This window comes from Lissotriton vulgaris, chromosome 3_1 (genome assembly GCF_964263255.1).
Source record: "Lissotriton vulgaris chromosome 3_1, aLisVul1.2, whole genome shotgun sequence".
NCBI lineage: Eukaryota > Metazoa > Chordata > Amphibia > Caudata > Salamandridae > Lissotriton > Lissotriton vulgaris.
The window spans coordinates 1945282613-1945354701 of NC_141689.1; positions in this window are offsets into that span (position 1 = coordinate 1945282613).

A 72089-nucleotide genomic window follows, 5' to 3' on the forward strand; every position below is an offset into this window, starting at 1 on the left:
GTATGCTCCAAATTAAATGAGACGGATGAGCACTAGAGGCATGCAATAAATTATTGCCGGTCGTAGGTTTCCGGTACAAAGTGGTAGTTAGTTTGTCCCCTTCTACCTTAATCTGTACATCCAGAAAGGTTACAGAGGACTTACTGATGTCAGCCGTCAAATAGAGGTTAACTGCGTTATCATTCAATTTCTCAATGAACTCTGAAGCGCTCGCCAGGTCCCCCTCCCAAACTATAAACAAATCATCAATGTATCACAGCCATGTGACTTCATTCGTGTTGTATATAAGTTCATGCTGCTGCCTGAGGACCAGCTCCTCCCACCAGCCCATAAATAAACAGGCATAACTGGGGGAGAAGCTGGCCCCCATAGCAACACCCTGAATCTGCTGATACATTTTACCATCAAACAGAAAAAAATTATTTTCAAGACAAAATTGCAGCATTTTAAAAATCATTTTGGAATGTTGAGCAAAGGATATAGGTCTACTGGCTAAGAAATATTCTATAGCTCTCAAACCATCTTGGTTCTTAATTCACGTGTATAAGCTTGTCACATCTAATGCCATCATTAGGAAGGATGGTTGCCAAGTGATAAATTGGATTTTAGTTAGGAAGTCACTGGTATCTTGCACATAAGATTTGAGGCCCTTGACATATTCCTGTAGAAATGAGTCTATATATCTAGATACATTTTCCAACAGGCCATCGCATGAAGCAATGATGGGGCGTCCTGGAGGCTTGGTTGGATTTTTGTGTATTTTAGGTATAAAATACATAACCGGGACCATAGGATGTTCCTTCTTTAAGAATTTGAATTCATTCATGTTTAGTAGTCCCAAGCTTTTCCAAGCCAATAAATGTGCAAACAGAGCCTCCTGTGTGTCCTTAAATCTTTTGTATGCAACCTTCCGATAACAGTCAGTATTATTTAATTGTCTATAGGCCTCCTCCATATAGTCATTGCATGGCCATAAAACCAAGTGTCCTCCTTTGTCAGAGTTACTTATAATGATTTGTTCATTCTCTTTCAATGTTTTAATTAGCTGCTCATATTGCCTTTCCTGATTTGTGATTTTCCTCCTTAAATTCACAGTTGTGGTACTGAGTTTCTTGACTTGCGCTACTAGTTGTTCACTAAAAACATCAATAGAGTCACAAACCATAATAGGAACAAATTTTGATTTTTGTTTGAACGACGTGGTAGGTTTGACATTAGTTCCAGTGATTTGTGATGGCTGCAATTCAGATTCATCCTGCGATGGGTATTCCCTCAGTCCTTCCAGGCCTTTCATTTCATACAGGAGGTCGTGATCTGTTCCAACCAACCCCCTGAAGGCTGGATTTTGCGGTGTAACTGCGTCCGCTGAGTCTTCCTGGATGCCCCGTGACTGATGGAACTTTTTTAACTTTAATTTTTGGATGAATCTGTATATGTCAGCTCGTGTTTGGGTGTAGCTGAAATTGGAATCCGGACAATAGGACAAGCCTAGGGATAAAAGTTGTTGTTCTGCTGCGGAGAGGTCAATGCCTGCTAAGTTGATGATGGTGTTTTTATTGCCCATCTCTGTAGTTTCTGATAGAGGGACATCAATAGTAGTCTCATTCATCTGCGGGCTCTGCCCCTTCCCCGCTTGGCTACTCCTTCTCCTGGCTTTCCTGTGGGCCCTCCTCCTCCTTGTTGCCCTGTTTTGTTTTGTCCCTTGGTTTGCGACCTCAGAGTTTCCCTGCGGCTGCTTTTTAAAATTTCCAACTCTTCCCCCAACGTGAGCTTGATGTTGGGTATGGTCGGTCTTGCTCCCACATTGTCCGACTCGGAACCACTGTCTATTGCAGAACTAAGTTCCGAACCTGAAGGTGATTCCGTTGTCACTTGGTTTGTGTGTGCTGAAGCCAAAGCTTGACCTGATCCCTGCCCCAACCGCTTGTTTTCAGTAGCCACCCGCATGGAGTCATACCTTCTCGCGAAGGTGAAGATTTGTTCATTTAAATAGTCATCTCTATCCCGTCTGAATTTATAACTTTTTCTGTTTTTTATTTTTTCCTCTTCCTTATTGAGACGTTTTTCTATTTCATCCACCATTTTGGTTTTATACTGGGGATCACCTTGTGGCTCTATCTCCTTTTCTAAGAGCTCAATTTTCTCTTGTAAAACTTTTCTGTCGATCTCTGCATAGCGTACTAATATTTCCACTAATTTGCGAGATGATTCAAGATTACATTCTCCCCATTCCACCATCATTGCCGGGTTGGGGGACTTATAGCTGGGAGCAATCATGATGCGTAGGCCCCTTGGTATCCTGCCCACGTCCAAATACTGCTGGAGGGACATTGCCTCCCACCATTTTGCTTGCTCCTGCCGTTTTAACTTTTCCAAAGCCTTAAAACTGTCCCTTAGTCCCTTGCTTTTATCCTCTGGACCCTGAATGGTCACATTACTTGCCCCTTGTGCTTCATTTGGGGTGTCTTCAAACAGCCCTTTGGCTGCTAATTCGCGATTTCTGACTGTGCTTGCAGACATATTCGGCTCCTTGAGTTAAGCACTCGCGCTGGAACTTGCTCCTCCGTCCTAATATCGGGAGAGTAGCAGAAAGCCGCGCTGCACTCTCACTGACCTGCTTAAGCTCCTTGACTGCTATACCTTGTAGGATTCAGCCCTCTTACACCGCTCGTTCTTCTCCCTCCGTGCGCCTGCTCTAGACACACCGCAGGATACTCCAACTCGCAGGGTGATCCCCCGAACTCCTCGTACATGCTTTCTGTTTAACGAAGAGCACGCAGGGGGCTTCACCGCTTCTCCGTTTGTGCAGATACTTCCGTAAGTGCCCCGGGGGTCCCCGCCAGCGAACACCACGTTGCCGCGACCACTCGTAGCGAAGACGTCTCCAGAGCAAGGACTCTTCCTGGATGAAGCCTTCTTCTCAGTGAGGGGTCTGCGAAACAGTCGAGAGTCAATCCGGTATCTATTAACCCCTTGCGTGCGCGGGAATTCCCCGCCCATGCTGACTCCGCCTTGCGCGGGCGGAGTCATGACGGAACGGTTCCGTCATCAGCACAGCTCACCTGTAGCTGATGACGGAACCGCTCCGTCATCAGCATGCAAGGGGTTAATCAAACCTCGTCTAGAATTTTTCAATGCCTTTGAAAAAAGACCCGCGCAGACCCAAATTCAGTGCATTAGTTTATTTTCGCCGATGCCACCATGACGCGTTTCGGGAGATTCTCCCTTGATCACATGACATCTCAGTGATTTTTTCTTTTCCTTTTAAAATGCTGGTGCAACTCTAATATTATAGACATAGAAACAATACTCCGTACTAGTATGTCTTTCACATTAACAATTACAGCATAAATGCATAAGTATGATCATGTTTTAAATCAAAACACATTTACTTGATTCATTATTGTAAAAATGAATTAATGACCGCTTATATATTTATATTCACTTAAAAAACCATAGGTTTCAGGCCATATATAGTTAGGAATTATCATTTTAAAAACCATGCAAATTCACTTAAAAAACCATAGGTTTCAGGCCTTATATAGTTATATAGTTAGGAATTAGCATTTAAAAAACCATTGAAATTGCTCCTATACAGTTAGTTGTGCTAACTATATTTTGCGCACCCGCAATCCACTGCTGATGATGTCACATATGATGTCACATATTCCATCATATTCCATCATATTACATCATTCATGACATGGTCAGTGACATCACTGATGACATCACTGATGACATCTCAAATGACATCACTGATGACATCACTGATGACATCTCATTTGACATCACGGATGACATCACTGATGACATCATCCAGTGACTGTGTGTTTCTGTAAAGTTTAAATATGTTTTACATATTGAAGAATGAGTGGATGTATAAGTGTCTGGATGAAGGATTTAGTAGGTGCGTGACTGACTGTATGAGTGAGTGATTAAATGTGTCTTACTAAATGCATGGGTTAGAGACTAAACTGTCTGAATGTGTGCATCAGTATGTCTGTTGTTGTGTGGTTAGTGGAAAATACCCACAGCAATGTTGAGCCAATATGGTGGGTGGCAAATAACCACAGCAATGTGAAGCAAATGGGGGATGGCAAATACCCACAGAAATGTAGAGCCAATATGGGGGTAGAAAATACCCATATCAACGTAGAGCCAATAGCGGGATGACAAATACCCACAACAATGTACAGACAATGGGGGTGGCAAATGGCCACAGCAATGTAGAGCCAATATAGGGGTTGCAAATACCAACAGCAATGTAGAGCCAATATGGGGGGTGGTGGCAAATACCCACAGCAATGTGGAGCAAATGGGGGGATGGCAAATACCCACAGAAATGTAGAGCCAATATGGGGGTAGAAAATACCCACATCAATGTAGAGCCAATAGCGGGATGGCAATTACCAACTACAATTTACAGCCAATAGGGGTGTCAAATACACACAGCAATGTAGAGCCAAAATGTGGAGGGGTGGCAAATACCCACAGCAATATACAGCCACTATGGGTGGTGGCAAATATCCACAGCAATGTAGAAGCAAATCTGTCTCAGCCTGGGATGACACACACAATGAGGGGCTAGAGCCCTCAAACTGTTTTTGTGGGCTTCATAAACCACACCAATTGACTTAATCAGTTACACAGTCCCCCCCAGGCCCTGCAATATGGTGCCAGGATTTCCCTGCCTCATCAGCTGTTATGTAAATAGAGGCTGGGGGACAGCCTTTGGAACATAGCCACTATTGTGCACTGCCAGACATGCCTTGACAGAGGTAATGTGATCTCAACCACACGGGCATGGCAGGTGCAGGGAGGTTGCTTTGTAGATAGGGGCCTTGCCAGGAAGCAAGTCACAACTGGACAGTCTGACCTACATACCACCACCTTCATCAGCAGCAGTGTGCATTTTACAATAAAACCTCTGACTGGTAAAAAACCCAGAGGCCAGGTTCAAAAGATGATCACAGATTATGTGCCAATTACTTTCTGAGGGCCTGAGCATCATTGGGATCACGATCCAAACATGGGTCAAAAGCATGTCGTGTGTGTATAATGGGGGAATGTCATCATCAGATAGATACAGTTAGCATGCCAAATACTGAGGGAATCACACATTTGACGCTGGACCAGGAATTGCAATTACCACACATATGTCGGTCTACCACAACACACACAGAAACAATGCAGAACAATAGAACTATTATGTACTCACAATAGTATGACATCATCATGCATCTGTGTCCAGTAAAGCTCAGTGGATATCTGCCCAGGCACCACACATGTCCACAGATACAGCCACTCAGTACTGATTTCAGTGTCTCCAATTACAACAACACAGAAGTGTTTGTGTCAAAGTCGTCAGGGAAATATCTGTAGCCAAAATCCATATTGATTTTGAAAGAAGCATGGGCCAACAACAATGTAGGATACAGTCCCCATGTGTGGCCTGGTGCTGCTGCACACAGTTACCAAATCTGCATGTATCTACGGTAATCCTTGGAGAATGTTATTTGCAGTTAATCTACATCTAGCCCCTCAGGCTGTAGTGTGTGCAGAAATTAATATTCCCATTTTGAATGTGCAGATTGTGCCCTGCATAGTAGTAGGAGTATGCATGAGTGTCACAACGGAGGATCCACAAACAGTGCTGGTGTGTCTAGTGTGCTCATTGTGTAAAATACCATAGCAACACAGGTGAGCATGCTGCGGTGGTGGTTCAATCTGTGTCTCAAAAACACAATTGATGCATTCATCCTGAAGACAGGGGATATGGGTGCATCTTGTGAGGATAAAAGACATGGGCATAATTAAGCCCGCTTTGTCCACATTTGGCAATGAAACAATTTCCAAAAATCAATGGAAACATCATGGAGACTTTCAACAAACACATATAGCCATCAGGCTCTAAGGCAGTATTTAATGTGCATGATGGGAGCCCTCATGGATACACACAAGGGCAATACTTGCAAAACCAGATCAAAGGTAACAAATTTTTGGGAATGCAAACATTCATTGAACTGGGTATACTGTTCCAGTGTCAAATGCGTGTTTGTTCACAGTGCAATGTGATTTCCTCAGAACAACCAGAGACATTATCACAATGACTCCATCTCCCTTGGTATCACCATACCTCGGACATTCAAAGTCAAAATGGCAGCAATATCTGGGGGAGGAGCTTAGCGCGCATCCAAGAAGGTCGCGTGAGAACAGGGCTCCCCGACCCTCGCCGCTCTTTGCAATTGATCCTGATTATATCCTGAATTCTTGGACGGATTCTTGAAGATGAACCTCGACTGAGTCCATAACTCTTTTCAGAATTTAAATCGGACTTGGGCAACCAAAATTACAGCGCTTTGAACTTTTGGGGTCCACCTGGAGGCGAGCCGGAGGACTTGGCGACTTGTGGATCCGGGACGAATTTGAACAACAACGGCAGTGGGGTCTCATCGGCAGCCCTACCTCAACTTTTGGTTTTGTTTCTAGATCCTGGCATGGTCTGATTTAGAGACCGTTTCGCTTGGTTGGGGACCAATCCAGCCTCCATTTAGTGTAAGCACTGCTTCATCATCACAGCCTTTTGGGTCAAATCGTGACTTTGTCTTGGCCGTAAGAGCCAGTTTTTGTGGTTTGTTGGTGCCCGGCCTGCCGGCGGCCATTTTCACCAGGTCTCGCGGGCCCCTCCGTGGCGCATCTTCCAACATGGTGGGCAGGGGTGAAGCCGAGAAGCGGAAAACCAAGATGCCTCTTCGTGGGAGACCGGTCCAGACAAATGTTATGGACCGGTACACTCAAGCCAAAGGATCTCCCGGGCTCTCCAGCCGTACCCCGGAGGACGCCAGAGAGGACCCGTCCGCTCCTGTCGATTTGTCCCTGCAGGACTTTAAGGGTGCCATGACCAACATGAAGGAGACCATCGGCCAGCAATATGAGGCTCTGGCTCGTAAAATTGACACGGTCGCCATTGATGTCACTCTGATCAGGGCCGACTTGTCCAAGACCAATGAGAAAGTGAAGTCATTAGATCTGAAGACTTCCAGCCTCAATGCCGATGTGTCGGAACTCTAAACTGAACTCGGCAATTTGAAATCGTCCAATGACCTGATGTCCCATCGGCTGGAGGACGTTGAGAACAGGGCAAGACGCAACAACATTCGCGTCATAGGTGTTCCAGAAAATCCCGAGACTCACTCGGTTGACCTCCTGGTTGAAGACCTAGTCCTGAACCATCTTGCCCCTTCTGGACTGAGCACATTTTTCTCAGTGGAGCGTGCATTATCGTGTTCCGGGTGGTAAGCCCAAGCCGGGCGCTCCTCCGAGGCCTATCATCGCAAAACTTTTTCACTTCAGAGACCGTGATGCGTTCTTGCAGGCATCGAGAGTGCGCGGCCCGGTAAAATATCAAAACTCCTCTGTCAATTTTTTTCCCGGACTTCACTCAACTTGTCCAGAGACAAAGGATTGGCTTTCAGGGGGTTAAACAACGTCTTCGGGACCTTGGATTAAAGTACGCAATGCTTTTCCCTACTAGGCTTCGAGTGGAATATAAGGAGCGGACCTTCTTTTTCGATCGACCGGACAATGTGAGCGACTGGTTGGATTCCCTGCCTGGTCGAGGCAATCGGACGCAGCAACCTAGTGGTGCCGCGGGTGGTGAGCCTACACAGAAGTGACTTTTCGGTCCCTGACCTCCGAACATCAGACATTGCTCAGCTGGGTGCTAATTCTTTTGTATATTATGTCTTATTGTTGTCCACGTTCGGGTGGCAGGTGGTAACGGGCCTCTTTCCTCCTCCGGGGTTTTTTTGTAGAATGGGACTGTTAGAGCGACAGTCACACTGCATGTTGGGGTGGCTTCTTAGTCTACTGCAGGGGTGCAGGGAGGGGAGAGTTGTAACGGATTTCGGTTGGGGGGTGGGACGGGGTGTTTGTGTGTGTGTTTTTCTTTCTCAAGGCGGCATATTGGTTTTTTCTCTGCTTCAGGTGTCCTGCTCTTTGTGGGGTGACTCATACATCACTTGTGGGGATGGGGGTAGTGGGTTGAGGTTGATATCTTGGAACGTCAATGGATTGGGGGGTCGTATAAAACGGCGTGTTGTACAGCAATATTTGCGTCGTTTGTCTCCTGATGTGGTACTCTTGCAGGAGACGCATTTGGTGGGAAATGTGTGTCACGATATGAATAGGTAGGGTTATCGCTTGGTTGCACACTCCGGGTTCACCACTGGTTCCAGAAGGGTTGGTATTCTGGTCCGGTCTTCTCTCCCTCTAGAGATTGATAACGTAATCCTTGACGACAGAGGGCGTTACGCCGCCCTCACTGGTAGGTGGGAGGGTACGACTCTATCATTGGTTACTGTATACGTTCCCCCGGGTCTCCAGACCTCTACTTTCTCGGATGTTGGCCGGATGATGCTGGAGCTCCCTGAAAGTCTTCTCCTCATGGGTGGGGATTTTAATCCTGTGCTTTCAGGTGGTTTGGATCGCCACCCCCCCAGGGATCTTCCCACTTCCCAATTATGGCTCGGTGGGTTCTTGGACACCTTTGGTCTGGTAGATTGCTGGAGGTTAATGCATCCGACACAATGTCAATATACCTTTCACTCCGGGGCTCATGGGAGTCTCTCCAGGCTTGATTACATCCTTATGCCTGCTGTCCAGTCTTCCTACGTCGGGGAGATCAGACATAGGCCTATCTCCCTATTGAATGCTGAGCCGAAGATTCTCGCCAAGGTCCTTGCTAATCGTCTACTCACTGTAATTTGTGACCTGATCCATCCGGATCAATCCAGTTTTATTCCGCACCGGAACACTGCTCTCAATCTGCGGTGCTTACATGGCGTTCTCGCTAGGGTGGAGCCGGCCATCTTGGCTTCCTTGGAAGCCACAATGGCCTTTGATACAATAGAATGACCATATCTTTGGGCCACTCTGGCGAAGTTCAGTATTTGTGCGGAATTTATCAGTTGGGTGAGACTTTTATATAAGGATCCGCTGGCTCAGGTTGTCCTCAATGGTAGAGTGTCCCAGTCCTTTGCTCTCGGGAGGGGTACTAGGCAGGGTTGCCCGCTGTCCCCCCTGCTCTTTGCTCTTGCTCTAGAACCGCTTGCAGCCTGGCTCCGATGGGAGCCGTCGATAAAGGGCATTCAGTGGGCCCCCGATTTTGAAGATCGAGTTTCGTTGTACGCCGACGATATTCTTTTGTACCTCACCTCCCCTCGTAAATCCCTTAACGTCCTATTTGACGTTCTCACTTCTTTCGGCAAGAACTCCGGTTTGATCATTAATTGGTCTAAATCGTGTGTGTATGTCTTCTCAGGCGGCCTTCCCCCCTTACCGTGTAGGTTTCCCATTCAAATTTCACAATCCGGCTTCAAGTACTTGGGGGTCTATGTATCGTTAGACCCGGCTGCCCGCTACGAGCATAATCTCCTTCCTCCTCTCCGACAATTGAAGTTGGACGTGTCGTAGATTGCCGTTGTCTCCACTTGGTCAAGCGGCACTCTTTAAAATGATGTCCCTGCCTCGATTTCTCTATGCACTTCAGAACTCTTTCGACATTATTCCGGCGGCCTACTTTCGGGAGGTGGAAGGTTTACAGAGGAGGCTTGTTTGGGACGATCGCGCACGCATCGCTCTTGCAAAACTAACTCTCCCCTGGTATGACGGGGGCATAGCTCTCCCGGACATCAGGAGGTATTATTGGGCCTCCCAGATGTACGCCAATAACTATGCTACATATGCTCCCGGTCCGAATCCGGCTTTCGAGATGGATAAATATCAGTTGCCCGGCGGTAACTTCAACAGAGCGCTCTACTCTCGGACGGCGGGGAGGAACCTAACGGGACCCATCAAGATTGCAGTGCGTGTGTGGAAAGATGCCAATGCGGCCATGGGATGGAATGATCGATTGACACGTGCGACCCCTTTGTATGCTTCTGAAAGTTTGGGATGCCTCTGGACAATGAAAGGTTTTGAGAACTGCGATATGATTGGCATTAGTAGAGTGGGTGATCTCTGGGTGAAGGGCGCGGTGAAGACCTTTGCGGTGCTTCAAAATCAGTACGAGTTGAGTGATAGGGAGTTCTTCAGGTATGCACAGGTTCGCCACGCTTTGCTGTCTGTCTTCACAGCCGGTGTTACTGTTCCTGAATCTTCCCCACTTGAGGACCCTATACTTGACGGTCATCTGCCCGATAATACTATCTCCTTGATTTATAAGAAATTAATTAACAATAGGGCAGAGCTCCTTGTGCGTCTCAGGGAGGCCTGGACCGGAGACGGGTTGGAGTTGGATGACGAGGACTGGCAGTCCGCACTGTCCTCCCCGAAAGAGGTCGCCATTCCCGCCCATCTCTGTCTCGTCCAGCTCAAAATTCTATATCTTGTGTATGTTACGGGTCCTCGTTTGGTTGCTATGGGTTTTTCCCCCGGATGGGTTGTGTAAGCATGGATGTGAAATGAGTGCCACCTTTCTTCATATCCTTTGGGAGTGTCGTGAGGGGGCGGTGTATTGGCAACATGTGCATGCGGTAATGGAGTGTGTCACCGGGGTCGCTCTGCTGCCTGAGGCTCGTAGATGTTTGTTGAATGTGTGGGAGCCGAATGATTACAACGTTTCCCAGGCCCGGTGGGCGGCACTTGGGAACATGATCGCAAAGAGAGGTATTGCGCAGCTGTGGGGTTCCCAACGGCCTCCCACCGTGTCAGTATGGAGGGAGAATATGGACTGGTGCATGTTTAGAGAGAAGACGGTATATTTGGCTAGGGGCAAGCCTAGGGCGTGGAGTAAAATTTGGAGTCAATGGAATGCCTACCGAGGGAACATCTGTACGCCCCCTTTTGAAGACACTCCGGACATTTCTCTGTCCCCCTGATCCTGAGGTTCCTGAAATAATTTACTCTTTTTTCCTGATTGTCTGACTTCCCCACTGCCTCCCCCCCTGGTCATCTCTATTGCCCTCCTGATTCTCTATCCGGTACTGCAGGTCCCCCCCATCAGAGCCCGACATTGTCTAGAACGCTTTTCGCCTTGAGTTTTGTTTTTCTGTTTTTCTCTTTGTTCTATTTCTGAAAAATTAAAAATATCTATATCCTGACTACATCCTGTGTTGCTGAGAAATGTATCCTGTAACTCTGCTGGACCTCTAAGGGATCAGTCGCTGCTTTGTGAGGTCATATAATTGCTTTACATGTACTAGCGGCCGGCCCCTGTGGTTGTAGGCCCATACTTGTAATGATATTGTTTTGCACAATAAAGTTTAAAAAAAAAATGCCAGCAATAACCATGCGTGTGCAGTGTACTGGCAAATGTGGGCATGCGTAGCTGAGGTAGTCTTACCCCAGGTGGCACAACAACATACATCCATTACATAAACATTGATGGGGCAACACTCCTCAAAGGAATGGGCTGCCATCCAATGTTCCGGAATCATGACATTGCAAATGTAGCAATCACAATGAATAGCGTCTGCTGATTAGGAGGCGTACCCCTGAGCATAGCGTCAAAGACCCATATAGTTAGTCGGACCCAATTCAGATCAATCTTCTTTTGAGTGAAATAATATCACATTTATTCATATCATTTGATATTCTGTTCATGAGAAACAAACATCCACCGATGTCTTATTTCAGATCCTTGAAAATATAATAGAATCCGTCCTGATGCATTTCGGGCAGACAGATGCCCTTTGTCAGGTGACTAAAATAAAAGCAATGTGTTTATTCTTGCTGTTCGGATGGTGTGATGTGGCATGACACTCCACATCACATGTAATATTTACCACATCTATCCCAGGGCACTTTCCAAGGCCAAGATTTACCAATTGATAAGTACAACAACCTACAAGGGGTGAAATGCCACATATGCCAACACACAATTCAGACAACGCAAGGATAGTTGGAGCCAATTTTTCCAGGGATGCAAATAGGTATTGCATATGACAGTGTACTCAAAGTGGACATTCACACAATCAGTCATGAAAATCAATTGGCAGACACCAAGCTGCAGATAGCACATTCCACATCTTCATATTTACTTTGGCAACTGTACTTACATACACAAGATCTACACATATGTATATATCAACATTACCTCATGACCTGCGTGAACTCTACTTGTGCAGGCATGACGCCTCTCAAATCCACCCCAAAGTACATGCTCAACTTTCAAAACTATCAAACACACAAGCATGTCATAAGTCACCTCTGCGGCAGCTAGATAGAAAAACATGTCTGCCAGAAAGCTACAGCCTTGGATTCAAACTGTTCAAACCCAATTATCACTATCTCACTCTGGTGCTGCCCTTCTCACATGCACACCTACAGGCACAGCACCATTCTTCAACACTATGTACACAACAACTCTCACATAAATGACATGCACACACTGTACTGCACTCATCACCTCCTCAGCAGACATCAAACTTAACATGTAAAAAGGAAGACGCTCCTCATCTGTTGCACCCTCTGTAATGTCTTAGACTGCACTCATTTCACGACGTGCAGAATCACTGCCCACTCTGACATATCACAACAAGACACTTACATTGCTCAATGGATATGTCCTTAGTCAAATTCAACAAAAAGAAGGCTAGGAGAACGTAACAATACACTCTTAGTCCCCAACTATACTGTTTAAAAAAAAAAAAGAGTGTAAAGACTCTAAATATTACAACCAGAGCAGGGAAAGTATGGATATACAACGCCAATTTGGTTTGCATAGAAAGCCCTCACTCACCAACATGGTTGGTGACATGCTTCATCATAGGGCCCCACTGGGGTAGGCCGAATGCCTCCCCAGTGCGCTACAACGCCAGGAGGCATATTTCCATTAAAACATCCTCTCATGAGTGCCAACTAGGATTATGATGGAGACTTCAGATCTTGGAGCATCTGCACAGAATATAGACACATATCCTTTCTGTGTACTCACTGTCCACTTGCCTTATCACATGTACCACCTGGCAATTCAACAGACTTCACAGCACTCATAGGTCAGCTTGGTGTGACATGGAACAGCATCAATCTAAGCTAAAATCATCACCCTTGCCAGTCATCCACAAAATGCAAATAACACTGCATTCATATGCTCAACTACAACAGGTGAGTGGTTGCAAAACGAAATCCAAGCTGGGACAATCCATAAACACCATACTTGTAATGTCACAAAATAAAAGCAGGATGGCATGAACGACTTGTAAATTAGTTAGCAATAGACAATTAAAACAACACACACCCTGCCTAACAAGAATTCCTGCAGTAATTGGAGCCCTGTTGAGGTAGAGGGTCGGAAGACTGTGAGAATACTGCTCACATTACACTCACAATGAGCTCAGGAAAGGCACCAGATGTGTTCACAGCCATGAAGGGTTTTTGCCCACAGTGGCATGACACCTGAGGTTGAGAGGGACCTTGCCACTATCCTACAACATCTGAAGAAGACACAGACATTGATTTCACACTTTTACGTCACATACAAGTATTGTAACATCACTTTGTGTACATGGGTGTGTACAAAATCACTGCCATGCAGTCAACATCCATATGTATCCAGGTGAAAACATGAGACAGGTGCCTTTCTGCACATCACAAACATATGCATCATGCTTTGCCCAAACTGTTGCACATGCACTATGATGACAAATCAAAGCATGACCTATGAGTCAGAGTGCTAAAAAAATTAAAAGGTTGGTGACTTCATGTCTCACTCATCCAAAACGGAAGTTGGCAATGGCACCAAAGAAATGTAGACCCGACATTCTTAAATAGATATTGTCAAAGTGCTCATACTCTATGGAACATATGCATTCCATGCCATACTAACACCATTGTACATGTAAACTACTGATTGTACATGTTACAGAGTTTACTCAAAAACAAGTTGGTGGACACAGACATTTGTAAACAAAAATGAAAACATGCTTTATTTGGCCTTAAAATCAAACTTCGATGAATAGCGAACGTCTATTGGCCAGTCCATCATTGTTCATTCTTCTGATGAGCCAGAAAACATCATGCCCATCTAGTTGTGCCTGCACAAGTTCTGCTTGGGGACAACTCCCCTGGAAGGGGCAACAAGGGGATATGACAGGCACCAAAGGGGCCAACTAATGGAGTCTATGGAGTCTGGATTGTGTTTTAGAAGGGATGAGATCAGGGGGTTGTCAGGGTCCACTGCTGTGGTAGATTCTGATGGCATGGGGTGGGACTTCATTGCAGTAGTTATCTCAAATTTTGAGGGGTGGACAGCTGTAGGGGTATGTGATCAGATGGAGCTGGGGATTGTGTGACGTGAACTAATTTGGGATTTTTTTTTTTTGAGGGGTGTGTCGGGAATGGGGATGGGAGAGGTCTTTTTAGCCTTTTTTTATTGAGACAGAGGTACCAGGCAAGTCTGGGGAACTATGGGAGTGGATGTTTTAATCTGGGACGGGGGATTTTCTGACGGGAGTTGATAGTTCCTATTGTTTCTTCTTGGGGGGCAGATGCTGATGCCGGGTCAGGTGGGCGGTACTTTCTCTTCTTAGTGGGGGTGTACGTTTGGGGAGGGAAGAATTCTATGGCAACTCGGGTGTGTGCCTGGGCTGAGGGGGGAACAGAAGAGTAAATGGCAGGGGTTGTCGATGGCAGAGGGTTGTGAGGTATGCAGAGTGCCTCTGGATGCATGTGTATCGTGTTCTGTCACGTTCCTGATGGAGAGTGTGCTGTCTGTCCCCTGAGTATAGGTGTGTGTGGTTCGAAAATTCTATCTGTGTGTTTGTGTACTTCATGTGGATGTTGAGGTGTGTGCATGTGTGTGTTTGTGTGTCTTGGGCCAGGGAAGATAGTTGGAACAGTGGATGAGGAAGAGGCAAGGGGGGAAGTTATGCTGGAGAGGGGACAGTGCTGCCATCAGTGAAGAGACCATAGCCTGATTTGTTCTCTGTAGGGCAGACATATTAGAGTGAATGCCCTCCATGAATGACAACAATTCTGTCAAAAGAGTGGTATGTGCATGGAGGACATTCAGCATGGATGTATGCCCCACAGAGATCTGCCTCAGGAGGTTGTTGGCCTACACACTGAGGGCAGCAGTGGAAACAGCTGCAAGGGGTGAGGGGCCAGCCCCAAAGGAGAGGCCTTCCCTATGGGAGCGGCAATGGACACTGGTACTGGGCGCAGCTGGGAGGGTGGAGATGGTGTGGAGATGGTAGTGGGGGTGGACTCTGAGGGTTTTGATGCAGTCACTGTGTCCCTCACCACCACATGGGAGGCGTCATCAGAGCTGAAATCTGCTGCAGACCTTACTGATGGAGTTGCATAGCCATTCCAAGTGAGGCTCCCCTCACCCTCTCTGTCACTGGGCCCCCCTCCGATGACTCTTCACTGGACCCAGACTGACGTACTGCTTCCACCACATCCGTGGCACTATCTCCTCCGGTGGCCGTTGATGATGCTGTGACCAAGAATAAAAAAGAATTTCATGAGTCATCCATACATACTTGACACAGAGGTAACATCAAAAATGTTCACAGATCCGAGATCTCAGACATAACATTGAGTTGTGCTATAGCTCTTGCTACATTAACATACATGGCACTTGTTAGTCTGCTAGTTAACCGTTGCTCAATCACATATGATTTGTTCAGCAACATTGGGTGTATCAACATCAAATTACGTAACCACAAAGTTGACTAATGGACTACGTAGCAGGGGATATTTTGTCTTGTGCTTATGATGGTCTTGTGTCCTGACATTTCTGTCTCCTGTTCTGCAAGTGAGTATAGCCATCAAAATGGGAATATGAATCTCAGATCAGAATTGAGACATGGTATACAATCTGCTATCCTTAGTCATCAAATGTGGAACCATTGGTTCATATGTCACAGCTCAAATGTCTACCTAGACAAATATTCACCATTCATCGTCATTTCATGACTCATGAAACACAGTTAACAGTGATTGATCACATTTGTCCTGAAGCTTAGCTTCTCTGCTGTCAGTTCATATATGTGACTTAGTGTGGGCAGAGCTGGCATAGTTCCTCTTCGCGTAGCTCCACAGAGTTTAAAAAACACTCTGTGGAGCTCCGCTTCGCCACGCTCCGCTTCACTCCGCTCCCTTCCCGCTCTGCCCCCACCCCAAATTCTTTAAAAATGATAAAAGAAGGCACTTACCTACATTTCTGCTGCCTCCCCTGCCTGGCTGCTCTCCCTCTTGCACCTCACATTCTTCTTCATTGAAAAAAACACTAGGTTTGTGTCTTGTGTGTGCGCACAATGTACAACATGGTGTTTTTTTAATGAAGAAGGACGCGAGAGGAGCAGGAAGGAGAGCAGCCAGGCAGGATAGGCAGCAAAAACGCAGCTAAGTGCCTTCTTTTATCATTTTTTAAAAATTTGGGAGGGGGAGGGAGCAGCTCACTCTGCTCTGACACGGAGGCAGAGTTTTGCCTACCTCTGCATTTGCAATGGAGCGTGGAAAGTGACAACCTGTATTTGACACTGAATGTCTCGTGTGTTCACCCTTACAAAGTCCCACACATGGACTCACTCTTTAGAATGGTGAGTATGGCATTTTCAACAATATAATGGGTAAGTTCAGTGTGACATGTGACAAGAGTTAGCCTAGCTGTGACTGTCCCCATGGGATACATGTGATTACACTTAGGAGCACAGCTGGGGCCAAACAATGGCACACAGACCATCCCAAACTTACCTAGGTGTAAACATAGACCAAACATTCTGCCAAAATGTTTAGCATGGGATTTGAATTTTATTGTATTGTATATAGTATTTATTAAGCGCAACAAACACCCCACGGGGACCCAGGCGCTGCATTATGTTGACAAAGAACTAATGGTAATCAGAAGGGCAAAGGAAAGATTAGACAGCACTTAGGGAGCCAATTCAAATTCTAGGAAACAACCATGTCTTAATCCTTTTTCTGACCAACAACAGGGAACTACATTGTCTAATCCCGAGTGGCAGTTCATTCCACAGCCTTGCAGCAGCAATGTGGAAGGCTTGTCCATGCAGGCTGACCCTGTTAAACCTAGGAACTTTTGCCAAAAAGGCCGAAGAAGAGCGAAGATGTCAGGTGGGGATGTACCAGAGTAATTTTTCTTGCAGTGGTTTTGGACCGGATCCATGCAACACTCTAAACACTATACACAGGGATTTAAAATGTTTTCTTTGCAACACTGGAAGCCAGTGCAGCTCAACCAAACATTTTGAGGCAGAGAAGTCTTGAGGTTTAGCCAAACCACCCTGAGAACAGAGTCACTTATCAGTGAATGTGCAGACACATGTCAAGCTATGGGAAATAACATCGACATTTTTATTGATTTTTTTTAAATTTTCAATATTCCAATACTACAATTAATACGTAAGTTTTAATACACCTCCCCAACAAATATCCCTATATCACTTACATCCCATCCCTAAATTCAAATTTTACATTTTTCTAAATGTTATCATTAATATTTTTATTATTAAATTCCAAACATTACATATCAACACTAAAGTAGTAAAATGAACAGCTGTGTAATAATATACTTCCCTATATCCATTGCATCCCATTCCTTAAACGTGTTTTACAATTTAATAAAATCTTTTTCAACTTAAAATAATTTGTATAAATTACAATTAATAAATATCAATACTACAGTATCAACAGTAACATCTAAGTATTAATGCACTTCCTCAGCCAATATCCCTTATATCCCATCCCTAAACACTAATTTTGAAATATTATTACATATTCTTATAATTAAAATGATCATTAATGTAAAACGATTATAATTCATAAATATTAATATTAAAGTATACTAAATAATTCCTGAGTATTAATACACTTACCCAAACAGGACCCCTACATCTCTAGCACCCCATCCCTAAATACTAATTTTGCATTTGCATTAAATATTTAAAATGTTTAAATAATAATGTATTTAAAACAATTCAAATGTATAACTGTTAATACTAAAGTATTGAAATTAATAATACCTGCACAATAATGCACTTCCCACTCAATACCCCATGCCCCATACATCCCATCCCAAAAACATAATACCATTAAAAAATATAAAAATAATCATAAAAAGTAATATTTACCAAACATCTATAAGATTCATATGCTTGTATACTCACCCATATACTTACGTATTTGTGGTAATGACCCTAGGGATTAAACACATAAGTACGAATTACACTAGTAGTAACAAAATGTGTGCTAATGGTACTAGTTGTAAAACAGATAAGTAGTACTAACCCGAGTGATAAAAAAATGTGCTAATGACACATGCATTTTAAATATCTAACTCCAAAAATAATTGTAAAGTAATGCGTGTTAATGGCACTAGTGTTAAAGAAGTAATGGTAAAGACTAAAGCGTGGACTAAAGCATGGTTAGGACTACTTTATAAAAGTTCATCATTGTTTAGATCCTTCTTCTGAGTTTCGCAATCCGATGGACCGCTAAACCTATGGTGGCAGTGAGGCTACCTCCATACCGGTGATCTGACTGCCCTATAACAAGTTGGGTGGTCAGACCACCTAGATTCAACTACTGTCAGCAAGGATATGTGATCCCTGGTGGTCTTGCAGTGGCACAAGACCCTAATATGTTGCTGGTGTGGCTGCTGCACCACCAAGCATATTAGAAGTTCCCTCACTGCCACAGTTTTCATAGTTGTGAGCCTGCCATGAAAGTGTGTCAGTGAGGAAACAAAGGGGGCCATACAGGGGATGCAGGCAAGGGGGCACATGTTGTACCCCCCATCTGCATGCACCCACCAGTTCCTGCAGGCCATGAACTGTACAATCCATTGCATGCAGAAACGTGCAATAGTGTTCCCATTGTGGTGCCTTGCTATACTCACGTATAGGCACACATATAAGCCTTAGCACTGCACTGTTATGGGCCACCTGCTGCAGGACTGCCTGATGTGGATTTCTGTCAGAATCTGGCTGGTGGTCGCATTATAGCTTTGGTGGTGTGGCAGCGGAGCGCTGGCATGGCGTCCTGGTGCCACACCACCAGTCATAATAGGGCTCTTAGACTTAGAAATTCTGTCCCCCATCCTCAGTTACTAATCTCACAGCACCCTTGCCTGATGCCCAGGAGCATGAGGACTCCTCAGAGATTCTTGATCCTGAATGGTCTGGACCAACCCATTCCGCAGAATGGTCTCCTTTAGCCAAGGTGGCCAAATATGTAGCAAACTACCTCAGAAAGCTTCTGGAAAAAGAGGCTTGGGTTTGGGTTTTGGGGCGGAATGCCCAAGCCAATCGTTGGTGGGTAAGGTAGCCTTCACATCAGACATCAATAGTAGGATGGCCACATTCCTAGCGAAGAACATATGTGACCCTAGGAAGGGCATAGATAGATCACAACAAGGCTGTCAGGACAAGCTCCTGGACAACATTGGCCTCTTGACTAAGATTTTAGATTTTGCAGATTAGGCGGAATAGGCAAAATTCCCGGGCACTACTGTTCCTCTCCAGATAGGCACAGCATGCAGAGTTATTTTTAGCCAATGACAATTTTGCATGACACCAAATGAGAACCTTAAGATTGACCCCCTTTTTATGAATGATATTCTAAATAGAACAGAATATAAGTATTGTTGCCTCTTCGTCCCCACCCCCTGTGCTATTGTGTATTTGGGGATAATAGAGACATTCGTGAGGTACAAAGTGTGCCAATGTGAATAATTTGGATATCAAATTACCTCCTTGTATACTATTGTTGGTTACATGGTAATGATGTATAACAAGAACACACAGTACAGGCACCAAGTACATTGTACATATTTTGTTTTATTTCCAGCCCTGAAGAGTCAGAGTGACTTGTACTCTGATGAAACACGTGTCGGCTGGCGTGGTACAACTTGAGCAATAAAATGAAATTAATGCTCTAACAAGAAGAAGTGGATATCATTCCTTAAAGACTGTTATATGTGATCTGTTAACTCACACTATTTAGTGTTTTGAATTCAATTGGGTGTGTGCGTGGGATTTGGTCATTCTTCTGGAAAAAGAGGCTTGGGTTTGGGTTTTGGGGCGGAATGCCCAAGCCAATCGTTGGTGGGTGAGGTAGCCTTCACATCAGACATCAATAGTAGGATGGCCACATTCCTAGCGAAGAACATATGTGACCCTAGGAAGGGCATAGATAGATCACAACAAGGCTGTCAGGACAAGCTCCTGGACAACATTGGCCTCTTGACTAAGATTTTAGATTTTGCAGATTAGGCAGAATAGGCAAAATTCCTGGGCACTACTGTTCCTCTCCAGATAGGCACAGCATGCAGAGTTATTTTTAGCCAATGACAATTTTGCATTGTCAACTGAGAGGCACCACTCTCGATTTAAGTGGACCTGAGTTGGGGGACTTAGCTTCCACCGAGGATGGCAAAGTGGCACAAGGGGGGCTGCTCAGAGATTCTTTAATAAAAGAACTAGGGAAACTTGTCTCTACCTTCACTTCCCTCGACAAGGTGCAGGCGTCCATGAAAAAGATCTTTCACCCCATAATTTTTGTCGGGCTGTCCGTGGTAGAAGTTGATAAGCCAATTACTTCTCCACCCAAGGGCCTCATTGAGTTCAATGACACAGTAAAGTTCAATAGCAAGACTTATCAATATCCTGGGAGTTCTCCCCCTCCAGGAGAAGCCAGAGAGCTTGAGGCACAAAATGATCCCTCATAGTGTAATTCCATGGATCTCAGACAGGTGAGTGTTTGCCCTTCTTCCTGACAAAGGGTGGGATGTCGTCTGGCATTATTCATACACAATTGGGAATTGTTAACCTCGGATGCTTGGGTTCTACAGACAATACAGGTTTTTCACATCAAGTTTTATGGCTCACTATTGTAATGCAATGCTCATGTCCGTTGGTGTTTTCCACAGAACAGAATACCTTGATAGATAAGCAGATAGCAGAATTGCTGCAGAAGGATGCAATCACCCTGTTTTATCTCCATCCGGGTGGCTTCCTCTGCAACATCTGTCTCATGGAAAAATAGGATGATGGTCAACTACCCATGATAAACTTCTGGGAGTTCAACAGGCGGCTGAATTTCCAGCCATTTCTAGATGGAAAATATCCATCTCATAAGAGATCTGTTACTGATGGAAGACTGGAAGACTGGATGTACATTTGGATCTCAAAGAAGCATACCTGTTAGTCCCCATTTTGTTCCCCATCACAGGTTTCTACAATTTCAATGAAGAGGATAGGTGTATGAGTTTGAGACACTGCCTTTTGGACTTTCCTCTTCACTGTAGTGTTTCACCAAAGTGCTGAAGCAGGTAATGGAATCTCTACAGGCTTAAGGGCTTTCATCTCATTATTTATCTCGACGACCTCCTGTAGATAGATCAGTGTCCCAAATGACTGGTGGAACAACTGCAAACAACAGTTAACCTGCTAGAAGGCTTGAAATTTGTCATCACGAGAAGACGATCCTCATGACCCTGTCCAACCTGATAAACTTTCTTTGATTTCTAATAAACTCTGCAGTAAAGCCTTTGAGTCTACCCTCCCGGAAGAGAGCAAAGATCTGGAGAGAATGGTAGGTCCCCTGTCATCCTTCATTCAGCAATTTTTCCAAGGTCCACTACACTACAGGGCCCTTCAGAGGCTCAAGGCCTACAACCTTCGCAGGTTAAAGGCCTCGAATATTTAGAGTTGATTTCCTCAATAGAGGAGGTCAAAGCGGAAATGAGATCATGGCTCACACACATAGAGACGTAGAAGGGCAGGGCCATCTTTACATCCAGCCCAGATATCATCAGAGAGTTGGACGCCAGCAGGTTAGGATTGAATATGCGATGCGGGGACTTGTATAAGGTGAAAAATGGTCAGCAATAAAATAGCAGCTCCACTTAAATTGTCTAGAACTGATGGCGGGTTCCTTTTGTGTCCACTGCTGGGCCAAGCAGAAGGGGAGCTGCTGAGTACTTCTAAAAATTTACAATGTCTCTACAGTTTGCCACATCAGCCACTTGAAGCATCCAGTTCAAATGTTATAGCGGATATAGCAAAGGAATTCTGGATGTTCTGCGTGTCCAACAAAGTATCACCCGTGAGCCACCAACTCAGTTGTGGATTGGCGCTTGAAGGAATGGATGTATATCAACCTGTGGCAACTGAATCTGAAGATTTTCACAAAGATCGAGGATCAATGGGGACCTTTTAATGGTGGACCTTTTTGCATCCCACTTGGATCATCAACTACAAGGATTCTTCAGCTGGAAGCTGGATCCACTAGGAATGGATACTTTTCCACAGGACTGGTGTGTGGAACAGGGATACACATTTCTTCCCTTTGTGATGACAACAGGTGAAATTAGTCCTAATCGTACATTTTCAAAGGTCGCAAGTATGGCTTTTAGTTCTTCTCGAACTTTCTTGGGATTTTCCAATCCTTCTACCCCACACTCTTCTTCTCTGGGACCCTCAAGGCAAACCTTACTCGTTAATACTTCAGGGTTGGATTCCCCTCAAGGTGCAGAGGATTACAGGGAACATTCACAAAATCTGAGCAAATGTTGGCCACAGCATGAACTGATGGTACCACAAAATGATACAGATCAGCCTGGTTAAGATGGTTTCGTTGATGTGTTCAAAAACCTCAGCAACCTCATGAGGTCCGACATTGTTTACATAACCACTTTCCTGGCTTTGCTGGCATTAGAGTGCCTGGCCTTTAGGATGGTGAATAGGTTGAGGTTGGATATGTCCATGAGAAATATAATGACACAAAGTTAAATGGTAGAAGAAAATCTGCTAGTAAGCAAGTTGAGCAAAACCAAAGGGGATGATGGATGGAGTGTTGAACATTGCAAGCACTCACCCCCAGTCACTAGTAAGCAAGTTGAGGCAGTTTGGCTTTGCCTCCTGAGCCCCAGTAGTCCCCACATGGGCTCAGTCACACGTGTTCCAACAACGCAAGTCCTACAATGCTTGCCTTAACCACGCATATGCCTTACCCATGTATAGCCCATATTAATACTGTTTTCCCTATAATTATATCTCGTTCCTTTAACCCGTGACATTGATGAAAATGGCATTGGAGATTCTCAAGTCTCCCTTGTCCCATCATCAATATATCTGTCTATGAAGTATTCTGTCTACTTTCTTTTTCATTGTATATCAATACTTTTCTCAAAATGTATGCAATTATTTATATTGTAAGGTAGTTGCCAGTGAGCAATTTACTAGCCCTACAACTGTTTTTTGAATGGGACTCTTCCTAAAATCTCTCATAATTGTGTATGTCAAAAAATGCAATTAGTTACTTGGACACTGGTGTCAAATTTCAGAAAAAAATTAACAACTTTCCCTACAAAATTTAAGTTGAAATCTACAGTAATTAGAAAAATAAAGTTCACAGTGTGGCTTAAAAGTCTGCTGGGTAGATGAATTGCAGGAGCAACTCAATACATTTTCGTGAAACAGAAAGTTTTATAACATTTCAGTCATTGTGTGGAGGGTCTGAGACTGCTTATTTTAAAAAGCCATGTATCTCATAACCTCTTACAAGAGTTCTAGAAACATAGGCGTTAGTTGAAACGTTTATCAAGCTGACTCTTTGGAGGGCATATGGGACTTTCACTGTGTATCGACAGTGAAACAACATCGCAAACATCTCACATTTAGCAATCAAAAGATAGACACCTACTGAATTGTCCTGAACAACCCTTTTCATCAAACTTCACTATCTCTACAACCAAATAAAGAAGCACAACCTCTTTAATGTGTGTTTATACCATATTTCCCTTTTTTACCAATTACCCCTTTTTCCTTGCCGGGCTATGCTAGAGCAAACATGGGATGGTTTCATCAACCCTGTTACAGCACAATTGTAAAGGCATGTGAAGCTCTTTTACAGCCAACAGGGGTAGGAATGTTGGGCTCTGCTACTGCAAACAAGTTAGGAAAGGGGCTCTTGCAACATCATGGAAAGGAGTGAGGGGTTCTGTTACACTGAATGTGAGAAGGCATATGGCTGTAACCACATACATGGGAAGGCACGGGGGTTCTGTTACAACAAAACAGAAAGGATGAGGCTATTTACAGAAAACAGGGGAAGGAACTGGGACTTCGCTAAAACAAATGGTAAGAAATTAGAATATGTGTTGAAGGAACAGGAAGAAGGCATGGGCATTCTATTACAGCAAACGGGGATCAGATGTGGCTCTGCTACAACCTGAAAGACATTAGTTTCTTTTACAGTGAACATGGAAGAGATGGAGGATGTGTTAGAAGAAGAATGGCAAGGGCTGGGAGCTGTGTTACAGTAAATATTTAAAGTCATCAAGGCTCTGTTTCAGCAAACCTGGGAAGCAAATGGTCAGAATAGCAGAATTTAGCTGTTTTTATCAAAAAAAGCATTTCACTATGTAAAAAACCCTATTTTGAGATTCAGTAACCTATTATCGAATCTCAAAATGGGTTCACAATATGGTATTAGTAAGTGGCCTGTTAAGGATGTCCCTTTCTAAGATCTACTCGCAGTGGAATGTATAAATATTTTGCAACCAAAATGCGGTCACAAAACTTTAGCATTTCAAAAATAGTGGTAATGCATTCACAAATGGCAAGGGGTCCCCATTATAAATGGTTGTGAAAACGTTTTTAAGAGCAGGCAGTGGTCCCATGGAGCACTGTCTACCCTCAAAAAATTAAAAGAAAACTTTTTATTATTTGTTTTAAGTGTAGCCCATTTTTCCTTTAAGGGAAATGGACTGGATTTTTTTTTAATGTGGCTTTATCTAAAAGCAAACACAGACAAGGTGGTCTGCTGTCCTCAGGAGGCCTACATCCATGTGTTTTTAGTGATTCCCAATGGGTCGCAAATTGCAACCTACCTCATGCACATCAATAAGGTAGGTTAATTGCAACCCACTGAGATTAGCAAACAGTGTTAACAACACCATAGTACATAGCTGTGCGCGATTTCCAAACCTTTGCTATTAGGAAATAGCAAACTGGAATCTTTGAACATGTGGCCCATGATCTCTAACAGTGAAACAGTGATGGTTCTTTACAGCATTCCATTCCATTGCCACCGGCGCCTCTCTACCACTCCTAAGTGGACTCCTTAGAGCATTTACCATTACCAGTAGTATATTGGCCATTCCTTTGTGTTGATCCTCTGTTTCCCCTGGGTGAACTCGTCACTGCATAGAGGGCAACTGGTTGCTCATCTGCCACTCCTGGTTAATAGGGTTGGACAAGTAGACAAGATAATCAGCCCCTGTAGAAAAATGTTTAAACTTGCACCAAAGGAGAGCAGGTCCCGACTAAAGCGGAGCCATGGCCCTTTAATTAATGAGATGCGGCAGGCCCATCCAGCTATCAAAGTAGCCTCCCCCCATCCCCCCAACTTGCAGCCCACTGGGAAAAGGTAAGAATGGTCAAATGAACTGCAAACCTGTTCGGCAATGGCGCAAATCCGAGCATGCACGTGGGATTATTGAGTGCAAATGTAGCAAGACAGCCAAGATTTTGATGACATGGCTCTGGGGATGAAGGCTTTATCAGAAATCCAGCCAATACAACCCTTTCACCAAAGGTATCCCAGACCTTCTGGCTTTGCCAGGGCATGTTTTGAAAATTCCACTGCCATCTTGCGTGATTTAAAGTATTGTTTGTTTTTGCGTTATCAATTTAGAGGAATGTTATTTAAAATACGATTTTCCCACCAATCCAAGTATTCAGGCACTGTCATACCGTTGCTCCTTGTTTGCCTCACAGAAACAGATCATGCAAATTTAATCAGACTGTCCGACCCATATTGTGTTGATCAGTATCACATGAATGGAAAAAAAGACCCGAGAAAGAAAATGAACTTTTATCGATTTCCCTAGATATAGAATAGCACTATCCATCGGCGGTATTGTATTTCTATATATTACAAGAGAAAGAAGTGTACACTACCCCTGCCTAGACAGGGCTTTCACACAATGGATTGCTTAGCATAGAAAACAATACCCTCACTGGCTTGGAGTAGAAAGCTGAAGCGAAAGTCATTTGTATGTTTATTCGGTTTTAAACTAAGGATTGATGGTTTCCTGCATCATTCAGTTTTTTGTTTACTTTTCCTGAGAATGAGATTAGTGCAAAAAGTAATTTGCAACCGGGATATGTATTTAATGCCGGCCATCCATTACAACTGCTGTTAAACCAGCATGGAGTGTGGAAAGCACTTCTTTACATAAAGCATGCATTATTAACTACGCGGAGCGCTCCATGCTGCTGAGCACACATCATGCATCGCCCATCAAGATTACCTATTATTAGCTCTTGTATATGGCAAAAAGAAGGCTTTCAACGTGAAGCTGCTGTGCTGTTGTAAAATCATATTTCTATGAACAAATACTCTACTTTTAAATATATCATATACTAATCATACCTGATTAGGTTTAATCTTCAACATATCTGGGTTGATTGGCATTGTCTTCGAACGTATATAATATATGCATTCACTGTTAATGAATAGTTAAAGTGAGCAAAATTAGGAAAAAATTCATGTACCCCTAGATGCATCATTGTAACATTTTGCGATTTCTTAATTGCGAAAATTCAGGAATCGCAATTAAGAAATCGCAAAATGCTATGCAACAAAAAATTGCAAATTATTTTGCGATTCAGTAATTTTCCTTAATTGCGATTCACAATTTGCAAATCGCAATTAGGAAAAACCCTTCCCATTGATTCCTATGGGCCAAAAGGCCCATAGGAATCAATGGGAAGGCATTCACATTTTGCGAATTTCAAATTGCGATTCGCAAAATGTGAATGCAATTTCAAGGGTGCAGGGGGGGTTCAAAGAACCCCTCCCTGCACCCCTGAAATTGAACTGTAAGTGCAATTTACACACACACACATGACCCAAGGACATGTGTGTGTGTAAATTAAAACTTTCAAATATGCAACTAGTGCATGTTTGAAAGTGTTCTTTAAATTAGCATGAAGTTCAACTTCATGCTAATTTACCCCTTCCAAATTGCGAATTCGCAATTCTAAAGTAAACATGCATTGCATTTAAGAAATCGCAAAATTGCGATTTCTTAAATGCAATCGCAATTTAAGAAATCGCAATAAAATTGCGACTTCTAAAATTGCGAAAAAACCAAAATGCTTGATGCATCTCAAAAACGGGATTTGCATTCGCAAACGGCCGAATTTTGCGATTCGCACCGTTTGCAAATGCAAAAACTCTTGATGCATCTAGGCACTAGTCTCTCATTTGAAAAATTTGACGTAGTTTATAAACTAAGGTTTATTGCATTTCTAAAGTGCAAGGGATTTTATTTCCATCTATATGCTTTCAACAGTGATAGTATCCAACTCCGCACCTCACCTCATATTCTCTATGCATTGTTGTGCATGAACGCTGAGAAACTGCCACTTCAAAATTCGACATGTTGAAAGTGACAGCTCTCACAAAAAAGTTATATAGACTGATGAAGATGCATATAGATGAAGGGGACAGAACACAAAAGAAAAAAAGAGGATGGGAAGAAGAAAAAGGAGGAGTGTGGCTAAGTGGTTTTTGTAAGGAAAATGAAAATCGGGGGAAAATAGAAGATAAAGTCGGGATCATATTGGCTTTGCTAATGCTTTTTGTTTTATGCTAGATGGACATGCATGCACATTGATGCTGGCCATCTAGCTTAACACAAAGAACACTGGCACAAACATTAAGTTTCATTGCCACAACCTATTGTATTTTCCATTGCCTGTTAATGAACTAACATGAACAGTGCTCTGTTTAACCTTTACACCCATTTTGCAGGATAATGCGGCCCCCGGGGGCAGTGAGGTCAGCAGACCAGTCTTCCCCCAGGGTGTTTGCGCGGCATAAGGACAGGGTTGGTGTTAGGTAGCTTAGGGGGGGGCCTAGAGGGGGGGTTCAGGATAGGGTTCTAAAGGGGGCAGGAGAGGTCGTTCTTCCTCTTCCTGTACCCAGCGCCGTTAGGGAAAGTTAAGAAAGTTTGACCACCCTCCCACCCTACATGTTTTTAGGAGTGGGAAAGGTTTTTTAGCCTTGAGTAGCGTGCCGGTTTAGGACGGGTTGTGGTGTGTGCTATGACAGGCATACTCACCCTTTTTGGGGATGGGGATACCGGTGCATGATCGGGGTGTGGCATGCAGGAGTGCGATGCCTGTGAAGAACCAGGTTTTAGAACCCAGCGGCGCCAGGGGCACGGCCAAAGTCTTCGGGTTCACCTGTCTTAGAATACAGAGACACAGGATACTTTTCGGTGGCGTCAAAGATCGCGTTTATTGGCTGCAGCCAGAAACAGAAGTCCATGAAGTACAACACAGGTATATTCGTAGGAGACTGCTCAAATTCGTAAGGCGAGTCATCCTCTTTTATGCCAAAAATCACATTCTGGACAAACACCCACTATTTACAATTTGTCCAATCATAGGTATCATTACAAAAGGTATCGCATGACGACAAACCCACTTTTTAGTTGTCCGGCCCATCATTAATTATACAGGAAAGCCGAACATTCCTTCTTGCACAAGCCGGACAAACTCATAATAAAAGGACCACAACCCATATCATAAAGAGGCCATAAAGGAAGAAACAGAAACAGATAAGAAGCAGGATAAGGGGTGTGTGTGTGTGTAATAAACTTTACAATGTCCTGTGCTCTGATCCTCAATCTTGATCAGCTACCGGGCAAGGAACTGGCTTAGTAAGGTCATCTTCAGGCAACGGGGTCAGTTCACTCGGGTCATCCAGAAATCAGCTAACGTGTACGTGTACTAAAGACTCGTTCGGCCTCAGTCATCGGCCTATGTGAGGGCAAACACAAAATGGCTGCCATGCACAAAATGGAACCCATGGTTCGTAACGAAATCCCCAAATCCATAGTGAATCCATCGGTCTAACATGACGAAATCACTCGTACTTGCCGCACTCACTAGTTACGGTTCGCTACTATCAAATTCGTAGCGAAACCATGACATTTATAAAGCGGGTTCAGAATTCACGGAACCTCACCTGGAGATGCTGGAGGAGGATGAAAGAGAAGTGAGGAAGCGAATGGTATAAGGGAAGAGGTCGCTGAGTGAATCGGGACTGAGTAACTGGTGTGTGGGAGTGGATGATGAATGAAAGACATGAGGTTGGGGTTTGTTAAATGTTTATTGATGTTATGTTTAAATATGGTTGCCAACCCTGTCCTAATAAAATGGCCTTTTACGCTAACTGTCAGCGTGGAGTGCTTATTGCGCGAATGGCGCTAATCAGCTAAGATCCAGCTCTTGCTTTAGAGTTTGTCACTGTTTCCTCTGACTTTGGCTTCCTTGACACGTTTTCCTCTTGTCTGAAATGTTGCTGGAGTTGAATTTTCACTGAATTTCTTATCTTGGTTGTTTCATTTGAACGGATGAAGACATTCTACTGTAAATGTTTTCATCAGAGTTGACACCAGGTAAAGCTTGGTAAAGTAAATTTGAGCATTGAGAGAGGACGTGTTCACCACTATTACATTAAATTAACAGGAGGGGAGAAAAAAGAATCAAAGAAATGAGATCAGAGAATACTCTAGAAAAAATACGTCTTGTCACCTCACTTTTGGTCAAAATGCGGTATCTATGCAGCAGGGTGTGTTCTTTGCTATAACATTAAAGGAACACATTGAGCATGAACTCCACGTAGCACAATCAGTTACTGTGTCTGGCTTAAACTGAAAGGTTTGTGCTTTGAGTCCTCCCAGAGGTAGAGGGTCCTATTCAAAAACTGCATTGTGTTGTACTACATAATGCTCTTCACTAACCTACATGAGGAGTTCGCCACCTCCTCCGCCTCCTCTGCCCAGGCTGCAGAGATCTCCTCACACATATACAAATTTAGGAGGGAAAGCGAGGAGAAGATGAAAAGTGGGGAATATGTACTACGAAATTGGTGGAGTTTGGGAAGGAGTAAGAAGGCCTTTATGGTGGGCTAAGGATAAGGTATTGGAGGGATATGCAAACATCCTCCCACAACAGAGTAACTCCATTCCTATCTCTAATCAAAAACTACACTCCTTAAGCTACTACAGACAAAAAGGTCCCAAAACAGTAATAAATATAGTGCAGCTCAGACCTAGAGTAAGACTAGTACCACACAAGCTCAACGTCTGGAACTGAAACACCCTACTATAAAAAAAAATAGCGGTTGGGCTTAAAATAACACACCCTAGAAATGTATCCTAAAATACATTAATTTATTTGGACTTCTTAAAAAAACACATATATATATACACATACACATATATAAAATTAAATGTGATACAATACAAATAAAAAAACAATGTGATTCTGTATTCTATTGTAACTAAGATATTTGAATAACCCTATATTTAACTTTTAGGAATTGTGACTATATAATAATTGAAAATATTATTTTAATTTGGGTGGGATTTTCTTATTTAATATATAAATGAATTACATTCTAAATCCAAATTAATTTAATAGTGTTGTTTGTTTTTATTTTGTTCTACATTAAACATATCATACACTGATATTTAACATAAAATATGTTCACAATTTTTTTGCAAGTTCAGCAAACTTTTTAAAGTCTCCCTTTACTTTTCTATTGGGAGATGTCTGCCCCCGTGGCATAGACCTTGTGACAATTTTCTTTTTAAGGGGTGGACACATGCTTAAGACATGAAAAAATGGATGCAATCTTGCTGAAAGATTTTTTGCTACAATCTTGAAGCAACCTGATTAATTGAACAATAATGTATGCATTGGAGGAGGAATCCTTACCTGCACTTTTGTGACATGCAGTATCATAGGCAACCTCATTCCACCCTGATACAGTGATACTTTTAGGGTGGATTCAAATTCATTCAGAGGGAATCCTTAATAAGACTTACTAGATAGTATACTAATCAAGATTGTTATTTAAAATCACCCCAAGGTAAACCTGAACCAAATTCAGGTGGAGTCGCTTTGCAGTATATTTACACTAGGAAATGGTGAAAAGCCTATGGGGTATACACACAAGAACGTGTGATAGCTATCGCAAGAGTAATGTAACACAGCTTTCAACATCGCAGCCTATTGCAGGAAAATAACCCAGAGGCAAGTTGGAATTCACAACGTGCGGTAGCATGTGATAGTCTGCCAAAACTGTGGACAATGTCCGCGATATAACAAACCTCGATGGAGACAAAAACACAAACCACAACACCAAAAAACCAGCGATGGGCCAAAGCGCGATGAGGAAATCAGCAATAAGCAGCACCAGGCCTGCAAAACACACCTGGCAGGCGGGAACAATCACTATAAAAGTAAAAAAAAAACACCCAAACACAAACTGACCAACATCCAAGCACCATGGAGGCAGCTGGAGCAGGCACAGTGGATGAGCGCAACCCCACAAGTACCCCGGACGACTAGCCCAGGATCTCTGGGACAGGGAAGGGCAAGGACAAGAAGAAGAGGAAGACGAAGTTTAGTCCGCAGGCAAATAGGATCATAGTCACGGAGGTGATGGAACACCATCAACAACTGTTCATCACCTGCAACGTGTCATTGGGCACAAAAAATGGAATGTGGCGGGACATCGTGGACAAGGTGAGCACAAGAGGACAATGGACAAGGTCAAAAGGCTATGGAATGACATCAAGCAGAGGACCAAGGAGAAACTCTCCGCCAACCAGAAGGCAGCAATGCAGACTGGAGGTGGGCACCCAGCGCCACAGCTCGAGCTGGATGACATGGAGGAGCTGGTGTCGACAGTCATCAGTGTGGAGACCGTGGCCGGAGCCGGCAGATCGGACACCGCTCGACAGGGCACAACACAACCGCAACATGGTGAGTGACCACCAGGTACTGGGAGGATGGGTGGAGATATGCACAATGGCACACATGCACAATCAAGCAGAGCACAGTGCACACCCACAATGACTCTTGGTCCAATGCCATGCTGTCTGACAAGTCAACATGTACCATGTGCCTATATACATGTGGACACATTGTAATACACCCTCTCCCCTTCACATCGCAGGGGCACCGTCAACACCTCCTGCAGAACAGTCCCAGCCACTCTTCGCTGATGACGAGGAGGACAACCCCAGCATCGACACCCAAACCATCCAAGACATCATTGATCTCATCCACCACTCACCTCCAGGACCAGGGCAGCCAAGCTACATCGAGGTGACCACACTCACTACCCAAAGCACCCAGCAGGAGGCACCCACAGCTCTGGCACTCCCCCAGGACCCCCAGGAACAACACATGGCCTTCCAACACAGTGTGCTGGAGTGCCAGAGGGAGACCGCAGAGTAGGTGCGGTTGGGCTTCGGCATAATGGCAAACAAACTTGATGCCATCCTTGGGTGTGTAGGCCCGGTCCATGTTCTCCAACAAGCCCTGTCTGACATCGCTGGAGTAATGACGTGGAGAGTAGAACACCTGTCCGCTCAGAGTGGCTGCAGTGATACCAGCAGTGAGAACACAGCTGGGGACGAGGACGTGGATCTGCCTGTGATCAGAAGGACTCAGTAGCATTCATTTCTGCCACCTGGCCTGCTTCTGTTTGGTCCCGCACATGGCCTCATGACCTTCCACTGACCCTTGATGCACACAGATGCACTCACCTTGGACTACAACATGGACTGCCACATCCTGTTTGATGACCAATCACAAAGCGAGCATACTGCGGACTGCACCCCTTCTCTTCCGCAGTACTTGTCACCCCCGGATGGACTCTGGCTGGCCCTCCATGGGCCCATATTGTGTAGTGTGTTTGGCACTGCCCTGTACCTCTCCTGCTGCAGAACTGCACTGGATGTGCAATAAACATCCAGTGACGCACTGCTGTGTCATGTCTTTCATCATTCATGTATGTATGTGTGGATGAATGCAGGGTCAGTGATTTCCCTTGGTCTATGATGCTCATCCTGTGGGATGCCAGTCAGAGGGTGCTACATAGGAATTTGTGTTAGGGGTCCCGTGGACACCACAACAGGGAAACATGCATCAGCCACTTTCTTGTACGGACATGGACGAACCACGCCCAGAGTCCCCGAGTCATTGTTGCAGGCCCTGTACTGGTAAGGAGTACGCCAGTCCAGACCACTGTACTTGGTAGCCTCATTACCAACTATCGCAGGTGTACTTGCTGATGGTGTGCAAGTCACTGGTCTAGTTGTCAGCATGTCACAGCCACTCCCTGAGGGCAGGTTTGCATGCACACCATACCCATCCGGCACAGGCGACCCGAGACCTTGAGGCCGGCACGGGCCTACCACCACGTGGCACTGACTGGGTTGAACAGGGTTTTGACACTCGCTGCATTGCGGACGGCACAGGCACCCCGCCATGGGTCTGGCATAGTGATGCAGTGCAGCCTGCTGCAAGCTTTGCGAGATGTGAGTATACACTACAGTAGGGGGATGCTCCACCCACTTTCAGGCCATATTTTTGATTGGCTTCAACTAGAAATTCTGCATTATGATTGGTTTTTGCTTGTCAGTCCCGCCTCCTGACAGCCATGTTGTCATTTTTGTTCTTCCGAGGCTATCAGCCCCTTAACTTTAAAAAAACATTTTGGTCCCCTGCCTCTCCCCGTTCCCTGCAGCAGTCTGTAACTTCTAGGACCACAAACACCCCCAACCCCTTCCTGCTTGTGCCTTCTTTGATGCCTGCAATTCCGTTGAAAATGCAATAGGTCTTTAGTAAATACGAGTCCTATTGCATTTTCAATGCTAGTGTCCTGTGATTGGTGGGTGACTTTGCACTATATTTTGCCTAACCTGTCCTAGTCACATGCACAATACAAACGGCTCTCTTATCCATGCGTGGGGGATGTCTTTCTGTGTGCTCAGAAGGCCCTAATGCTTCGCTACGTGAGCACACAGAAAGACATCCCCCACGCATGCCAAGGAGAGCCGTTTGTATTGCCCATGTGATTAGGACAGGCTTAGAGACACTGGTTTAATTTCTTTGTTAAAACAAATGTTGCATCCTCACTGCTGTTTCCCCTTGCAAGGCAAATGATGACTATGGACGGTCAGACTAAAAGGTTTCAGAGTATTAGTGTGCCCGCGGGTAGTTGGCATCACCCCCTCAGTCTGGGAGTCCAATGACGTCAGGGTGTCTCACAAGTAGAGAATCACGCATTGGAGGACGCAGCATGGTGTTGAGGAAGTCCTCCAACCTGCCCCAGTGGCCTGTCCTGACGCGGTGGGATTGGAATCTGGAGCCTGTCTACCCTCAATCCTGCACCACGGGTAGGACGATCCAGGGCCCCTTATCGACCCCTTTCATCATTTCTCTTTCTTGCTCCGGGTGATAGTCTGCTGCTGAAAACAATGCCCCTTTTAAACACCGCCCATGCCTCCTGCTTGGACCGCCACAAGCCAACACAAGCACTGTAGCGCCAGCTATATTTCCAAACAACTAGTTCAGCAGCGGATGGCTTTTAGAGAATGGTTGTAGTTAAGCACAGTTTGTCCAGGTTTGTGGAACTCAAGTGATTTGATGTTTTTTTTAAAACCACGTAGTTGTTTCATGCGAAAAACTCAGATTTCCTAAATCATGATTCGCAAATATGACTCCAAAATGTAGACTGTCAAAATCTCGACCTTGGATGGCTCCATAAAAAAGTGTTCTGTATTTAATTTCTCAATTCAGACTCACTTCCTAGCATGCATGAACTTGGTTCATTTACTATTCTAACTCGGTTCTTTGTGTAGCGGTTGGCAAGTGCTTAATAGGTGTATAGATGCAAGGCGAAATTTTGCTAGGGATATATTTACATATTTTATATACCGCCTCTACCCCTGACGAGGCATTGACGCGAGATTTGGATTTTGGTAGTCTTTGATTTGGAGCCTTGCCTTGCACAAGTGGATTTTGCATTTTTTTTTTAATCATGTCGGCAGCATCAGGTGGGAATTTTTTCGATCGGATTCAATGGTTTCTGTTGAATCCAGTTGTCCACAGGGTGGATTTTGTGCACCAGTGGATCTGACAACACATTTACTGTTGCCTCCAGCTGCATCTTAACGTTGGTTATTGGTGTAGAAATGTGTCTGTTGGTTTCAGTTGGCACTGCCATTTACCAGAAGAATGCCCATTGTATTTTTTCCTTTTTTAACATAGCCCAGTATCCAAAATGACGATATGTGTTGTCGTGACCTAAGCGTGGGGCACTAGGACCCCGTGGGTCGAGTAGCTGGGGACAGGTCACCAGACCAGACATCCGGTCATCTGGGGGCGGGGAGAACAGCAGAATATGGGATGACCAAGAGGAGCGAGAACGCGATCCCTGGGGTCTACAGCAACTAGGATAGTACCTGCAATTATGAGAATAAAGGAACCTAAGCAACCTACCTGAGTGATGTGTCATGTCTGTATAACTCCAGCACGAAGACACTACATGTGTAAACCACCCAGCACCTGCCCAAATGGGAATTCAAGCCAGGTTTTTCTGAAGTTTTCAGCTGTGCGTTGGTTCCCCGTTCCAGATGAAATTATTTTTGCCCTATTCTTCCTCGGGTCCAGTAACGGCCATTGAACCGCCCAGGGAACAGAACTGTGGTTTTAGAAAGAGCAGATGTGACATCATTGTATTTTTAAAAGTGTGTTGCAGCCGTTAGTAGAAAAGAGACAAACTACTGTTCCCAGCTTTCCAGCGACTCTTGCTTCCAACATGACACCAGCAAAGGAAATTCACTGAACAAGAAGCGTCCACCAGCCCTATATTACCTCCTGTTCAGAGCATTGTTATTTTAAAAAAATATATATATGTTTAACGTCTCGTCTTCAGAGATTACGTATTTAGGCGGCTTCTATTTTCAACTGATGAAGGCTTGTTTTTTCGTACACAGATGACGATAGCTTGTCTGGGGATAAGAGTGACCTGAAAACACCCACTTCACAAATAAAGCGAAAGCAGTGACGGCACAGGTGAGTGGCACTAAGATATCAACTGTCCCCCTGGACGCTGTGACCCGCTCAGATATTCGTGGTTAAATATCCAGTCCATGATAATCAACATTGTTTTCATCTATTGAAAGCCAGCTGGGTTTGTAATGCACCTTTCCCCCCAGGAGAATGGTACTTTTTGTTTTGCTATATCCGTGTTTACTGCTCACCAGCTAGAAGAATTAGAAAAGTCTTTCAGTGACACTCATTACCCGGATATGTATGCCAGGCAATAGCTGGCCATCAAAACTGAACTTCCGGAAGTCATGATACAGGTGAGCTCAGAGGATTTTGTTAGACACTCTTCTTACATGCACACAGGTTCACAAACATGTCCCCACACGCGTTCGCCTAATTAATATTTACAAACAAACACACAACAGAATGCACACTCAATAGCATACACACAATCAGACAGGTACTCCGATATGCAAACACACGAGCACACACCGACAGACACCAGCAGCTGAGATAGCACAGTCAGCCATGTTAGAGAAGGCAGAGTGTGCTCTAGTGCGCTGCAGTGTCAGAGGACAGTGTGTATGAAAAATGGGATGACCAAGGATCTGTCATCTGACTTGCAGGTGCCAGCCCTCTTAACTACCTTTCTTTCTTTCTTTCTTTCTTTCTTTCTTTCTTTCTTTCTTTCTTTCTTTCTTTCCTCTTTCTCTTTCTTTCTTTTTTTCTTTGTGTGTCCCTTTCCTCGTTCTGCCTTCCGGTCCATCGCGTACCTTCTAAATAATTCATGTCCCCACATCTGTGATAACAGAGGGAGCATTCTGGTCACAAAGCCATTGTTAGAACACGGAAGTGCTTCATCACAAAATGGAGCAGTGTTCCTGTGTTCATCTTACGGGTATAGTGTACAATTGTGCAACATCCATGTCACAAAACTTTACAACTCTTTAGTGCGGTAAAATTATGTATTTTGTATTCTACAGTGCCGTGTTACTGTGGTGGGGCTAGCTGGATACTGGGCTGGTAGGCCAGAACAGTGCCTCCACAGAAGTTGTTTATATAAACCTACGCCCATCCTACGTACACTCTATGCTAGTAGGCAGGACTGAGCCCACTTAAAGCACTGGCTCTAACTGTCCCCAAATGTGAGACCGATTGCATTGTAAATGCTTGTTTTTGTCTCTGGTGGGATAACTATGTTTGCATGGAAATGTAAAAAAGCACAGTCTGGGCAATGGCCTGGAAGATCAGAACATGCCCTGGACAGACTACCACCAGCACAACTACATAGCCAGGCTCCTGGAATACAGACAAGTTTGTCACATGGAGCCATAGACTGCAGCACACACTCTGATCTTATGGGCGCTCTTAGGAAAATATTTGCTAACTTGCTGTGCAGTGCAGCACAATAACCAAAGATGCAGTGCTGTGTTGCACGAGAGAAAGAGAGCAGAGCAGCGTCATATCTAGTAAGATATGGCTCACCTGCTCTCTTCCCTAGTTGTAAGGCACAATCAGATTGCCTAGGATCACACACACACGTTTGCACCATACTTGAAAGGTATCTGTGTGATGTCTAGCATCAGTTTTGCTCAGTGCAGCATACATATAAGTGTGAAAAATGTAGAGAAATAAAATCATTTCTACATTTAAACACCTACCTCAAAGAAGCAATCTTTTTTAACACAAATTTCTGTCTGCTATTTTTAGTAGACTGGGATTTGTATAAAAAACCATGGGTGGTTGTGTGGGAATAGTCATCTACCTCCCATAGAATGCTCCCATGATGCAAATCAATGCAGAGTGATGCTTTGTGTTAATTTCATTATGTTGTGTATACACAACAAGGTCAACCCTACTCACAAGGAACCAGGGTAATTAATCAACCCCACTCACAAGGAACTAGGGGCATATTATCAAGGGGGTTTATCTCCGCTTTTTTGGCTTTAAAAGCCAAGAAAGCGGAGATAAAATTATCTCCCTATTACCTAGCTGTCGCTAACACCAGTTAGCGACAGCTAGTAGGAGATAGCGACCATCTTGGGCCCCGCTTTGCATGTGAGTGATATTTATCACTAATGACATGCAAAGTGGGCGTGCCAAGATGTTAGCGACTAGAAACAGTCGCTAACATCACTATCTCCTATTACCAACTTTTGGAGATATTTGCGCTAAGCGCGAATATCTCCAAAAGCTAACACCTGCCCTGAGCAGTTCTTAGCCAATGGGAGGTGGATAACATGGCTAAGAGCATTTGCTCGGTAATGCATGAATATCGCAGACTTTTCAGCTATATTCATGCATTTCGGCCGATTTTTATCGCTTAGGAGATAAACCTTGATAATATCAAGGCTCCTAAGCGATAAAAATCGTCGCTACGCGGCGATAAAATTATTGCCGCAAAGCCAACCTAGCGTGAATTATCGCTAGTTGTTGGTAATATGCCCCCAGGCAAATTAATCGCCCTACTCACAAGGAACCATGGCAATTACTTTTCAAGCAGCTTTACAATGTAAAACAAATGTTGTGATGAAAAGCAAATCCCAAATAAACATGTTGCACAACTTTGCATCACTTTTGTGACACAAATCCTGAACAAAATGTGACTAAATCTGTCCCTACATGTTAAGTGAGCAGCTTGGAGGAGCTGCTCCAGCTACTGCTGGGTCGATTCTTTAATACACAGAGCATCTGACATCCTGTCACACATTGCTGTTTCAACTGCATTGCTCCTTACGTGACTTCCTGATCAAATTGATGTGTCAGATATCTTATACGAGGTTATTTCCATTGTAATTTGAGAACTATAGATTTTTGTGCTCTCGTGTGAGGACTGCTTCCTGCAATGTCCCCAATGATGAATTTGATGTAAGAAAACATAAACATCCTTGAACTGCTGAGGGGTTTTCCCAAAGGAGGTGGACACAATCAAGACAGTGTCTGAAAAGGGCTTACTCAAACAAGCTAATGGTCAAATCTGGTTGACCTAAACACACAGTCTGGTTGCTATGTTGTATGTTGTACGCTGTGCATTGTGCTGACACACAGTCCGACTGATAGCTAAAAGTTTGTATTCACACTTATGAAAGGTAAGAAGATAGGAATACAAAGAAAACTTCAGAAGGTGAAACACTAAAGTAAACATTTAAAATACATAGTTGAAAAATATATTTTTTAATGAAAGATGAAATTAAAGTGAAAAAACAAACAGATATTACATTTGGAAGTAAAATAATAATAATGTATTAAATAGATCCCAAGCTGTTTGTCTTCAGTGTATTTGCACCTATTTATATTAGGTTTATGAAAAACATCCAAATACACAATACATGACATTTTACATGCTGTATGCAAATGTGCAGATAACTTTAAATTCTAATAATCGTAAAAAAATAGTGATTTCCTACAGATTGGTAAATAAATGACTGATTCTCCATTACTGAATCGGTATCACAGAATCTGTAATACCGATTCGGTAATTAGCGAATCGGTATTTCAAAAAATCATTAATTGTCGAATCAGACAATCCTGTGCTTCCTCATGACCTCACTACCAGGAAGTGTTCACACACATGCAGCTGATCTGATCCTGTAGCTGTTGGAGAGACTGGGAGCAGGAACAAGAGCACCGGAGCTACACAGCTACCACCCAGCAACCACAGAGCAGGCACCATGGCCTCACAGGAGAAGGGGAAGGATGCTGGGGAAAGGAATCACAAGCAGAAGTTTAGTGAGAGGGAGTTGGAGGTCTTCATAGAGGAAGTTGTTAAAGACAACGGCGAGCTCTTTGGCAAGAGACCTCTGCACGTCCCTGAGGCACAGAAAAGGAGGATTTGACTGGAGATCCAGCAGAAGATCAACGCGATTGGTGTCACACTACGCACAACTGAGGACTTAAAAAAGCGATGGTAAGACCTGAGGAAAAATGCTAAGTAGAGGGTGGCTGACTGGCAGAAACAAGCAGGGAAGACAGGTGGAAGAAGCCCCACAGCGCCTGCTCCAACTGCCCTCGAACAAATGGTTGAGTCCAACCAAGATGGATCGCACACCACTAGCCTCTCCTCCGGGTCGCCCCTTAGCACTCTGGTACATGTAGTGCATGTAGATGGACGAGTAAAAAGTAGTTCACCACAGTTGGTGCGAGTAGTTACTCATTATCCCCAAGTTCTCTGGACCCGAGACATGGCCCGGGTTTCGGGACAGTTTCCCTCGTCAGCAGAGCAGTGTTTGGGGTAGATGAGAAGGCCGCCAAGTAACCGTCACAGGCCTGATGCCTCTCCGGCGCGCAGGTGCGTCTCCAAGAGCTCGTCAGCTCAGGGCTCACGGGAGCCATTTAAGTACAACCAAGTTGGATCGCACACCACAAGCCTCTCCTCCGGGTCGCCCCTTAGCACTCTGGTACATGGTTCACCAGGGTTGGTGCGAGTAGTTACTCATTATCCCCAAGTTCTCTGGACCCGAGACATGGCCCGGGTTTCAGGACAGTTTCCCTCGTCAGCAGAGCAGTGTTTGGGGTGGATGAGAAGGCCACCAATAACCGTCACAGGCCCTGATGCCTCTCCGGCACGCAGGTGCGTCTCCAAGAGCTTCTCAGCTCAGGGCTCACGGGAGCCGTTTAAGTACAACCAAGATGGATCGCACACCACTAGCCTCTCCTCCGGGTCGCCCCTTAGCACTCTGGTACATGTAGTGCATGTAGATGGACGAGTAAAAAGTAGTTCACCACAGTTGGTGCGAGTAGTTACTCATTATCCCCAAGTTCTCTGGACCCGAGACATGGCCCGGGTTTCGGGACAGTTTCCCTCGTCAGCAGAGCAGTGTTTGGGGTGGATGAGAAGGCCGCCAAGTAACCGTCACAGGCTCTGATGCCTCTCTGACGCGCAGGTGCGTCTCCAAGAGCTCGTCAGCTCAGGGCTCACGGGAGCCGTTTAAGTACAACCAAGATGGATCGCACACCACTAGCTTCTCCTCCGGGTCGCCCATTAGCACTCTGGTACATGCAGTGCATGTAGATGGACGAGTAAAAAGTAGTTCACCACAGTTGGTGCGAGTAGTTACTCATTATCCCCAAGTTCTCTCCCGAGACATGGCCCGGGTTTCGGGACAGTTTCCCTCATCAGCAGAGCAGTGTTTGGGGTGGATGAGAAGGCCGCCAAGTAACCGTCACAGGCCCTGATGCCTCTCCGGTGTGCTGGTGCGTCTCCAAGAGCTCATCAGCTCAGGGCTCACGGGAGCCATTTAAGTACAACCAAGATGGATCGCACACCACTAGCCTCTCCTCCGGGTCGCCCTCCACCCACAGAGCGTCAGTGGCATTGGGCATTGGGAACGTGGACCGCTCAGCAACAGCATCTAACAGACAAGGTAAGATGCATGCACAGTATGCTGTCTCCCCTCCCTAACCCAATCCCCTGCAAGAATCCCACTCCAGAACATGTTTTATTTAAAATCAGCAATGCATCATGGGAGATGTAGTCCCTATCAACTATTAGCAAATCAGTCAGTCCCCAAAAAGCATAGACATGTTACACACATCAATAGATGAGATAGCGGAGGACAGACAGCAGCAGGTGTGAAATTTATTTGCAGACAAATGCTAGCCAGGCAAGTGAGTAATAGTACATTCTGTATCCATAGGCGGAACATATCCCCAGGCTTCAAAAGGGGAGACTGGGGAGGCCTGCAGGGAGGAAAACCCAATTGAGAAGGAAGTCCTCTCAACTGCAAACACCACACCAACACCACCACCACCACCACGATCAAGGAGGTATACAGTGGCTAGCCTCCAGGAGATGCCACAGAGGAGGACAGCCAGGAAGCACAACAGACCACGCCGGGCGATGACACACAGGCATCTGTGACACAGTCCCCCATGGAGGAAACCAACACAGGTGCCCGTAGATGGCGACAAAAGGCATGTAGTCCTGACACTGAGGAATCCAGTTTCTTCTTTGGACCGGAGAGGCAGATGATCAAAGTGCAGCGCCTGCAGGGAAAGACAATGAGGGCCATTCAACGTCGGATGGTGGCAAACAACAGAAATGTTAACAACATGAAGGAGGCCATATACTGCCTCAACAATACCATAAAAACACTACTGGGTATGGGCTCCCAACAGTAAGGCCAAGCCACTGACCTAAACTTGAACAAAACAAACTCCAATACATGCCTGTTAATTCTCACATTTACAACAAGGGGTGGTGAGGGACAGAGTCTCTGAATTAAGCAGAAAGCTCTCACCCAGTCAAGAGATCAGGGCTAGATCCAACACCGTTTTTTAGCTCACTGCACCATCCCAGTTTCAGAACCTGGCTGTATGCAAATTAGTCTGTTCCTGTCCCAGTGCATGATGGGAACAGGGAAAACCAAACTACAAAAGCCAATTCTTACACTGGGAAGGAAACAAGCTCCCGGGGACCGGTTTCTGGCATTACAGCCGTCTTCGGCCCGGTTCGCTTGAATCCTGATGGTGCAATGAGCAAGGGTCTCACATCTGAGAATACCCTTCCACGCTTAGGGTGGACAAAAATATTTACAACAAGGGGTGGTGAGGGACAGAGTGTCTGAATTAAGCAGAAAGCTCTCACCCAGTCAAGAGATCAGGACTAGATCCAACACCGTTTTTTAGCTCACTGCACCATCCCAATTTCAGAACCTGGCTGTATGCAAATTAGTCTGTTCCTGTCCCAGTGCATGATGGGAACAGGGAAAACCAAACTACAAAAGCCAATTCTTACACTGGGAAGGAAACAAGCTCCCAGGGACCGGTTTCTGGCATTACAGCCGTCTTCGGCCCGGTTTGCTTGAATCCTGATGGTGCAATGAGCAAGGGTCTCACATCTGAGAATACCCTTCCACGCTTAGGGTGGACAAAAATATTTACAACAAGGGGTGGTGAGGGACAGAGTCTCTGAATTAAGCAGAAAGCTCTCACCCAGTCAAGAGATCAGGGCTAGATCCAACACCGTTTTTTAGCTCACTGCACCATCCCAGTTTCAGAACCTGGCTGTATGCAAATTAGTCTGTTCCTGTCCCAGTGCATGATGGGAACAGGGAAAACCAAACTACAAAAGCCAATTCTTACACTGGGAAGGAAACAAGCTCCCGGGGACCGGTTTCTGGCATTACAGCCGTCTTCGGCCCGGTTTGCTTGAATCCTGATGGTGCAATGAGCAAGGGTCTCACCACCCCCTTTTCTAAATTGTTAATTCTCACAGCACATTGGAATCAAACCTAATGTGGGTTCTTAGACTAGTAATTCAGTCTGAATGAATCATTGTTTTTTATTTTCACTTTGAACACATCTGTGAATTTGTTAATACAGTTTCAACAATTTTTCGATCCCTCCAATCAAAAACACATTATATACAATAAACCATAAATACAAATATACATATTCCAAAACATTTATAACACATCCATTATATCTCAGTCAAACCATACATTCCACATTCACTCAGTCATTATACAAACAACCTAAGACATTTTTTTGTGCATATTTAAATAAACCATACAAAACCCCATAAACAATACTTTTTTGCGATTTTGTGCTTCTTACCAAAATTATAAAGTAATTGAGATCAATTGGCGTGTAAACTGGCAGTCTATGCGTTTCAAACTCCTAATTGATTGGGGAGTTCTCATCAGGACCTCATACCTGTGGAAGAAACAGAAAAATCTGTTTATGTCCAGCTCTAAATTCTGTATCATTAGCCTCCCCACCATGGTGCTTCCACCTCTTACCTCCTAATGGAGAGGAGCCTCAACAACCGAAAATCAATCCAAAGAAACAACACTATAACAAGAGTAAATGAGCCAACATTACTTGACCTTGTAACTTGCCAAACACTCTTTTTTGCATAACATATACATCAAGCACTCAGACAATACTCACATCTGTCCAAAAAACGTCTAGAAGCAAGACAATTGCTCGTTGTAACCTTGGGGCGCTATAAATAGAGCCTGGATGGGAAAAGAACAAAGGCTGCTGAAAGATGCAGTGTTCTATTTGGGCTTAGGGGGCTATCTAGTGCAGAGAGAGAGTTTTTACCTGTATCAGGGGATCAGCATGATCCAGCGCCGTCTGTGTGCAAATGGGCGGTCAAGGAGAAAACGCTCCGCGTTGCCTGTGGAAGGAGAAGCATGTCCGTGTTAGCCGATCGTACACTGTCGGAGTCAATTTAAAAAGCATACAGACTCAATTGGGGCAAAGAAATATGCCACAATCCTACGTTTTTCATGCAAGTCCTAGCGCGTGCAATTCACCTTGGGCGCTGCTGTCGATTGTAAGCCGATTCCGTGTATTTGCTTTTCAATAGGCTTGTGACCGGAAGCGGAAACACAAGACCACTGAGGTGTCTTGGGAATTGTAGTTTGTTATTGAAGGGAGTCTGTTTATGGGCATTGTTTTGATTATTACAGTGTGGAAAGTGACTCATAAATTAAGTACATCCATGGGCCAGATGTTTGTATATTACTTTCGATGTTGGCAATTACGATCCATTATGTTGTTATGTGGATGGTATTGATTACTAGACTCTCAGTAGTCCAATTGTAACGATCAGAGTCCTTGTTTCGTTTAAACGAATATGAACGTCCGGGAAGATCGGAGGGGTCCCCTGGAGGTTTTACAGGATATCAATCGGTCATTGAGCCGTGATGAATATTGTCGAATGTGTCATTAATTTCTGGAAAGAATTATGTAACCGCCTGGAACGCAGAGTGTATTCCAGCTGGTGCAAGTGTAGTCCTCATTTTGACATGCCAGTGCGAGTCTGTAGAGATCGTCCATAGTGGTGTGCTGAGTTGACCCGCCGGTGCCAAAAATGAATTCGCTGTTTGGTCAGGGCGGAAAATGCCACAAATTCGAGAGTGCTGGGAGGTTGTTAGATTTCAGTTTCCCAGGTGTCTGTGCCTAAGAATAGTCCTCAAGGACAATAATGAAAAGAAGTTTGGCAGGTCAATTCAGTTTGTAAAGTTCCGTCATTTCATTCAGGCCGTCCATGGCTGTGTTAAAGTTGACGAGAAGCATGGACTCTCTCCTGACCAATTTGGCATTCAAGTCGCCACCCCTGAAATCACTCCCTACTTTGGATATGACTGTCCACTTAAGGTCAGCTTCAGTGTGTTTCATGATCTGCCAATGGTTGACTAGGGGGGCAGTAATGATGTTTTTCTTTATTCTTGATTTATGTTGAGTTATTCTAGACCTGACCTTCTGATTAGGTTTGCCAATATATAGCAAATCACACGGGCATTTGATCCCATATACAACATACCTGGACTTGTAGTTCGTAAAAGACTCATGTTTCCATGATGTATTTTTGTATTTGAAAGTATCACCTTCCTCTGTTGTTGCACAACATACACATGTCCCACATTTCCATTGACCTTTTATTGGAGGTAAGGATAGCATAGACCTTATTGTTGCCTGTTCTCTTTTTGGGAGCGATGCCCGTACCAATTGATTGGCCAAGCTTTGATTTTTTCAAAAAGGGAATAATGGTACTTTGTTCAGTGAATCATCAAGATTTTTGACCAAGTGCCAGTTGTTCCGTATGACCTTTTTTAGGAGGTTTGAATTAGGACAAAATGTGGAAACACAGGCAATCCTGTCTGTTTCCTTCTTGATCTTTTTTTCTAACAGGCATTCCCGGGGTGTCCACCATGCCCGTTTCATTGATATTTTCAGTAATTTTTTGGGATAGCCTCTTTCCAGTAGGTTTTCTATTAGTTTATTGGCGTGGATCTCATATTCGTCCCTGAATTGACAATTCCTTTGGTTTCTTAAAAACTGACAGCAAGGCAAATTTTCTTTTAAATTGCGTGGATGGTTGCTTGAGAATTGCAACAAATTGTTGCGGTTGGCTTCTTTCTTGTAGAGAGTTGTGGCCAAACTGCCGTTAGATGGATATACAGTTACATCCAGAAACGGCATGCGATGTTTTGAATAATTTATACTGAATCCTATATCTTGTGTCCTGTAATTAAGCCAGTCATGGAATTTCATAAGGTCCTCTTCGTTCCTGGTCCAGATGAAGAAAACATCATCTATAAATCTACTCCAGTTGGTAATCATTTCTATGTAGGGATTATTTTGGTAAACAAAAGTTTCTTCATATTGTGCCATGAATAATATGGCCAGCTCAGGAGCAAAAGGACACCCCATAGCTACTCCACTAGTTTGAAAATAAAATTCACCATCAAAATAGAAATAACTCTTTTTTAATGCAAAACTGGCCAGTTTCACAATGAACTCAGTAGGAACCTTTGTAGGTTTTTCGCGTGTCTCTAAGTATGATTCCAACACGTGAATGCCTTCGTCCTGGGGGATTTGGGTGTATAAAGACACCACATCCATTGTCAGCAAGAAATGGACATTTTCCTCAAATGGAATTGATGTGAGTTTATTTATGAAGTTGGTAGTATCTTTTAAGAAGTATTTGACATTAGGCATAAACGGTTTCAAAAAGAAATCAACAAATTTGGCCAATGGCCCCATCAGAGAATCGCACCCGGAGACGATTGGTCTCCCCCACGGTGTGGTTTCATTTTTGTGCACTTTTGGCAATAGGTAAAAAAGCGGTATTCGGGGATTCTTAATTTTTAAGTACTCAAACTCCTTTTTGCTCAGAAAACCCTCTTTGTTTCCCTCATCCAGTATGGAATATAACTGATTTTTTTGTTCTGACGTTAGATCTATGTTGATTTTCCTATAACATTTGCCATCTTCTAATTGTCTTTTTACTTCAATAGTGTACAAAGCTCTATCCCCTACAACTATTGCACCTCCTTTGTCGGCTTTTTTAATTATATTTCCGATGTACCCTTCTTCAAATTCATTAAAGCCTCAGATTCAGATTTTGTTGTGTTATATTTTATCAATTTTTTCTTTTTCTCCATGTCCGTTATAGCTGATAGTAATTTCCTTTCAAAGGTGATCACTTCCTTTGGGATTTTGTTTGATGGAGGACAGAATGTTGATTTATTCCTCAAACCTGTGGTCTCAACAGTTGGATCCAAGGGGTTTTGAGCAAAAAATATTTTTAACCTGCTTTTCCTACAGAACTCTATTGCCTCGGTTTTTAGTTTCACAAAGTCTGTATTTTTTGATGGAACAAATGTGAGTCCCTTTTGGAGACTGCTTTCCTCATCCTTTGTCAAGATTTTTTTTGAGAGGTTGTAAATGCAGGAAGTTTTTAATTCTTGTAATTGTGTCGATGAGTCGACATCTCCCATGGTTGGTGGTTGTGGCGTATCCTGCCTTTGGGTTTCTGTTGGCCCTTCCTCAAAAAGAGCCTTGCTGTTGTTGATGAGATCCTCGTTTGTTGATGTTTCTGCGGGGTTCAAAACTATCCCCTTCACTGCCATTCCCAGAAGAGGAGGTGTCTGAAAAAGTGATGAAGTTGTTGGATGATCTCCCTTGGCACTCCTGAAGATGTTACGAGACTCTGGTCTTGAATAAAAATCTGCTTGCAAAAAGGGGTATACTTTGTCTAAGTTGAAATTGCGTTTGTCCTTCTCTAATTGGTTGCTTTTCTGATTTATTGTGAAATCCTTGAATTCACTGATTTCTTTTGCTACTTTCTCGAGGAGGGTTTTTGTATCAACTATTTGCTGGTTCGTTGATATTGCGTTTTCCAAGACAGAGATTTCCTCTAGTTGTACTTTTGATAGTCTTTGAGCCGTTTCCACGGTCAGCACCATGAGATCACGACTACACTTTGTTTCTATATAACTGTAACGCTTTTTGTGTATTGGATCTTCTGTGAGGATAACAGGTACGTTTTTGATTTGTAGACCACCCGAGATGGTCCCTGCTCTCAAATGTTGCAACAGAAAGTGTCCGTGCAGATCAGTGTGAATTTGTTTTTTCTTCAGTCTCAGTAGTTTATCGGTGTCATTCTAATTTTGAGTAGAAATGCTCAGCGTGGCAGAAGCGAACAATGGGGGTGGTGGCTAATAATTTTTGAATATGTTCTTCGCTGTACGTGAAGGTCTCTTTGTATGACATACCACTGCACACAACACTGCAACACTTGGCACACTAGTCACTCACACCAGCTCAACCTAAATCAAAACTCCTTACTGACCCGACGCAGGACCCTGATACTGCTAGCAAAACCTATTTCCTTCACACTGTACACTAAGTCACATGCTATGGAAACCACACAGACAACAGTCCGTAAATAACCCAAAAAACTCTACTGGGTATGGGCTCCCAACAGTAAGGCCAAGCCACTGACCTAAACTTGAACAAAACGAACGCCAATACTTTTATACTGAATGCCTGGTAATTCTCACAGCACATTGGAATCAAACCTAATGTGGGTTCTTAGACTAGTAATTCAGTTTGAATGAATCATTGTTTTTTATTTTCACTTTTCAACACATCTATGAATTTGTTAATACAGTTTAAACAATTTTTCGAATCCCTACATAGAAATCATTACAAACTGGAGTAGGTTTATAGATGATGTTTTCTTCATCTGGACCAGGAACAAAGAGGACCTATGAAATTCCATGACTGGCTTAATAACAGGACACAAGATATAGGATTCAGTATAAATTATTCAAAACATTGCCTGCCGTTTCTGGATGTAACTGTATATCCATCTAACGGCGGTTTGGCCACAACTCTCTACAAGAAAGAAACCGACCGCAACAATTCGTTGCACTTCTCAAGCAACCATCCACGCAATTTAAAAGAAAATTTTTAAGAATCCGACGGAATTGTCAATTCAGGGACGAAGATGAGATCCACGCCAATAAACTAATAGAAAACCTACTGGAAAGAGGCTATCCCAAAAAATTACTGAAAAGATCAATGAAACGGGCATGGTGGACACCGCGGGAATGCCTGTTAGAAAAAAAGATCAAGAGGCAAACGGACAGGATTGTCTGTGTTTCCACATTTTGTCCTAATTCAAACCTCCTAAAAAAGGTCATACGGAACAACTGGCACTTGGCCAAAAATCTTGATGATTCACTAAACAAAGTACCATTATTCGCTTTTCGAAAAAATCAAAGCTTGGCCAATCAATTGGTACGGGCATCGCTCCCAAAAAAAGAACAGGCAACAATAAGGTCTATGCTATCCTTACCTCCGATAAAAGGTCATCGGAAATGTGGGACATCTGTATGTTGTGCAACAGCAGACGAAGGTGATACTTTCAAATACAAAAATACATCATGGAAACATGAGTCTTTTATGAACTGCAAGTCAAGGTATGTTGTATATGGGATCAAATGCCCGTGTGATTTGCTATATATTGGCAAAACTAATCAGGAGGTCAGGTCTAGAATAACTCAACATTAATCAAGAATAAAGAAAAACATAATTACAGCCCCCCCATGTCAACCATTGGTAGATCATGAAACACACTGAAGCTGACCTTAAGTGGACAGTCATATCCAAAGTAGAGAGTGATTTCAGGGGTGGCGACTTGAATGCCAAATTGGTCAGGAGAGAGTCCATGCTTATCGTCAAGTTTAACACAGCCATGGAAGGCCTGAATGAAATGACGGAACTTTTCTAAACTGAATTGACCTGTCAAACTTCTTTTCATTATTGTCCTTGAGGACTATTCTTAGGCACAGACACCTGGGAAACTGAAATTTAACAACCTCCCAGCACTCTCAAATTTGTGGCATTTTCCGCCCTGACCAAACAGCTAATTCATTTTTGGCACCAGCGGGTCAACTCAGCACACCACTATGTGCGATCTCCACAGACTCGCACTGGCATGTCAAAATGAGGACTACACTTGCACCAGCTGGAATACACTCTGCGTTCCAGGCGGTTACATGATTCTTTCCAGAAATTAATGACACATTCGACGCAATATTCATCACGACTCAATGACCAATTGATATCAGGTAAAAGCTTCAGGGGACCCCTCCGATCTTCCCGGGACGTTCATATTCGTTTAAACGAAACAAGGACTCTGATCGTTACAATTGGACTACTGAGAGCCCAGTAATCAATACCATCCGTATAACAACATAATGGATCGTAATTGCCAACATCGAAAGTAATGTACAACCATCTGGCCCATGGATGTACTTAATTTATGAGTCACTTTCCACACTGTAATAATCAAAACAATTCCCATAAACAGACTCCCTTCAATAACAGATTACAATTCCCAAGACACCTCAGTAGTCTTGTGTTTCCGCTTTCGGTCACAAGCCTATTGAAAAACAAATACACGGAAGCGGCTTACAATCCACAGCAGTGCCCACGGTGAATTGCACGCACTGGGACTTGCACGCACGCACTGGGACTTGCACGAAAAAGGTAGGATTGTGGCATATTTCTGTGCCCCAATTGAGTCTGTATGCTTTTTAAATTGACTCTGACAGTGCACAATCGGCTAACACGGACACGCTTCTCCTTCCGCAGGCAACGCGGAGCGTTTTCTCCCTGATCACCCGTTTCCACTCAGACGGCGCTGGATCATGCTGTTCCTCTGACAGAGGTAAAAACTCTCTCTCAGCCATAGATAGCCCCCTACGCCCAAATAGGGGGCTATTTCAGCAGCCTTTGTTCTTTTCCCATCCAGGCTCCATTTATAGCACCCCAAGGTTACAAGGAGCAATTGTCTTGCTTCTAGACGTTTTTGGACAAATGTGAGTACTTGATGTATATTTCACGCAAAAAAGAGTGTTTGGCAAGTTACAAGGTCAAGGAATGTTGGCTCATTTACTCTTGTTATAGTGTTGTTTCGTCGGATTGATTTTCGTTTATTGAGGCTTCTCTCCATTAGGAGGTAAGAGGTGGAAGCACCATGCAGGGGAGGCTAATGATACAGAATTTAGAGCTGGACATAAACAGATTTATCTGTTTCTACCACAGTTATGAGGTCCTGATGAGAACTCCCTAATCAATTAGGAGTTCGAAACGCATAGACTGCCAGTTTACACGCCAATTGATCTCAATTGCTTGATAATTTTTGTTGGAAGCACAAAATCTCAAAAAAATATTGTTTATGGTGTTTTTGTATGGTTTGTGTAAATATGCAAAAAAAAAAATCTTAGATTGTTTGTGTAATGACTGAGTGAATGTGGAATGTATGGTTTGACTGAGATATAATGGATGTGCTATAAATGTTTTGGAGTATGTATATTTGTATTTATGGTTCATTGTATATAATGTGTTTTTGATTGGAGGGATCGAAAAATTGTTTAAACTGTATTAACAAATTCACAGATGTGTTCAAAGTGAATATAAAAAGACAATGATTCATTCAGACTGAATTACTAGTCTAAGAACCCACATTAGGTTTGATTCCAATGTGCTGTGAGAATTAACGGGCATTCAGTATAGCAGTATTAGCGTTCGTTTTGTTCAAGTCAACAATACTGTGGCAGAGGTAATGAAGGAGATGTTGGAAGTAGTGAGGCTGTTATGCGGCAGAATGGATAGTGAGCGTGCTGCAAGGCACAGAGATAGTCAGATACTTGCAGGGTACATCAAGTCTGTCAACAGGCTGTGGAATGCAACCCATGTGCCTAGTCATCGATCAGTTGCCATGGAATTCAAATGGCAATGTGCAGCCATGAGGTCACTCAGGGCCTGGTCACAGTCACCAGTGCCTTAGAGGTGATTCAGACAAACCAAATTGCTGCCACCCGAACAGGGGGTAGGGATGAGAGTGAGGAGGCAAGCATTCACAGCACAATAACCCCCTCTTGCCAGAGAGCAGGAGGTGCAGTGTGAAGCATGGTACTGCTGCAGGACACAGCACTGGTGAGGACAGTGTGCCTGCTGAATGCAGCAGTGGTGTGCATGGGCGTAGGAGATAGGCACTGCCCTCAAATTCCATAGTGTGGTGGGTGACGTAACCCATTGGACACATAGCTGGTGTTACGGTGTGCTGGACAACTGCCTTTTGTAAGGTCTATTAAACACCCTGACACAAATGCATTAACTGGCTTTGTCCCATTACTTAATAATTTTCTGTCATCTCTGACATCTCTGTATCCCACCTGCTGCAGCTGCGCCACATGCTGTGCTGTGCTGTGGGTTGTACCTTCCTCTTCCCCATTCTCCTCTTCAGATTCACACATTTCCACAGGTGTCCCCCTCTTAGTGGCAAGGTTATGCATCATGGCACATACTGCTATGATTTTGCAGCAGACCAGGGACTGGTACTGCCGTGCACCTCCCCTTTTGTGGAGGCAGTGGAACCGGCTTTCGAGTAGTCCAAATGTTTGCTCAACCACATTGTGCGTTGATCTATGTGCAACATTATATCGCCTTTCACTTGGGGTGGATGGGTACAGGTACAGAGTCAGGATGAGAGAACGCACCGCATTGGCACTGTCACCTGAGTGTGAGCAGAAAGTAAGTTATTCACAGTCAACAATCGCAGCACAGGTGTATATTTCAGGGGGTGTCACATGTATTTAGCTAGCAGGTAGCCCTCTCCAAATTCTCCCGCAAAGAGACGGGTATAGATCCCACTGTTCCTGAATATGTATGAATCATACGTGATCCCTGGGAATTTTGCAACTATGTTGGTGATGATGGAAGACACATCACATAAGACCTGGACATTAATAGAATGTTGGATTTGCGATTGCGGTAGATGTACTCAGTCACAGCAGGGGCCAGATTGGTATATGGGTCCCTTCAATGCAACCGATGACATGTGGGAACTCAACCTTATGGTTAAAGTCCATCTTAGTCTTCAGCAGTTCTGCCTGTGAGCTGGGAAATTTGATGTAGTGCGGCATCCTTTGCAACATGGCGTCCAGGAATTTATTGAGAAAACGCGGCAGGCAACTCTGTGAGACTCCACCTGCCACCGCTAATACTCCTTGATAACTGCCAGATGCCAGGAGGTGCAGGCAACAGAGTACCTGTACATGAGTAGTTATTGTGTGAGCCCTTGGTGTCTGGTGCTCCAGGAGTGGGTGCAGGTCCCGTATCAGGTCCTGGATGGTGTTTGGGTTTAGCCTGTACCTCTCATGGATTTCAGCCTCAGTCATTTGGAACAGTGTAACACGCAGTCTGTACACATGCTCCTCCCATCTCCAGATCCTCAGTCCTGCTGCTTGCAAACGTAGCCACCTTGCTGTTTTGTAGAAGGCCGCCATTGAGTTCACACTGTTGCATTTTGGGGCTGTTTATATGCAGTGCACCTGATTACCACCTGCTTTGAGTCAGTGGTAATTAGCGACTCTTAAATACCAAAAATTCAGTATTACTGATTTTTGGTACATCGCATTTGCGATTATTAAGGATTACTTATTTACCGATTCAGTATGTAGGGGTTTCGGTGTCTGCTAATCAGTAAATAAGGAATCAGTAACCGGTTTCCCTTATTTTTACTGATTCCTTATTTGCGATGGTGTTCGGTATTACCTACATCGTACATGGCTAAATACCGGTCATTAACGCAGAAATTTAATGAATTTTGGCATTACCGACCGATATTTAGCCACCTACATCTGGCCCTTAGTCAATGAAAAATAAGGATGTGATTGATAGTATCAAAAGCAGTGGAGAGGTCCAAAAACGCATGAGGCAATTTGGTGCAGCAGCCTGGTCCTAATCGAGCCTGACTGTCATGAAAATTAGATATTCATCAATACAAGTTTGCAGCTGCTTAGTGGGGGCCTTCCTAATAAGTTTTGAGGGGAAAAACGTAATAGGGATATGGGCCTAACCTTTTAAGATTCAGTCAGATCCTGTTAAAACAGACATTCTTGGTTGCTGACATGTACACCCAGGCAAGGTGAGAATCACCACTCTAGCCAGAGTAAGCTAGTTTGGCACAAGCAGTCAGGCTTATCTAAAGAGGCAATGTGTAAAGTATTTGTGCAACACACACAAATAGTAACACAATAAATAAACCACAAAAGACTCCACACAAGGTTAGAAAAATAGAGAATAAAACAAAACATAAATGACAAATACCCAACCGTCAGAAGTCGAGATATTAATTTTTAAAGATTAAATGCAAAAACAGTGCTCAGAAGTCCCTAGCAGTCAATAGGTTACTTGAAGTCGCGAGGCACCAGTGCAAATCCAAAGTCCAGACCAACAGCGATGGAGAGCAGGCCAGCAACAGGACCCATGCAGGGCCCACTGAGAAAGTGCCTTGGATGGAGCAAAACATCGATGCTGAGGGATCAATGTGCCAATCTTTTCTATGCAGTCGGGTCACTGCGTCGTCGACAAGCTTTGCCTAAATGTTGTCATCGAACGGCGCAGAGGGTCATATTCAGGCAGCGCAGGCTATGGAACTACTCTCATTGAACAGCCTCTACGATGGCGTTGAATGGCAATGCATCGGTTCCAACCAGCGCAGTGTTGATGATGCAATGATTTTGTAGTAAAACACCTGCTGAACCAACTTCTGAGGCACAGAACTTGGCAGCTCAGCAAAGTCCAGCAGCCCCAGCAGAATTGCAGAATTCAGAAAACAGGAGGCAAGCCCAGAAAAGCAGCCCAGTAGGATAAACAATCTTTACCACAAACCTTTTTTCCCGCTGGGAATCACAACGCGGTCGTTACAACGATCACATTGTGATTCTGCATACAATTACTCCGCAAGTTGGAACAACGACTTTCGGGGGTGGGTGTTGGATTTAAAATCCAACACCTTCCCTAGTGCCTGCACAGACTGGAGTTGGAATTGTAAATTATTCTATTCAATTATCTAGCGCCACCCCCCTCCGCAAGTCGTTGTTCAGACTTGCGGAGTAATAGTATGCAGAATCACAACGCAGTTGTTGTAACAACCACGCTGCGATTCCCTGTGGGTAAAAAGACTGCAGGATAACAACATACATTCGCCCAGTAGAGTTCATTATTCAACACAGCAGTCCTTCTATAAGAGGTTTGGTTCAAGATCCAGAAGTGTTTGATATTAGGGGTCAGAGGCCCAGTACTTATACCCAAAAGTGTAAGGGGTGAGTTCAAAGCAGCTCTCTGAAATGCATACGGATACTTTTCAATCCACTCCTGTCTGCCAGGCCAGCTGTGGGGGTTACATCACTGCTTTTGTGTGTGAACAGGACACTACCTATTGAAGTGTGTCAGCCCTTCCCATTCCTCCCAGCCCAGGAAGACCCATCATAATGCAGATGAACGCAGATGAGCACTTAGAATGCAGAGTAACCTCACCTTCCTGGCTGTCAGGCACATAAAGCAGTAAGTACATAGAAATGTTCGCTTTCTAAAAGTTGCATTTATAAAACAGTAATGTTGGATCCCACTTCACCAATATTGAGAATTTATCATTACTATTCCAAAGATACAAAACATGAAAAAGCTACTCCTCTCTGTTCAAGAATTACAGTTTGAAAGTGTATTAGGAATGACGTATGAGAGGAGCTGGCCTCACTGCAAAAAAAACGACAACTAGCAGGATATTTAAACATAAGAGTGCATGTCCCCCCTTTTACTTAAATGGCACCCACCCCATAGGTTTACTTAGGGTCCACCTTAGGGCTGACCTATATGTAATAAAAGGAGAAATTAAGGCCTGGCAATTAGTTTTGAATGCCAAGTGGAAGTGGCAGTAAACTGCACACATAGGCACTGCAATGGCAGGTGTGAGCCAGATTTGAAAGTTTACTTAGGTAGGTGGGCGGTACAATCAGTGCTGCAGCCGACTTTGAAGCATTTGAAGTACAGGCCCTTGGTATATGGTACACAACTTTACAATGGACTTACCGGTACAACAAATATGCCAATCAGGTATACCATATTGTTATCATGTTTTAGGAGAAAAAGCACATGCACTTTTAGCATTGGTTCAAGAATCATCAAAAATGGTAGGCAAAAGGCAAAAAGTCTGGGGAAAGACCACCTTGAGGCCGACAGGTCTAATAGATCCAGAAAAAATGTTTGTTAGGAAAGGATGCACAATCCCTCCCTTGAATTGCTCAGGGAAGCATCCAGTCATCAAAGTAGAATTAAGGCTATCAGATGACTCCTTTAACATTTTCTAAAGCCCATCTCAAATTGCGTCAAAACTTGAAGACCTCTATTAGCAATGAGCAGTGAGCATCCATTGATGGTAGTAGGGCTGAATGACAAAAAACATTTTGGCCCACCAGTGTTAATATTGTTTTGTCTATAGTGCAGTTATAATTTCAATGATGCTAGTGCAGTTATAATTTCAATGATGCTAGTGTGTGCATTATGATCAAATGTATAGTCAGGATGATTTGTGAAAATGAGGACACCTTTAATAAACTGGTGAAATCTACAATCGTCAGAGAAAAAAAGAAAAGCTAAAAGGTAAATGTTCATACCTGTGTGAAAGCATTGAAAACACTTTTCCTAACATGTTTTATGGTGGAGTCCCCACTACCATGTTGACAACTGAATTGACAAGTGGTTGCCACTTTTGAAGCAGTATATTACCAGTGCCTCATCAGACACAAACCTCTGTGGAGGTCTAAATAAGAATACGGCACTTCTGATATATTGTGCAATTTAAAAGTTTTGCTTGCCTGTTTCTTGATCTGCCAAACTTCATTTCTCAATTCTGGTCTTTTATGTAATGTTGCTCTTCTCCGAAAAGGATGTAAAAGTGGACAGTGTAAATTTATTGATGGACCCAGCTTAGTTGGACAAATGTAATCTGTGGAGGTCTCACTCTAGGTGATGAGCCTAATTTTCACTTTTAGCTTATTAGCAGCTTCTTCAGCTTAATGGCTTGGTTGTATGTATCCATCCTTGCATCTTGTTCAGAAGCCCACATTTTTATTGTCTCCCCTCAATGCCTTTCCACCATACTCAAATGGAATGAACAGCTAGATGAAGTACATTAGCACTCATTGCCAAGGAATGGAGATGCATTATCATTCCTCTGCTTCTCATAACCTTTGGCAGTTTTATATTGATCAGCCGGTGATGAAGCATGTAAGGTGTAGATTTCCATTAATTCCATTAATTGAGAACCTCTGGTATGAGGGAATGCATAGCAGGTCCCCGTGTCTTAGGCCTCTCCTTAACTGTTTCTATATTTTAAAGTTATATCTGAAAAACATAAAATGTTTGTGACGGATGTCCATTACGCTGCCATTCTGTGCTTCATTTTTGAGAACTTCATACACCATAAGATATATTAGAACATTGGAATGTTGGGAGCTCCATTGCAGACAATGGAGTGCTCCCTGCTTCTACGGGACGGTAAAGGCTTGCAGAGCAACATTCCAATGTTCTACAAAGGCTTGTCGAAGTTCGAGGGGATTTATATCCCCTCGAGCTTCGAGAACTCTTTGTTTAATTTGTTAGAACATTCTGCCCTCTAGTGGCAGAATGTTCTAATAGCCTTATAGCCCTTCGTAGCAGGGCTATACGGGCATTTAAAGTCCCGCTGTCTCGTTAAAGTCCCTCGCCTTCGTCTCGGGCCTTTAACAATTCCACAGGCCTTTAATAGCCGGTATAACCCGCTACGGCGGGCTATAAGGCTATATGCTATGTGTAAAACATAGCGCATAGAGGTAGCTCCACTCTTTATAGTAAAGGCAATGCTGCTCCAGTCATCAAGGACAGGTCAACAAACGCTCCACTTAAATCCAAAGGTTGAAAACATCCAAATCCTTTCAAACTGGTTTTGTCTGCTCTGAACGGTTTATTCATTTATTTATTCTGATGAGGACCTGGCAATGTAGCACAAGTGTTGTTCACCCCGGTGTAAAGCATGTCAAGCTCCTTCAAGTGAACCCAATATGCAGTAAAGCATATGTAATATGTATTCTACACATTGCTCCATGTGTCTATTGTCAAGTGAGAAGCTCGCATTGATGTCTCAATCAGTACATTTGAAACCAGTGTTAGCATTGTTCTGTACAGCGCTACATCAGTAAAAGTGAAACATGTGTGGTTTTGTCTCTATTTTGGACAAATACCCTCTATGTTTACTAAGAACCTCTCACCTCAAAATGGGACAATATTAAACAGCAATATTTGTGCAAACTTTCAATTGCATGCATTGGTGGATAGCTTTTAGGAGCCTGAGTGTTTATTATTTTTTAATGATGTAGAAAGAGAGAAATGATAACACACATATAGCTAATCAGTTGATTATTGTGGCATCACGTTTTACAAAGGTTTTGATACACAAAAGTAAAAATTGATCATATAAATATATATCAGGAACATTATGTATCAAGAATAACTTAATTAACACTTTTTTAAAAAGAGGTCAAAGGTTCCCAGACAGTTAGATACGGATGCGTTTCTCATCCTTTTGTATAGTAGATATCTCCAAACCACATATGTTGATGAGTTGCACCCACAACTCCCTGCACATTGGGGGACTCTTGTGTAGCATGGGTTTGGCTACTTGCAATCTGGCAACTACTATGCCTGCAAACATAATTCCAGCAAGCTGACAGGGAACTTTTTCCGAGAAGCTTAATACTTTGGGGCTTATTTACAAGCCCCTTACGCCACCCTTACGTCACTTTTGCCATGTTAAAAATGATGCCAAAGTGACGCAAGGGGCTTGTAAATCTTTCCCTTTGAGTTTAATTGTAGGAAATATTAGGATACCTAACGATGTGCCAAGCTCATCAATCAATGATGATGATTTACATTTTCAGCAGATTGATGACCACAACATCTCTTAAAGTGATGTTCTGGTGGCGCTATCCCCTTGTGAATATACCCCTCAGTAATGGCAAAGGAAAAGCAGAGACACCTAAACACCCCTGAACCAATGCTATAGTAGCTATAATTCACCAGTGGTACTACTAGGAGAGAGAAATGCTGTACATTATAATCAAGGATGGATACAAAATAAAAAGGAGCAAGACGACAGGGAGAAACATGGGATCCAGCACTCATGCCTTTTTTTCTAGACAGGGATTGTAAGTAGAGCTTAAATCTCTAATTCATTATATGATTTGGCTTGCTAATCATTATCAGATGAGCATCTCCCAGTTCCTTTGTGCAGCAGTTTCCCAGCTATTTCTGCAGTTATGCAAATATGTGTCCATGATTTATGAGTGATTTTGTGATGCGCTCTTACCTAGTGTTATGTAGAAACATTATAGGCCCAAGTAGAAATACCATCCATTTTAGATGCTCAAGTTTTTTAGTTGAATTCTTTTCTTAACCAAAATGACATTTGACACACATTTCCTTATGTGCAAGATATTATTCTCTGAAACAGCATTGCTTACATTTCCACTTTTTTAGGCATATTATCAAATATCTTGAACATTCTGTACAAGGGCTAAGCTCACACACAAAAAGTTGGTGTTTTTTATTGTCAGTTTGTAAAAAGAAATATCACAATAAGATTAACAATAGCTTCCTGACTAGGACTTTGGCGGAGCAACATGATTGATGTTTAATATATAAACAGCATCACTTCCTTGTTTAGTTAGAGGAGCATTTCACTGGCACTGAGAGATGGCCACGTGCCGAAATTCCAACACAGCTGATTCCTGTTCACCTCATGTGAGGGAATAGGCCCAGCTCTCCTCCAAGACAGGCTTCCCAGTGACAGACCCAAAGGTAATAAAGGAGTTAAATCACCCTACAGGCATTTGGCAGATTCATCCATCTTAGGCGCAATAGGATAGATAGCGCTAGTTGAGAGTACAATATATTACAGTACTTATATCAACACATATAGTCTCTCTAACAGCAAAATGGTTAAACTGTTTAATTTTTTCACTATTTCCGTTATGCTAATAACATTATTCTATTTCCTTCGATTGATTATTGCAGGGTATATATTGTACGTATGAATCACAATGCTTCGATAAACATTGAAACTGCATGTTTTGTATTTCTTGTGTATCTCTTTGGGTATGAATTAGAAACCAAACAAAAAGGTACTCAATCTGTTACCACAATTTCCTTGGGGTGTGAGGGTTGTCATGTTCTGAAGGTTGCACATTCGATTTGTTACCTTGTTAAGTTTGAGGTGCAGATTGTGTACTGTTAGCTAGCAGGACTAAACATAACATATCCTGATGATATGTGTACAATCAGTATTGGACAGTTTTCACATTTCTGTTGTACAACAAACGCACAGTCTTTCTGAGAAAGTAAAAGCCACATGACACTAGAGGTAAACCTGTGCACCCAGTCTAAGAAATCATCTGCTTAAAGTGCCAATAATGCTCACGTGTATGATGACATAACTGTAATCTGAGGGTTTTGTTGGCGAAGCAGGCTGGTAGAGCAGCTGACAGAAGATAAAGTTCCTGATATAAAATAAAAAGTTTGAACCTTCCCACTCTCATCTTTGAAGTGAAAGCAATGAGCCCGCAGGATTTGGCATTCAATATCCCAGTCCTGAAGATCAGGGAGATATGTCTAAATGAGTCATACAATAAAGCTCCAAGGATCATTACCCTCAGCCCCTTCCTTGATCCCGAAGACACGAAGATTGTTGCGTCTCATCCAGATTTCATTGTTCTCCAGGCTCAACTAGGGCCAATTTCTGCTTCTGCTGATCATCTGTATACTCATTGAAATCAGTAACCGTGTTCCTGATCATGTCTGTTGTCTCCTCCACTTTAACCAGCCACTAACTGAATGAAAACAATAGTTTAGACAATTTGTGGTCTACTGCTTGTGTTTTCATATTTGATAGCTACAGTCCTGCTGCATTCTTTTCCTTTTCATCAAGATAGGCACAAATCATCTGTAAAATTGCTATCAGCATGTTTCAAATATTTTAATTTGGACCTGGATAGTTTTACATTTTCAATTTCCAGAGAAGGTCCAGACTGGGTTCATGACTCATTCTATGAGGCTCCGGACCTGTGAGTGAAATCTGGAAACTTCCCTAGACACAGAGCTAAAGTTCAAGGAACAACTCTCAGAGTCCATGAACACTATAAATAAAACTGCATTATTTTTGGTAAGCTTTAGAGTGAGTCTTGTTGGGATGCATACTTGTGCCTGGGGGTCAGAGTCTGCTCATTATGCCTCCTTATATGGACATTTATTTTTTTCAGGACGTGCAGATCATTCTCTGCTCTTTATAATGGTAGCTGTGACAGAACCTTTTCTGTCATTATCAGCCACTAAAATCCTTCTGATCTTAATGTAGGATAGGAGAAGAAACGTTGTTGTCCACGGGGATGTCTACATTATTTAAATTTGTGTCTGTATATTTTCTATAAGATCAGGTTTTGAAAACTGTATATGAACTAATGGTTGGGTGATCTCTATAATTTAACCCATCAATATCTGTCTGACAGATTTTTTTTTAAAGCATATTTCTCAAAAACTGCCTACTTTGGTATAATTCCCTTCAGCTGATTTTGTTGTTGATAAAAGCAAAATATCTCAAAGTAGAGCTTAGTTTTTTAACCCACAGTTCAGTGCAAATCCTCCTCAACCCCGAACAGATCTGCAAGAACTAAAACATGGCAAAACATAGCCACTTTTGCATTAAAAAATACAGGTGCATTCTTTCAATCATCAAACAGTGACAATCACTGACTTCCAAAGCTTTATTAACAGTGGTAAATTCCCCCAAGTATTAAGAACAAATGAAAACTGAGAACAGGAAACCCTGAACTCTATCAAGTTTGATAACATTGCCGCTATCCTAAAGAAGTCTTCAGCAGACCATGACATTCTTACACACTATGGACTTAGTTCTGGTATCTCTGCTTGCTACGGCATTCAGTACAATCATCTTCCACAACTGTTCTCATATATGGAATCATATATCCTCATTAGCGATGTTTAGTCAGTGTTCAAAGTATTCCTGGTCACCAAATCAATGCTAATGAGCATTAGGCAAGAATTATTTAACACAAGAGACCAGAAAACATGCTGCACCCTTATTCTACTGAGCTTCTCTGTGGTATTTGACACTACTGACTAACTAGCACTCCACAAAACGTTTACATTTTCTGCAGATATCAGCTGAACACTGTTCCCCACAGGTCCAAACAACTTTTATTCTTCACCAGATCTACCAACATCCTCTGTGAAGTTCATCAAGGATCAGCCTCATCGTCAAACAAATTCAAAATGTATAACAAGTTTTACTAGAACTAATATGATATTGGATATCACATGTATGAATTGACATGCATTTACATCTTAAGCTTAAGATATAAACCAGCATAATATTGAACATATCAGATTGTCTGTTGCTTGCTGGATATTATATTCAGTAAGACTGGATACGCCTGAACCCTGAGAAAACTCAACTCCTACTATTTGGGATGACCAGTCATGTACACCACCCTTTCTCCTGACCTGACATTTTGTGTTTGTGTCCCAATCAGTAGCAAAAGCCAGCAATTTGGTGTTGTTGTTTGATAACAATCTTCAATTCACTTAAGAATACTCAATCTCTGCAAATCTAATTTCGTCACTTATGCATGGTAAGTGGTACTCGCGTCTCACAGAAAACTACCATGGTATTGCAACTGCTTCTAGTTTGGATTTGCCAACAAAAAAAACCACCAAACTTCAAGGAGTCTAGAATGAATCTACTGACCTTTTGTCCGGCCTCAACCGTTATATCACTCCAACTTGAAGCTTCTCCATTGGCTCTCAATAATGAAATGATATTCCTCATATCGATTTGCATTGTTCAAAAAGCATAATCTATCTGATCACTGATCTACTGGCAACATTGTTTAATGCTTACCTTCAATCTAGAAGTTGAAGATAGGTAAAGCAAAATGTGGTGTCCATTTGGACATTCTGCAACGAGGAGCATATTGGATAGACATTTCATGTACAAGGATCATCTTTGTATAACCCCCAACCAGTGCATCTAAGACTGGAAACTGGCATCCTCATTGTCAGAAAATCTGTAAAGGCAACCTTTTCAGGCACATGTATGGCAAACACACACCTGTGTGCTTCCATAGTTGTCTTCTATTTCGACTGATGTTTTCTGGTTAGACGCCTATAACCATGTCCTACTTTCAAATTGGGATATTCATAATACTGAGATTATTAACTCTTCAAAGGCTTTACCATCTGCTATAAGCATATACGCCCAATGTTTGTATAAGTATTTGCCAGAACAATGCAGTGTAGAAATCATCTACATGCAGGGGGAGTTACAAAAGAGAATGCATTTTGCTTTTTTTATTGCAAGCTGTAGCTTATTATCAGTCATGGAGTTGCCTGCTAAGGAATTTTATTGAATTATTTGCCAAATTGCCTGCCTGGTAAACGTGAAAAAGACATATATTAATTTTTTGTCAGATACATTTTTTAAATAACCAAAATAATTAGTATTTAAAAATAAATATCTAATTTCTGAGGTATCTTGTCATTGCTTTTTCATTTTACAAGGGTTAAAAAATCTGTTTCAGTAGTTGACTGGATATCTTGTTGTAAAGTAAACAGTAGTTACTCGGTAGTATAATTAATTTTATTGTTAATATTATAAAAGCAGGCAAATGGATGGGGTGTTGCATTAAATATCCAAATGTAACTTTTCTCTAAGGTAACTATATAATGAATAGTTTTCTTTACAGAGGGCTGTGGTAATCCTAATGAAGGGCCATAATTATATGGGCCATAATTATAGCTTTGTGTTAGATGGTCAGGTAAGTCAATATCACTAAACCTTGTGGGTTGGGGAGGATTAACTAAGTGTGCTTGTCTTTCCAAAGTAAGTATGGCAGGCACACCTCCTGCAACATGCATAGGGATCTTTGTAGCTACCTCTCTCAATACTATACAGACAACCTCTTATCTTGCCTATCTAGCTTATAAAGCAGCATTACTCAAGAAAGACATTTCCCCAGAAAGAGACAACTTATCATCAGAGAGAGTATATTCTTTCCAGTTTTGTTTATTTATCAAAACATATAGTTTTTTTATTTTTCTGCATTTCATATGTTTTTTTGGAAATGTATGTTAAACTCATATGTTCATAAAAACAATTACAAATAAGAAACAATTATGTCACATCTCAGTTAGAGAAAAACTAGATTGAAATTTAACAGTTTCAAAACAAATTGTAATGACCCCCCCAAAAAAACAAGATTTATACATCATCATCTTTCCATTCTCTCCTTGCATTCTTCTCTCATATACCATCAGTCAGCCCACACAAAAAGAATACGCTATGAAAACACATCTAAATGGGAAACTTGCTCTCTATTACATGTCCATCACTGTTTTCAAAATCCTAGTAAAGAAGTTTACAAATCTTTCACATTTATTTCAAGTTGATTCTTGGCTTAAATCTTGAATAGGATTCCCAGATGTGTGACGACTGGCATACGCACATTTCGGTGACACCAATTATTTATATCACCTTCTTCAGGGCCAATTGAACAATAAGGTTTTCATCTGTTTAGCGGTGTAGGGGTCTATATGTATATCAGAACATGGAAATGTCTCTGATTTCAAAAGATTGGAAATTCTGAACATTGGTGTCCAAAGAGAGATTTTCTGAGGAAATAGTCCTTTGATCCTTAAAATAATAGTTGTTAGTATTAATTCCCCCGAAATGCATTCCTCAATAAAAAGGCCGTCTGAGCTGCCTCAGTGGTCCATTCCTGGAATATCTTTATGTGAGATACAGCTCCATTTTTTATATAAAAGGTTATTTATATCACCAATAACTGTTGTTTGTCTGGATTGTGAGCATCCAAAAGCTGACTCTTCAGTTTAAACGATCTTATGGACTCAGTCCGTCTCCCTTCTCTCGCGTGGCACCTCTTCCGACACTTTCCAGTGTAGACTGCCTCTCTCAATAAACTAGGGGGTACTTTATATGTGGTAGCTAGAGATTTTATTTGCTGAATATTTTTACTAACTTCTGTTTTAATTGCAGAATCAAAGTGATTGTGTTCTGAGGTTCCTTCAATACAGCTCCCCACATTAACTAACTGCCTCTGTAATGGTTTGAAAAAAAAGTGTATGCACCTCACTGAGCCCTGGGTTCAGTATTTCTCTCCTTATAATTAAGGTACCCCTCATTTTTAAGTAATAGGTTCCCTCCATTTGAAAGTACACAATTAACCTAAGGCATGCTCTTAATTTTTAGCACTGTATATAAAATGTAAGGAAAAGCATACATATAAAAATAATTATTCTAAGAGCTGCGGATATAGAAATTTGAACCCAAGGAAGGCTTCTCCCCGGATGACTATTTTACATTTGCATTTCCACATTTCCACAACCCCTTCCCTGCTGATCACACATGTTCTTCCCCAATTTTTATCGGGAGACCTGGGGGAATGCTGGGTGGTAGGAAATCTGTGTCAGCCCTGTGATGCCACACTTTCCCACACCAAAATGTTTGAAAAAAACAGTTTTTTTCAGCTAAAATTGAGGTATGCAGGGGATTCTGGGTAAGGAAACATTGGGGGATCCTCGCAAGCCATACCTCCTTGAAAGCCCCCGGGTGTCTACTTTAGAGCAATGTGTGGGTTTGGTAGGTTTCAGCAGGTGCCAGCAGAGCTAGGGTTCAAAAACTACAGCTAGGGACTTTGCAAAAAAAGGGTAATTTTTCCCTGCGAAATTGAGGTGTGACCACGTTGTGTTTTGCGCCCTTTCCTGTCGCAGGCACTAGGCCGACCCTCACAAGTGAGGTACCATTTTCCCCGGAAGACTTTGGGAAATACAGGGTAGAAGAAAAATTGTGGATCCACGCACATTTCAGAACTTTCCACCACAGAAATATGGGGAAAATTTATTTTTTGGACAATTTTTTAGGTTAGCAAGGGATTCTGGGTAACAGAACCTAGTGGGAGGCAGTCAAGTCACCCCATCCTGGATTCCCCTGCGTATTTAGCTTTCAAAAATGTATAGATTTGCTAGGTTTCCCTAGGTGCCGGGAGAGTTAGGGTTAAAAAAATACAGCTAGGCGCTTTGCAAAAAAAGGGTAATTTTTCACTGCGAAATTGAGGTGTGACCATGTTGCATTTTGCGCCGTTTCCTGTTGCAGGCACTAGGCTGACCCATACAAGTGAGGTACTATTTTTCCCGGAAGACTTTGGGAAACATGGGGTAGAAGAAAAATTGTGGATCCACGCAAATTCCAGAACTTTCCACCACAGAAATATGGGGAAAATGTGTTTTTTTGGACAATTTTGTAGGTTAGCAAGGGATTCTGGGTAACAGAACCTGGTGTGAGGCAGTCAAGTCACCCCATTCTGGATTTCCCTGGGTGTCTAGTTTTCAAAAATGCATAGGTTTGCTAGGTTTCCCTAGGCGCCGGCAGAGCAAGGGTTCAAAAACTACAGCTAGGCGCTTTGCAAAAAAAGGGTCATTTTTCACTGCGAAATAGAGGTGTGACCACGTTGCGTTTTGCACCGTTTCCTGTCGCAGGCACTAGGCCGACTGACACAAGTGAGGTACTATTTTTCTCGAAAGACTTTGAGAACCGCGGGGTGGAAGGAAATTTGTGGATCCACGCAGATTCCAGAATTTTCCACCACAGAATGAGGGAATATGTGTTTTTTTGGACAATTGTTTAGGTTTGTAAGGGATTCTGGCTAACAGAACCTGGTAGGAGGCATTCAAGTCACCCCATCCTGAATTCCCCTTTGTGTTTACTATTTAAAAATGTATTGGTTTGCTAAGTTTCCCTAGGTGCCGGCAGATCTAGGGTTAAAAAACTACAGCTAGGCACTTTGAAAAAAAAACGGTAATTTTTCACTGTGAAATTGAGGTGTGACCACTTTGCATTTTGTGCCGTTTCCTGTCGCAGGCACTAGGCCGACCCACACAAGTTAGGTACCATTTTTCTTGGAAGACTTTGTGAAACGCAAGGTGGAAGGAAATCTGTGGATATATGCAGATTCTAGAACTTTCCACCACAGAAATGTGGGGAATTTTATTTTTTTGACAATTCTTTAGGTTTGCAAGGGTTTCTGGGTAACATAACCTGATGGGAGGCAGTCAAATCACCCAATCCGGTATTCCACTGGGAGTCTAGTTTTCAAAAATGTATAGGTTTACTAGGTTTCCTTAAGTGCCGGCAGAGCTAGGGTTCAAAAACTACAGCTAGGCACTTTGCAAAAAAAAAGGGTCATTTTACACTGCGAAATTGAGGTGTGACCACGTTGCTTTTTGAGCCATTTCCTGTCGCAGGCACTAGGCCGACCCACACAAGTGAAGTACCATTTTTCTCAGAAGACTTTGGGGAACGCAAGGTGGATAGAAATGTGTGGATCCACGCACATTCCAACACTTTCCACCACAGAAATGTGGGAAAATGTGGCTTTTTTGACAATTTGTAAGGTTTGCAAGGGATTCTGGGTAACAGAACCTGGTGGCAGGCAGTCAAGTCACCCCATCCTGCATTCCCCTGGGTGTCTAGGTTTTAAAAACGTACAGGTTTCCTAGGTTTCCCTAGGTGCTGACAGAGCTATAGTTCAAAAGCGACAGCTACACACTTCAGAAAAAAAGGGTACATTTTCATTGTGAAAATGTGGTGTGTTCACGTTGGGTTTTGAGCCCTTTCCGGTCGTGGACACTATGCCTACCCACACAAGTGAGGTACCATTCTTATCGGGAGACTTAGGGTAATTCAGATTTGTAAAGCAATTGTTATTACCTATTGAGTTCTTTTTTTTGTAAGACTTTATTGGCAGTTGTCAATTACACATTACATCTTTTGCGTGTGTAGATATTAGTTACCACTCCATAGTCATTTCGGTGCTTGTAATACACAGCTATTTAGCCGACAACCTTCCGGTCCAACAGCATTCAAGAACATTGTGATTAAGACATTCCATCAATGAATAAAGAAATCAATTGTCTTACTTTTGTTATTTTTTTTTCTGAACATAACCATAGACTCATTAGGAATAATAAACAATATATCAGGATATCTGTATACGGTCAATCATTCACATCAGTGGGTTTTTCCGATTTACTATTCTATACCGTTTCTTGTGAGCTTCTTAAAATATCCCCCCATTCCATACCTGTACCCCTCCCATTATTCCGTCAACGGGTATGTATCAGTTTCCCAACTCATCCTCTTCATCAGAGCTGTCATCTTCTTCTTCCGGTAAGGGTTCACACAGGTCACCCCTATATTTATTCTAGGGTAACCATATCTTGTTCCATTTGCGAGGGTTGGCTCTTATCTTATAAACCACTCGCTCGGTCACCATCAATCTATCCATGTGTTTGCACCATTGTGCCGACGTCGGTGCGTCCGCTGCTCCCCATTTCTGCGCTATATCGCGCTTGGCCGCCATTGTTCCTATCACTACCCACTGTTGCCCCTGTCGTGTTAGATCTGTCTTTCCCCATATATTCAATAAACAGACCGGTGTGAGTGACACTTCCAGTGTTTGTGAAATGGTCCTCATGATTCGCTTCCAGTATTCACTAATGATCGGGCATCCCCAGAGTGTATGTAGAAGTGTCCCTTCCTCTCCACAGCCTCTCAAACAGTTTGGGTGATCAGTCCTATGTATTCTGTATAGAGTAGTTCTGGTGTAATACACTGTGTGCAGTATTTTAAATGGTACCAATCGGAAGCGGGCCGACACTCCTGCCTCTCGTGGGGATGCCAATGCGGCATTCCAGTCCGTTTCGTCCATTTCCCCTAACTTCTCCTCCCATTTATCCCATAGTTTAGTTAGTGGATCAGGTAGATTGTTTAGCAGCTTTCGATAAGTGAGTGATGTAGCCCCCGTTTGTATATAATCAGTGAGTAGGCGGTCCTCCAACGGTGATGATTCGGGGACCTTTGTCCCCGGCTCGATGGCTGCCATTAACGCATGTCTTATCTGTATATACCTATAGGTCTCAGTAGGTCCCAAGTCATATTGTTGTTGTAAGAGTGAGAATGGGATCATGCCAGTACTCGTCCATAAGTCTCCCACTGTGGAAATTCCTATATTATCCCATTGGGTGAATCCCTTGCTATATCTCAGACACCCCAGTGATTTAGTGTCCCACAGAGGTGTAAGTTTAGTTATTATGTCCCCCCATTTCAGTCTAGTCTGCGCCTTGTGCCAAAGTACTATTGTATGTTTTGTCGGGCCTACCAGTTTTGCCATTAAACTTTTATTATATAATGGTGCCAGTAGACTGTGTGTGCCTAGCTGCGTTCTGTCCGCCAAATAAGCTGGGTCTTCTTGTGGTGCGTGGATCCACTGGTTTATCACCTTGAGATGGGACGCCCAGTAATACAACTGTATATTCGGCAGCGCTATCACGCCGTCATACCATCCACGGTTGAGTTTTATATGTGCCACTCGAGCCGGGCGTTCTCCCCATAACAAACCTGAAAGGACTGCTGTCACCTTTTTAAAATATGAGGGTGGGACTAGGGTTGGTGTATTTTCCAGTACATACAGAAAACGTGGAAATGCTTTCATTTTAAACAAAGCCGCTCTACCTAAAAGTGTCAATGGTAAATTTGTCCAGTATCTTGCATCTGCCTTTAAGCGAGTGAGTGGAGGTAACAGGTTTTGAGTAAAATGAATCGAGGCGTCTCGGGTGACGTAGATTCCCAAATATTTAAACGAGGAGTCTGCAGTTGTCAATTGGCATTCGCTGGGTAGATGTGGCAGAGGACCCTTCAGTTCATAAATGATCGATTTCGACCAATTTATGGTGTAACCAGAGTGGATACCATGTGTATTGCATAATTCTAGCAATATAGGGATGCCAGCGGCTGGGTCGGACAGGTATATTAACGTGTCATCAGCGTAGAGGGAGACTCTGTCTTCCCAGTGCTCCCCCAACTCACCCCTTTCAGTAATGGAGTGTCTCTAATGACAGTTGCTTGTGGTTCCAGGACTAACGCAAACAGCAAGGGGGAGAGCGGGCAGCCCTGTCTCGTTCCTCTATTCAACGGTATTTCTCGTGAAATGTGTCCATTGGCCGTCATATGCGCGACAGGTTCTGTGTATAAGAGTTTTATCCATGCGATAAATTTAGGGCCAAAGCCCATGTGTGCCAGGACTTCGAAGAGGTATGGCCACTCCACTAAGTCGAACGCCATCCTGGCGTCTAACAAGAGAATGACTGCTGGTTCCGTCAATAGGGGGGCCCGCGCCAGTGCGCCATGTACTCGTCGGAGGTTGAGTGCCATGCTCCTATGGGGCATAAAACCGGATTGATCTGGATGGATCAGGAGGGATAGGTGAGGCATCAATCTGGTAGCCAATGTTTTCGCCAATATCTTGGCTTCCGCATTGAGTAGCGAGATTGGGCGGTATGATGTACACTCGGCGGGAGGCCTACCCAGTTTCAGGATGGCAACAACAGTGGCCATCCGTTGATCCAGAGGCAGGACCCCTCGCTCCAAGCTATCCTTGAGCATAGCCAACACTGGCTCACTTAGTGTGTCTGTCATCGTTTGGTACCATTCAATCGGGATACCGTTGGGGCCTACCGCTTTCCCTGTGTGTAGTGTATTAATTGCTGCCTGAATCTCTTGTACCGTCCAGTTCATCCACCGCGTCTTGGGGTAAAGTCGGGGTGTGTACCGTTTGGAGGGCCAGCGTCGCAGCACTCGTCGTGACTTCCCTTTCCGGAGTATATACTCCCTGAAAATGGTCCGCAAGGATATCAATTATTTCTGAAGGGTGCAAATGCAGTTTCCCCCTCGGGTCTGCCAACTGTAGTACGGTCCTGCTACCCTCTTTTTTTTTATCCAGCCACGCCAGTAGTTTACTGGCCTTGTCTCCTATATCGTATACTCTATTCGCGTCGCTGTTACATTCTCAATCGTTTGCTGTCGTACATGATCATTATGTGCTTGTTGGCATAGATTAAATGTGTGTAGTGTGTCCTCTGTTGGGTGCTCCATATGTGCCGTGTTTGCTGCTTCAAGGTTCAGTTCCAGCTCCCGCAATTCCCGATGCTGTGCGCGCTTATGCCCTGTTATTGTTGTAATGGCATGACCTCTCAGAACTGTTTCATATGCTTCCCATAGGGTAGTGGGGGATGACACCGAGCCAGTATTCTCCGCAAAGTAATGCCGGGTCACCTTTTTTAATTCTTTCTGGATATATGGTACTTTAATATAACCCGGATAAATTGGATACAGCCTTTTTCGAACCCTTCCCGAACACGAGATGTTCAGTGTTAGAGGGGAATGGTCTGCACATCACTAATTGTAAGGTGACCGTTCCCTAGTGTGAGAAAGTAATCTATGCGGGACAGACTATTATGAGTTGCAGAGTAGTAAGTGTATTGTCGGCTCTCGGGATTGAGGTGCCGCCATACATCTAACAGCCCCTGCGCCTCGATGAAGTCTTGAAAACGGGATGGACCAAGTGTGTGCGTTCGGGTCGGGAACCTATCCTGTGTGTTGTGCGCCACTGCGTTGAAATCTCCTCCCTTTACTAGGTCGCCTTCCGGAAGATCTAACAGTAATTTCCCCAACTCGGGTAGAGTGGTCGCATGCAATGCTGGAGGAATATATACAGAGACAACGTTGAGTGGTTTGCCTTCCCATTGCCCAATCGCCACTGCAAAATGGCCATACTCATCGGCTCTCGTGGAATGCAGTATAAAACGGGACGCCTTTCTCATTAGAATGCCCGTTCCACGAGACCCGGAGGTAAAGTCCGAGTGCACTATCATACTATATCCACGTCTGTCCAGTGCTTTGCTCGCCGTCCCCACTAGGTGTGTCTCCTGAAGAAGAATTAGATCCGGATTTAGTCTTTTAATACCCTGCAGGACAACCCTCTCTTTATCTTGTCTCCTAGGCCCCTCACATTTCAGGACATCAATTGTAATGGAGTTACCAGACCCGTGCATGTGCTCCCATTTAGAGTAGCTGATTGTGAGTTGTGTGCCATTGCATATCTACCAGGTCTAGCTTGTACATTTCAATATCTGTTTACCATAGTGTTCGGTATATACCCATCTGAGTGTTCAATTCGTCGTGCTGCACATTATTTCCTTGAGTCAAACAAAACAAAAAACAAGAAACCCCCCCTATATCACGAACAACCCCCTTCCCTGCCCCCCAGCTATACGGACATAAAACGGCCCGCCCGCCCCCCCAACTTAGCAGAGTGCCTGTCCCATTCCTCACACCAAATACTTGCTCGCGGGGGTGAAGATTCTCCGGAGCCGGCGGCCCCTCATACACTCCTCGGAAGCCCTCAGCCCAGTGTCCTATAGCCGACCCTCAGGCAGATCGCAGAGTACAAGGTCAAGTTTTTGATTGTCCTCTAGGAGATTAGTGTTCCTTACTGGCGCCATCTTCCATTACATCTCCGTCCTGTCAGAGTTCTTCCTCCGTTCTGTGAAACGTTTGCGAGC